Source organism: Vitis vinifera, chromosome 8 (assembly GCF_030704535.1).
Source record: "Vitis vinifera cultivar Pinot Noir 40024 chromosome 8, ASM3070453v1".
Taxonomy (NCBI): Eukaryota; Viridiplantae; Streptophyta; class Magnoliopsida; order Vitales; family Vitaceae; genus Vitis; species Vitis vinifera.
The window spans coordinates 17,166,363-17,236,638 of record NC_081812.1 but is presented as its reverse complement, the minus strand read 5'-3'; the positions used below and the strand labels follow the sequence as shown (position 1 = coordinate 17,236,638).

Below are 70,276 nucleotides of genomic sequence, written 5' to 3'. Positions count from 1 at the left end.
TGTAGACTACATAGATTTGATTAAATTTCATAGACTATTCTTAGCTCACAAAAGTCTTCTTCTTCTTCTTAGAGACAATATTTATTATAGAAGTATAGTAGCCAACTTGATTAGCTAACACAGTTGTAGAACCAAAGAAAACCGACAAATTACGAGTTCATGTAGACTATTGATTTCAGAAAGATTTTCCAAAAGATTGCTCCCTCCTTGAATTGATCAACTAATGGACATTAGTGCAAGTTTTAGTAAGTTATATTTTTGTTTCCATTTTCTTTAGTTAAAGATAAAGAAAGTTTAAGAAGGGTTTTTTTTTTCTTTTTTTATTAATTTTCAATACTTTTTTTCCCTTTTTTTATATTAATTTTCCATACTTTTTTTCCTTATATTGTTCCACACTATTTCTTTTTATGAAACTTTTTGAGAATCAAACGTACTTATATTGTTTGGGCTGATCCTGCCCACCTTGGTGGGATAATTAAGCAATCGTCTAAGTATGTGATGAAGAAAGTGGAGAAGGACCTGATCCAAAGAGAGAAACGTAAGGTTTAGGTATGTGATTAATTTGATCGATCAATCAAAAAAGCGTTTCCGTGGGGATCAGGCCGAGACTGTAATGAAGGTGGTCAAGAGACCAGGAAAAGCGCCACCAAACTCTCTTCCCCTCATCTTCATTTTTCTCCCTTTTCATAATTACAAACTATTATCTTGAGTTCATATTAATTAAATTTAGGCTTAATTAGCATTATTAAAGATGATGCCTCTAAATTTTTATAACAGAATAACGCAACAATTATTAATATTTAATTTATTTCAATTATGACATTATCCTTATCATATTTTTATCAAAGCGAGTGGTGACTTTTTTATAAATAAAAAAAAGTGTGAAAAATATATATATATATATATATATATATATATATATTTTAACATTTCATTTAATTAAATGATACAAATGTGGTAAATGAATGGGATAAAAAGTAGCACTATTTTTTTTTTTTAATTTTTCAATTTTCAAATTAATGTGAAGAGATATTTAAATTATACTTTTATTAGAATTAAGGATTAAAATTATTATATATTAATATATTATTTTGCTCTAATAAATAATAATACAATATGAATAAGCCAGACAAATTTTATTAATGAGAAACTTCATAAAATGAGTTGCTAAAACTGCTACATGAAGTAATACAAGGAAAATGATAGTAACATTAATGATGTTCAAACTTCAAACGTCACCATTTGGAGCTTCTAAGAGGGCGATTCCAGGTGGTTTGGACTGAAGATTGAGGGACGGAGTGACACCTGATGGTTTGACGGACCGAAGAATGAGTGGTGGAGAGAGAACCAATACTAGGGTCAGATACGGTCCCGACCACTTGATCTCCATCTTCCAAAATTGCATGTGGTTTGTTGTTAGCTGTTGCAGCTTCCTCACCCCCCATGTACTCGTGGGAGACGAAGCAGTACAAGCACAGATTCGCGGAGCTTAGTATTGTTAGCATAAGGTAATACCTATCTAGATGACTATTGTTTACGTTGTCTCTGAACCAGTCACGGAAAACAAAGACACAGGCAATGTTGACCAATTTTCCAATACTCAGTGTGCAATTAGTGAAAGGTCCCGCATAACTCTTCATCGAGTCAGCTACCAGATCACAGAAGAAATCCACGAGTCCGGCTTCCGCGAGTCCTTCCATGAATCCCAACAGGCAGAATTGTGGAACTAACCACAAGATACTCATGTGGATTTTCACATCTGGGTCGTCTTTAACTCCCTCTCTATCAACCATATTCAATCTGCGCACCTCAACCTGCCAAGCAGCACAACAACATATGATGGACGAAACCATTCCAACACCAATTCTCACTAGCAGACCACCTTGTTTTTGTCTTCCATCACTCCACCTCCGTTGGATTAGTAACTCGTACAAATATGGAACTATGAAGCTTGTTAAGGATTTCATGGCATTGAAAGCAATCACGATATCGACAAAGCTGTCGGTAATAGGTGATCTCAGGTTGGAGGTCTGTTCAACAAAAAAAGTGCTCCCCGTTGCTTCAACCAGACCATACACCAGGAAGGTCGCCCACATAGGAACCATTTTTAGGAGATATTTTATTTCCTTCACCTGTGCAACAGAGCAAAGCTTTCCCTGTTTTTCTTGTTCTTCTGGACTGAGGGAGGATGGGTCCACAATAGCCGCTTTATCTAACCATCTATGTTCCACCGACAAGGTTTAAATGTCACAAATGAGAGGGAGGAGTGTTTTTCACTTGTGTATTAGAAAGAAAGAGAGAGAGAGAGAGAGTTGCAACTCTGTACCTGAAGAATGGAATATTGGGCAACAAAATTAGTTCACCACTGTCGTTTTTGAAGAACTTGCTTGCATCAGGGTAGTGGAGATGTCGCTTCATTATTGCAGCCTTAAGAACGCGATATGCAAGGGAAAGCGGGCTGGCGCTTGCTTCTTGTTTCCCGGTTTGGTTTTCTTCGCTGGTTGGGCTTTGGCAATAGGGAAGGCCTTCGCCAAAACGAAACAGCCAATAAGCAACGAACATCACCACTATCACGACTTTGAAGGTGTTTGGCCAGTCAACAGCTGAGAAGGCGAAGGTTGCTGTGATGGATCCCAAGCACCACCAAAAGCGCCACCAAACCTCCGTACGTGCCTGCACCCGAATTTCATTATTGCCATCCAGGCTCTGTTCATGGCGCCTTAACTGATCAACCAGGAATTCTTTCAACGGTGGTTCTTTCCCTGCTGTGCCCACCGAGATTAGCACCAAAGCCACAACGAGCAGCCAAATCTTAGTACCTGTAATCCATAATAGTACCAACCCCTGCAACAACAAGAATTGACACTAAACATGAATCCACGAATTATCGAATCTAGTGTATTAATAAGAGTACCAAGACATCCGAGTGGAGAGGAAGCCCCTAGGAGCAGTACTAACGCCAGGCTTGGTACATGCTAATAAAAAATGGATTGAATATTTTGTTTTTGTTGACATTTATGTTTGTATGGAAATGAATTTAGATTCATTTACACTGTAAAATTAAAACGATTATTTATTTTCAATTCAATGTTACAATGAAAAAATGAAATAAAATGATCCATATATATAATTTAAAGTAATATTTTATTTTCATTTTAAAAAAATCTTTTACACTATATGCATTTTAAAATATATTTTATTTTCATTAAAAAAAAACATCTTTAAGAGTCTTTTTTTTATTACTATTGTTTGATTGTTGTTGAGAAACAATTTTAAAAAACAAAGTAATAAATTTCATAATTTTTAAAAATAGCATTAGTAATTATTAATTTTTATTTTTAAAAAAATAAACCAATTATGTTTTAATAAGATATTAAGATATTTATAAGAGAAAATGTTATTTATGATTTTATTATAATTCTACTATTCATATTTTATTATAAAAAATTATTTATATTTTTTAATAAGACTTAAATTAAATTTATTTATATGATATAAATTGAATTTACAATTTATACTTTATAAAATCAAAATAAAGAATTATTATCCAAAATAATTTTTTATTTTTAAATTTTTGAAAAGTGTTTTTAAAAATGACTTATACAAGGTATCAAAATAGCATGTTTAAGGGTTAAATTAAAATCTCACTTAACTTATCTTATCCATGATGTGAACTGTGAAGGAGAATAAATAAATAATTGGAAGAAGAAACAACCTAGCGTTACACTTACAAGAATATAGGTTTTAGTGGTGATTAGGATCATTTTGAAATGACCAAAGTAGGCATCTGACGCGTGAGCGAGAAGAACCACTGCTATTGTAGATGTCACTTCGTACGTATTCACAGCTACTGCTGCAACGTTCAGATGTACGTTCTTCCACGTATCTGTGATGTATGACATCAACACATCCACCACTGCATGTTCTACTAGGCTGTGGCTGAACACCAGAGCTGAGAGGGCAAAAAAAAACACGAAAATGAGAACAATTCTAGGGCTCTAAGTCCTTAGAAGCGAAATTATATATTTTCTTTCTTCAAGTTAAAACTCAAAAAGTAACGAAAGAAAGCAAGATCACCGGAGATTAACAGGGCAGCCTTGGAAAAGACGAAGTAATATTGAAACCATCTAGTCAATTTGCTTCGGATCTTGGAGTATTTCATTTTCGGTCGTATTAGTCAAATTGGTTTCACTGTGTATAACCTGCACCAGGCTAGGCAATATTCTCCCTCTCTACCCATGAAAACATTAATATTGATGAGCTGAAAAATTGTATAGCATGCGAGTCTTATCATATTAGAAATTTAGAATATAGTTGTTGAAAATTATCCTTCAACCAGAGCTGGCCTCTAAACGGGCAAACATGAATAAAAATGCAGAAAAACAAAATTAAACTATGAAGTTTTTCTCCATTTAGAATGGATCCATAGAAGAATTCAAGGCCAGATAAAAATGGTACAAACTAGATGATAAGGGCAGTGAAGTGAATACTCGAACTCCTCGTAACATCCTTAATGGGTTTAATCCTAATGAATTTCATGGAATAGTCATATGCAAGCATGCTAGAGAAGCCTAAGATATTTTTTCTATTACTCATGATGGCACCACACTTAAGTGGTGAACTTCACAAAAATTCGGATACTCATTGACAAGTTTAAGAGCATAAGAATGTAAGATGAGATCTTCTTCACATTCTATCTTGAAGTAAGTGACACTGTCAACTCTAACTTTAACCTTGGGAAGAAAAGAGTCTAACGTAGTAAGAAAGGTATTGAGATATCTCTTAGAGAGTATAGGCTAGATTCAAGGTTATTGGTACATAGGAAAGTAATGACATTTACTCTATGAAAGTTTATAAATGTGGGATCACGTCTCTTCATAATTCTCAAAGGTCATGAGAAACTACCTTCAAGACTTGTAAGAATGAATGAAAAGATTATGAAAGTCTAAATATAGTGGATAGAGAAAAACTTACTTAACTATTAAAAAAAAAATTACATAGAAGAAAATGTTAGTCTAAGAGTTCTCCTAATTATGTTTTGAAAATAACAAATCATAGTTAAGTTATTAATTGATTTGAATTATAAAGAATTTTAGGTGTTAATTTGGAAATTCATCAAAAGACGTAATGTATGCAAGATCAAAATTTTTAAATAACCTTTTAATCATAAGAAACATATGTAAGATGAATGCATGAGTATACTTAGGATTTTCATATCATTTCATACATTTTTAAAAACTCAATTTATGCATTAAAGTTACATTTCCATCCAAATCTGAGTTCTATTAAATGAACCTTAGGCAAAATGTTTCAAAATTGACATATTATTCTACTTAAAGACATTGCCTAAGTGCTAGAAGCAAAAATTCCAGAAAAAAAAAAAAAAAAAAAAGTTTTCAAGCCAAAATTGGTGAACCGGTTGAGGCACTGGCCAACCGGCTCAACCAACTAAGGTACCGATCAATCGGTTACTTCTTTCCGATCGAGGTCCGGTAGAGAGATGCAAAAAACCTTATCTCTCTTCCAATAGTCTTTCTTTCTCAATCGAATGATTTGTCTTCCCAGTCGAGGTCCGGTCGAGGGTAACAGTCACCTGCCAAGCATTTAATGTTCAAACGACTAATAAACCAGTTGACCCTCACCTCAACCGATCGAGACTGTATTTTTTATTTTTTTGGCTCTTGATGTTAGAAACCTATAAATTGAGAGTTTTACTTTATTTATGAGTAAGAGAACATCTGCATTTATTTGTTTACCTACTCATTTTTGCCATAAAAGCTCTCATTTTTTTCTTAGTGCATTAAATCTCCATTTGCATATTCTTTAATGCACATTTGTGATTCATCATAGCCTTGCATTATATTTAAGTCATTGTTGAGCTAAGTTGAGATATTCAAACTTGTTAATTGAGTGTTAAAACTTTCAAGTAAGTAAAGACTTGAAGAGATTGTATAAAAGCCCATTTGAACCAGAATCTAAGTGTAAAAAATGATTAAAAGTTTGGTTGAAGCTTTAAATATAAGCGAAACTCTCATTCAATTAAGAGTTTGAAGAAAGTGAATGTATGTAAGAAAGCGTCATACCACTTTAAATCTAAGTTTGCTTTTTTTAACTTTATCTTTTTATATTTGTGTTTCTTGTGCTTAATTTTATTATATTTAAAAAAGAATTTTTCAACTCCAATTCACACCCCCTCTCTCCCACCTCTCTTGGATATTTTTATCCATTTAGATTAGCCCTTTATTTTCTTAGAAAACATTAGAAAAAAAAAAAAAAAAAACCTTTCAAAAACAAGACTCAATGAAAGAAAAGAGATTTGACAATTCTTTTAATGAAAATAATAAGATTATTTCTAAAGAAAAGAAATTGTGGAGGGCTATGACATCTATCATTGGACTATCCTAACCTCAAAGATATTAAAAAATTCATGTAGATAACCAAGAGTGACACATGCATAAACGGGTGAAAGTGAACCTTTAAGCCCTAAAGATATCAACTATGAACAAAAAGATTTTTTATTTATATTTTTATATTTTATATTTTATTTTTATTTTTACTTTCATTGTTGGTTCTAATAATGCAGAGTTTGGGGATAGTATTGTTGATGAAAATGCTTCTATTACTGAGTATTGGTATGAAGAATATCAACTGTAATAGGATAGATGCATTAAGATAACTACTAATAAATCTCCCAAAAAAATGAGAATGAGAATGTTGTGTTAAATGAAGAGAAAGTAAATTATTTTGAAAAAAAAACGCTTTTTATAAAATAAACATAGCTTTGTACTTGACATAAACAATACTCTATCTTTAGAAATCAAACAAAGAAAAAAAGTTCCCTTTAAAAATGAAATCTTTCATAATTTGTAATAGTAAAATCGTACACTTTTCATTTAATAGTGGAATTGTGTTTTGTGGTTCTGATTCCATGGTTTTTACCTTTAGTTTTTGGAGATTATGTGGGTAGTTTTCCATGTTGATGCTCTTGGTGTGAAGATTTCTTCTTTTCACTTTTTTAATATTGAAAAAGGAAATTAAAATAAATTAATTTTAGGTTAAAGTAGACACTTATTCACCATAATTGAGATCACTAAATTTTCAATAAAATACATAAAATAGTTTTTGTTTTTTTAAAAAGGTGATTTTTATGTAAAATATCAAGCAAAAACGTAAGAATTTTTATAAAAGTAAAATTGATATTAAAATTAAGATGAAAATATTTTATTGACATAATGGCACACAAGAGTTATAATTTTAGATTTATAAAATAAAAAGTTTTTTATTATTTAATAAAATATGAAAAATGTAATTTTTAAAAACAAATCTTTTAGATAAAAAATATTTCTATCTTTTTGTATTCAAAAATTAAAAAGTAATTTATGTTTTGTCAAATATTTTTTTTTATACATCTTTTACCAATTTTTTCATCATTTCATTATTTTTTAAATATAAATATAAGTTAAGATACCAAAAAAAAAAAAAAAAAATCATTTTCCTATATATACGGGAAACCAAACATATAGCCTTAAAGAAATGCATATGCTAGCAAATAACAATAGAAAAAATAAATAAATAAATTAAAGAGAGACAGGAAGGGATACGGATTTGTTGGCAGAAATGGACCTGGTGTTGGGGTAGCAAACCCCGGTGAGTGACTTCGATGAGGGCCGGTGGATAAATGGATCTGGTGTTGAGGTAGCAAACTCCGGTGGTGGATCAGGGCGAAAATCCAAACAGGTTTGAAGTGGCTTCAAATGCGGGGACCTGGAGAAATTTTTAGTTCAACAAGAGTATGCAGGTTTGAAAAACATGCTCTTACCCTCCAACATTTCAGAACGAATCAAGAAATTCCCACCTAAAGCCCACCACCAAAAATTTCTAAAAACCTCCTCACTCCTCTCTTCTCCCCAGACGCCTTCTACTCAACCCACCTATTTTTCCCTATGGTTATATGGATAGATGACTCCAAAATAAAGGTCAACCCACCAATTTTTCCCCATAGGTGACTCAAAATAAAGGTATAACTTACCATGGAATCTGAACCACAAAACACAATTCCACTATTAAGTGAAAAGTATACAACTTTACTCTTAACAAATAATGAAAGATTCCATTTTTAAAGGGAACTTTTTTTCTTTGTTTGATTTCTAAAGATAGTTTTTTTTATTTTTTATTTTTTTATGTCAAGTACAAAGCCATCCGATAGAAAGCGATTTTTTTCAAAGATAATTTACTTTCTCTTCATTTAACACATCATTCTTATTCTCACCTACACTATGAATACGACTCTCTATACCCCATTTCCTGTAACACCCATCACCCTTGCCTTCATCATTTGATCGTACGGTTGTACCCAAAAGAAAAGTCAGTCTCAAGACTCTCCACCTCGATTACTTAAGCATGTCGTATTCTTATTTTTTTATTATTAAATAGAATAAAAACTCAATTATTGTAATGATTAAATACAAAATAAAAATTAATTACATTATTATTAAAATAATAAGATACAAAAATATTGATTTCTCGCACACAAAATATAATAAAATATCAATTTTCGTTCAAATTCCATCACTTTATTAATATAATTTTTATTTTTTATGCTGGCGATTTAATTCTTTAACTCAAGCCATCCATAAAACCCATTATAACGATCTCATAAAATAAACTTTTAAAATATATAAAAGTATTAATGTTAATAAAAAAATAAAAGGAATGAGTAAACTTCAAAGATTATTTAGAGAAAAAAAATTAAGATAATAAAGTGATGAAAGATAAATTCAAATTGTAATTTTTAGAAAATAAATGTTTATAAAAAATCAAGTTATTTATCGAAAAGATTTTTTTTAATGTGATTCAGATATTTTGATCAATATTATCTTATAAATTATGAAATTTGAGGTATTAATCAAGATTGTTAAATCTCTTCTAAAAGGTGGATTGTTCCAACTTCCAAGAACTTGTTTGTTACTTGGAGTTTTGGGGGCCCATTTGGCACATTCATAACTTCTACTGAAGTCCTGTCTGAATAGTCTAATCATAGAAAACATTTTGTAAAGAGATTTGCTGGTGTGTGGTCACTAAATTTTGAGAACTTATGTCTGGTGATAATAGCTGTTAAAAGTACTTAATATTTGATTTGACAATAACACTATGAATTTTTATTTCTTAATTTTTTTTTCTGTTTACATGGCGATACTCCCATTTGCTTATAAAATGTTGTAAAATACAACAAAACAAGTACATGAATAATAGATACAAGGAATTCGAATTGACCAGCATCATAAGGTGTCCAAACTTACCAACATGACATGGATAAGAAAGGTTCAAAATCACACATTCTAAACATAAGGCACTCAGATTTGCTCAAATTACAAACTTTAGAGAGATACCAAATTAGCACACATCAATATCTACCCTGATTTGACTAGCACTGCAATCATGCAAAGCTCTCTTATTAGGTTCCATTTTCTTTAATTATTTCGTACACTTGTAAATATCAAGATCACGATCCTCTGTTTTTGTGTTTTATTTGGTTTGGATCAAAGTATTTTATGATTGGTGAGTATATCTCGTTTTCTTGTTGTTGATTTGAGTTTGATTATCTCAGATTTTTTTTTGAATAGATTTTTTTGTGGCCTCTGCATCTTATACAGTGTCTATCATTTTTGTTACAGTTTGTATATAATAGCATTAAAAATTTTAGATCCAAGACTTTTTCTCTGTTTGCTTCTGTAGATGTTTAATATGTTTTGATTTTAATCATGAAAAATTTTGTTTAATAAATTCTAAATAAGTTGTTACGTGATTGGGGACTCGTTACTTTAGGTGTGATTATAAAAAATTGAAATGATTGCTTTTGAAACTTTAGATCTAGGCCTTTCCTCTGTTTTCTTTGGATTAGTTTTGCTAACTGTAGATCATTGTTTAATAAATTCTGAATATATAATCACAAGGTGAGAGATCATTTTAGGTATTAATGTTTTTCATTTAAGGACTCTAATCTTAATATTAGTTTTCATCACCTTATGTATTTAATTGGTGATTCATTTGGAATTTTTATGACTCTGATTTAATTCAACAGATAAAAATTTTTAATTCTATAAATTCAAGCAAGCTTAATTGATATTAATCCTTATTTTATGTGAGGTTACTTTGATTATCATATGTATTTGATTAATGACTCAATTGAAATTTTCATATTGATTCAAAACATTTGAATTAAAAAGAAATAAATCATTCTGAAATCTTCTTTTTATGTCCTTTTTTATAATCTCCATTAAATCATCATGTCTCAAATGAATTTTCTAAAATCTCTTAACTGTTATGTTCTTCAACCCTCTATTTAATATTATTTGCACCAGAATATTGTGTAATTAGTAACTTTATGTATTATATGTGATTTTAAATGAGTTTTAATTATCTTTTTAAATGCCAATTTGTAATCATTCTTCATTTTCCAACAATTTATAATAATTTGATTTCATTTGAAAATATGGTTTGATTAATCTGTATTTTTTAGTTTGGTAATTTAATTAACAGTTGAGTAGTAGGCAGTGTTATTAATGCACAATGATTTGTCTATATTTGCATATTTTGGGAGTTTATATAGGAGGAAATCTAATCTTGATAAATTGATTTAATCAAACACTTGAAATATTTCTCTCTCTCTCTCTCTTATTTTCTTAAACCATTGAATTTTAAAATGACATTTTATACATATCAAATAATCTAGTTTTCTATTTAAGATAATCTAGTTTCCTTAACTACCATTCTCTAAAAATGAATGCCACCTAATTTCACTCGCATGTTTAAAAACAAGTTTTAAAATGATATATGTGAATTAAATTTCATAGCTCATAAATTCCTGGAAATTGAAATGGGATCCAACAAGTCTTGATATATTAAATTATTTTTAAAAATAAATTTTAGTTTCTTTTATATCAATTTTGATCCACTTACAATGAATTCTTAAATTAAAACTTAAATGGTTTAGGAAATATTTCACCTCTTCACAATATTAGGAATCATTTAGTTCAAGGGCAATGTAGGATAAATCAAATTAAATGATAAAACATGTCGCCCTAAACATCATGTATCAATACCACATCTACTACATCGTTATTCCTTGTATTAGATGTATCAATGTGAATATATATAGTTGGTGAATGGCGGTCCATAGCTTTTCATTAACTCAACTACCTTATCATATAAGAAATCCTTGAGCCCATCTTTCAGTGATTCCTTCCATGAGCCCTAACATGTAGAATTGTGGAACCAACCAATAGATGCTCATGGGAGTTGTTTGGCAGTTCCTCTTTCTTGACCAAATTCAATCTGTAAAGTTCAAGTTTCAACCTTCCAAGCAGTAGTGCAACATAACACCATAAAACCATTCCAATTCCAACTCTCGCCAGCATGGCACCCATTCATTTTGCTTCCGCCCATAACAAATATGATATTAATTATTAAGCTTGAGAAGGACTTGATGGCAAAGAGAAGAAATTCAGATTCAGGAATGTGATTGCTCGCCAAGTCGATAAAATAAGTTTTACCAGTAAATACGACTAGACCATACACAAGGAAGGTCGTCCAAAGAGGAGTCATTTCCAAAAGAAGCTTTGTAATTTCCTTCACTTCTGCAACGGTACAAAGCATTCCCTTCACTTCCTGCTCTTCTGGACTAAGAGAATATCCTGATATAAACATGCATCAGCTACCTTTGTTTTCCTCCGGTGCACCTCCCTTGTTGAAAGCCAGTGCCAAGCCACTGTGGTTGGCTCCACCATATCATACGTAGATGGCATGTGATCATTGTATATGACTGTTCTGGTCGTTGCTGCAGCAGCTCCCAAATTCTACCAATAACTATTTTCTTGCCAACTAGTCCAAACATCAAAACCTCTGCCATGCCTTGATTAATCACTGGATCATTGTATTCTATGAGGATGCAAAGAAGTTCCAAGCATACAATTATATTGTGTAATACCGTTAGACAAGAAACCTTGGCCAACCTCAACAGCTAGCAAAACTACACCACCCACAAAAAAATTAAAAAGATAGCTTGACCAAGGAAAAAAAGACCAAAATACTTGCACTGATATAGGCGGCAGAAGAGAAGCAAACCATTTTAAAATGACCTGTGTAGGCATCTGAAATGTGAACAATCCAACCTTCCTAATCAACTTTTATTAAGGTTTCACCGGGCGAACCTTCCAGCAAGTAGAATAAAAGTTGGCCACAAAGCCTCGACCACATCGCACCCTCACTTCCTTTCTGATATTCGAGTGGTCACTGTTCCCCTTGATAGTGGGGCAAAACCTTGATACTTAATCATGATTCGTGGAATCCTTCTTTTTCTAGCCAGTCCAGGATATTAACAATACACAGGGCTTCTCTATTATGCATTACACGGCCATCGCCCTCCTTCAACCTTCCTGTTTTCCGGCATTGTATGATGTTATCATGTTCAATCTACGTTTAATTTATTTCTATTTGGTTTTTATAATACCATATTAATTACTAGGTGACTCTCCAAGCACCCAATTGTTAATTTGTAGACAGCAACATTTTTAGACAAGATCTTATATAAAATTAAATTAATAGCTGCAACATCTTGCTTGAGTTTTTTGGGTTGCTAACTCTCTCTTGTAGCAGCTAGTAAACTTTCAATTTCTCCATTAGCACTACCATGCATTCCAAAAGAAAGCTATCCAACTTTTTTTGTGAAGCCCAGGGCAACACAGAAACTCGAACAAAGAAGTTAATGCTGCGAAATGCAACCCAATGGAACAAGCCATCTAATTTCGTGGACTTACCAATCAATCAGGCCTTATGTGATAAGTGTTTTTTAAAATAATTTAAAAAAATTCTAAAAAATAATTTTTAAAATTAGTTTTTGAAAACTATTTTATAACATTTTATTGAATAAAAGTATGTTTGAAAACTAAAATATTTTTAACTTGTTTTATTTGTTTTTATATGTCTTAAAAACAACTTTAATATATAATATCTTATTTTTATTCAATTTTTTTTATATTTGTATAATTATTTTGTAAAACAAATTTTAAAAAATAGGTGAAAATAATTAAGACCATGTTTAATAATTAATTTTTAAAATAGCTTTTAAAAACAATTTTTGACAACTGTTATTTGATATTTTATAAAAATTTTGTAGAAAAATATTTATTTGGGAATCTAAAATGTTTTTAACTTATTTTTAATATTTTAAAAATAACTTTTATATATAATGTTTTATTTTTAATCACTTTCTATTTTTATATAATTTTTTTAAAATAACTCTAATAAAATAAGTAAAACAACTAAAAATAACTAAAAGATACCTCTAAAAACATCATTTTTTTTTTGTTTTGAGAAATAAAAATTATTTTATATTTTTTTGTTGTCAAACACATTTTTCTATTTTTTTATTTTGGAGAATAGAAAATTATTATTTAAAAAAAATAAAATACTAAATAGGTCCTAAAAGATCTCTTTAAAAACACATTGATTTCTATTCCTAGTTATCAATTTTATTTTTTATTTTTATATCTATAACAAAAAATTATTTTCAAAAATAGTTATTAAAAAAGAGTTTTTAGTACTACAAATGCCTAAGGCATGCAAAGAACCTACCTTCTAATCTTGTCCTTATTAATCAATTAAGTACTCCAAATGTTTAAACATTACTTAATGATCCGTGAGGGTAATTATTTTTTTCCTCGAGTTCTGCCATGGACTAAATCTAAATCAATATTGGATCCTAAGTTTAGTTGCAAATATTAGGATCATATTGAACCAAAAATAGAAAAATAACAGCTAAAACCAAATGGAGATTCAGTTTAAATCAAATGCATAACGTCTAGATTGGATACATATCATGATTCGGACTAATCAATCCTCCAGACAAAGCTAAAACGCAGCCAGTCAGTAGCAAAACTTCTGAGAAATATCACTACCCTTTTTAAAGTTAGATTGTAATATTCGGTAGCATTGAAGCAATTGAAGTTGCCGCCGCTTACCTAAACTTTGACTTGGTAGATCACCGGTAATTTAAATGGGGGCGACCTTGTACTCATAGGTCCAACCTAAGGGAGTGGGACAACTAGTCATAGAAAATGCCCCTCAAAGTGGGTTCATTGTCCGAGAAAAAAATAACTTAAGCCCAATTTGGTAATTATTTTTAAAAATAATTTTAAAAAACAGTTTTTAAAAATCGTTTTATATTTTATAAAATAAAACCCGATTCAAAATTTGAAATGTTTTTAATTAATTTTTAATGTTTTTAAATATATATTAAAAATAATATTTATATCCAGCATTTTATTTTTTAATCTTTCGTAAAATAAGTGAAAATAATATAAAATGATTTTGTTTTTAATGATCAAATATGTTTTTTTTATTTTTCTTTTTAAAAAATAAAAAAATATTTTTAACTCCACAGTAAAAAGAACAATGGAAAGAACAGAGAATGATTATCACTTGACAAGACCATTATATCGTTTTAAAGACTACCAAAAAATCAACCCCGAAGTCAATGGGGTTGATAACAGTTGTATCAACATTAATTTATTTATGTGCAACATTTATAGTTGGTCTAAAGTAGAAAAAGTCGTTGGTGTTTTGTTTACATCCTACCATCAACTCGTGAAAACTATGGGTGATTTGATAATACTTTTATGATTAATTTCACTCAGTACATCTGATTTTGGTATTAATATACCTAATTATAAAAATTATTCTATTTATAAAATTTCTTTGGTCCGCGTGGCACCGCGAATTCAATAGGGTTTGCTCTGCGCTTTCACAATTAAAGCAATAGAAATTTTCAAATACCATCACATCAGTCTAATTTTTCTGTTATAAATGAATAGTTCCGTCTGCTATTGGAACCAAAAAATAAGTTGACAAAATTGGCTGATATTGCATTTGATCATATACCACATGCTATTTCTTTGAAGCTAGTATTGAAGATGCCAGAGTCCATGTGATTCTCATACGTATAATGATATATCGTATGAATGCAAGTGCAACGCATTAGATATGTAGTGATTGAAAAGAGGGATGAGAGGAAATTAACGAGAGAAATGAAAGCAGCCTCGTGGAAAGGCCACGCTCTTCTTGTTAAATTTATGTTAGTCACGCTGCACAATGATATGCCGTCAGCAGCTACTTATTTAATACGAGTAATGGAAGGCAGAGAATGCCTAACTTCAACAACCAAAATCCGACATTAGAATGAAATTTCTAGTTTGTCGTTTTTGTGTGTTTTTGATTGCTTTCAAGTTAACTGTTTCTTCACAGGCAAGGTTCAAGAGAGAGGGTGGTTGATTTTGATATCTGCCCGTTTGAAACTTGTAACAAACAGTTCCAATGAGAACACACACAAATTAATACATACAGCAAATATCTTATTTGTGGAGTCTTGAAAAGACTAGAAATAAATGGCCCTTCTGTTAGCTTGCATTAAATTGGCTCAGTTAGCCACCCTCTTGGATGGAATGGTATTTATCGATGGGGTTCTAAGGTCTTCACCATATGAAAGAAAAGAAAATAAATAAATAAAAAAGAAAAGATAGTAACATTGTGGTGGAGATTGTTGATGGCCATATGATATGGTCCGAGTTACGCTTGTGGGGTTGGCTATGGCCAGCTTACATTATTTGGGAAACTGGTGTTTGCGAAATGGTCCCCTCAAGCTACAGCCGCTGATTGTGGGAGAAAGGAAGCTCTCACTTTAATGAATCGTAAATGGTCCAGTTTGTTTACATTTTCGCTTTTGAGAAAGGATTATGAAATTTTGACATTCTGGCTCTTTTTAATTTGAAAATGGTATATTTCTCGTTTTTGGCTTTTCTTATTTTCTGGAGACCAGGCATTGATGTGCAGATAATCAGAAAGTTAGGAGTACAGGTGATATGATGCATACCATGAGTCAGGTAGCTAGGCTGGCATCCACATTGATTTGGCCTTCTTTTTAGAATTTGCTTTTAAAGATAGCAACATCAAGCCCAGCTAGTAAAGGGCCACCATATGTCTGGAATGGATATTTTTCTTCCAAGTTATGTTTTGTTTCGGTATAGTAATATGCTGTACATGTGAAAAGTGGGCAACAGTACCAACAGCCAATTCGACTCTGCGCCATTGACAGATTCTGACCTTTTATTTCTATAATAATAAAAAGTAATTTCCATTTATTTAGTGAAACAGGTGACTAATCCTAATTTCGTGAATGTGGTCATTACTGAGCAATGGACTTATGATTTGGTGAATATCCTAGAAAGCAAAATGACAGTATCCCCAACTGTATATTGGAATAAACTTGGCTAAAATGCAAGGGTATTAGACTAGGCCATAATTGGAGTCGACTTGGCGGCACCCGGAAACTAAAAAGAAGGTTAATTGAATGTAACGGGGGGCGATGATATCGACTTTCAACTGCTCAAGGCCCCTCCTCGCAAGTCACAACTACCCTAATTTAAGGGTCAAAGTAGGTTTTACAAACCTTAAACTTCCTTCCTTAGCAAAAAAAAAAAAAGAACAAACTTTCTCCAACCCTCAGCTACATAATACTTGCATGACTAACAGCGTCCACTCCTTTCTCTCCTCCTTTTTAAATCCCCACCCATTTCACCATTCTCTTCATGACATGCCACGCCTCACACAATAACACACACCACCTCTCTCTCTGATGGGGACTCAACGCCATTTCAACCCAATATCGAAACTAGCAGCTCTGAGGGTCGAGCCAGTCAGACATAGGCTACAGACTTGGATAGCACGCTTCTTGTGTCCAGAAGTGCTTTTCCCTACTTCCATGCTTGTTGCTTTTGAAGCTGGCAGCCTTGTGAGGGCAATCCTCCTTCTAGCATCGGTTCCACTAGTGTAATTTGGAGGTCCATTGCCTAAGCAATTTAGAGAATCTACGTTGAAAACTTAAAAGCCAGGTTACATTGATTGATGATTTTGAGTTTGACTAAGAAAGAAAATGTCCAGTTGGATTTTCATGGGTCCAATTCTCTTAATTGCTTTTAGATGGATTACTGATCCTGGCACCGCATATGCGTCACGTTAAATTGGTAGAGCTTATGGAAATACTTGACTTGATACACTGCCCTATATGCGGGACAAGCCCACGCTCTTGGAGGTCCGGGATAACTCTGAAATTCTGAATCAATGAGTTTGGTAATTGGAGTGGTGCTCCAACTTGTGTTATAGACTGGCTCACTTACTGAAGATTGTGCCTTGTCACACAAGAAGACTGGAGGGGACATTAGACAGAAAATGGAAAGGAGTGGATAAAGAGATGAGAGTTTTGAGAGCCAAAGACCACTTACCTTATTCCTCGTTTTCTGATACCTTAAAATGCAGCTATGAACGGTTGTCTAATAATCGTGTTTGGGATGCTGGCCGGATAATTTCGCAAGGTGACGATGTGATGGACAATTACTACAGGAAGACATCCGTACCTCGATTGATGGCTCTATCACCTGTCGAGAGTAGATGAAGGTCGTTGCTGTTATAGTGTACTTATTGAGATAGACATAATGTGGTTAGGATTTTATTTCCGTCGGACTTGTCATTTTACACAGGTCAACGCACTATCCAGCGTCGGCTGGCCTTAACTGGCCATGCTGCCTGACTGGTGTTCAAGGTTGGATTCTCTGTGTTCATCCTGAAGACCTAGGAGGCCTGCTTCCTCAAGGACAACAAATTTTTGCTCCCCTGAATGTTGGAGAAATTGCAAGTACTATGAATAGTAAAAGAAATTGTTGTTTTACCAAGGAAGTTTCTATTTTCTAATGTGTTGTAGCATGTGACTCATATTTAAGCGAAAAACATATGAAGAAAAATGGGTAAATACCGGAGTGGAACGGAGCATAGTGAAGTGGAAGGAAGCGAAGCAGAGTGGAACAGAACGTAGTGAAGTGGAATAGAGCGGAGCAACGACATTTGTCATTCAAGGAGCAACGACATTTGTCATTCAAGCTTGTATTTCTATTGTTGTGGACGAACGATAGATTGGGGGTGCCTCGTGGTACGGTTCAAGGATATTTTTGGAATTTCATTCATAAGGGTTAGTATAATGATCCTAATTTGATACATAGTGAAAATCATCTTTCCTTATTCCCGTGGACGTAGACAAATTAGCCGAATCACATTAAATTTTTGTGTTCTTCTTTTTTATTTTTTTTTCTATTTTTCACCATTAATCATTGTACAGATTCCAACAAATGTAACTATGTCAACGTGAGTGTTTAATTCATTGAACATGTGACTTTTCAAAGCCATAACATGAGAGAATTTTACAAAGGAAAAAATTTGGGTTATTTGATTGAAAAAATTAGCTTGAATCGAATTAGTCATAAGTTTCTGATTGATTTTTTTTCAAAAAAAGGACAATAAAGTTGCAGCAACCTTAATAGCGTATTTGAAAACTAAAGAGGAAAAAACCGCAATTTAGGCTCAATATATCTCAATGATGTTCAAAATTCAATGAGATATGATCCATCGGAATCTAAAAGTGGACCGACCATTTTGAAAACATGAAAATTCAGTTCCACTGTGTATATGAGGAAACAATTTTGTGCGTGGCCTTTGGCGTCATTGGCAGAGGAAGTCCATGCATTTACGAGTTTCGCCTTTACATGTCTAGTAATGGAACAAAATATGAGCTGTTCGCCAGCTCCATCGATGGAGACGCCATGATACTTTAAATGCCCAACTTACTGACTCCATGCAAATCCATCTCTTAAACTTAAGAACAATCGTACCGTTACCTCAGCAAGGAACTTGAGTGTTGCATTTATGCAGAAACCGTACACTTAATTTGCGCTTTGTATGCTTGTATTTGATGTTACATGTGAGATCTAGTGACTTATTAGCTGTAATATGGATGCATATGCAGGGCTTCAGGACGATATCGACCCATTCTACAATCTTCCCCTAGGGCCCCGATTCATAATTTTGAGTCGTTACACTTCATTTCATAAGTTATTGGACTTAGATCATGATGCCGCAGACACAAGAAAGCGCTTGGCACAATTAATTAATTTGGTTGATTAATACTCACTCTCAAGTGTCATGAAGAAGTGGCATAATCAGGCCTCAGATTAGGTGAGGGCAAAGGGCAAGGTCATGTGCCCTTAAGTAAGTGTATGGCATATGCTCTTTGTTAAAGCGACATGACAGACCATATATATGCATCAACGCTCGGTTCATATTTATTCACATTGAGCGTGTGACCGCTTTTCTCAGGCCACCATAGCTTCTATATTTCTGAACTAGGCTTTTCTTTGGCCCGCATTTACTTCACGTGGTACCACGAACTTAATAGGGTCTACTAAGCTTTCGCATTAAAGCAAGAGCAAATTTCCGATAGATTCATCAGTCTAAATTTTATTTGTTATAAATGAATCCTTCCGTGTATGGACTGGCAACTGTAACTTCTTACTCACGCATCGTTGTGATATATACCCGTTCCGTCTTATTGGACGCAAAAAATAAATTTTAATTTCCCTCTTTCCAATTCCTGTATTTCGCCATGATTGTAGTTCTTTCTTATGGCTAGGTAGGCAGGAAGACAAGTCATTGGAGAGGAAATGAGTGAAAAAAAAATGGCTGATGTTGCATCTCATCATATGTCACATTCTATTTCTTTGAAGGAGATGCCAGAGTCCACGTGATTCTCATACAATGATATATCACATGTATGCAGGTGTGCAACGCATTAGAAATGTAGTGATTGAAAAGAGGGATGAAAGGAAATTAACAAGAGAAATGAAAACAGCCTCCTGGAGAGGCACGCTCTTCTTGATAAACTTATGTTAATTACGCCGCACATGGATATGCCGTCGGCAACTGTTTATTTAATACAAGTAAAATGGGAGGCAGAGAATGCCTAACTTCAACAACCAATCCACAACTTAGTTTCTCATTTGTCTGGGTTTTTGATTGCTTTCAAGTTAACGGTTTCTTCACAGGCAAGATTCAAGAGAGAGGGTGGTTGGTTTTGATATCTACCCGTTTCTTGTAATTAACAAACCGTTCCAATGTGCTCTCACACACAAAAATCAACACGTAACAAATATCTTATCAGCCGAACCTTGAAAAGACTAGAAATAAATGGCCCCTTCTGTTAGCTTGCATTAAATTGGCTCACTTAGCCACCTCTTGGATGCAATGCTAGTATACGTCGCAATTTGTTCTAATGTCTTCACCATACGGGGAAAAAACAAAAAAAAAAAAAAAATGAAAAAACGATAGTGACATATTGTGGTGGAGATTGTCGATGGCCCTATCAACTGAGTTACACATGTGGGGGTGGATATAGCCAGCTTCCGTTATCTGTGGGAAGCCAGTGTTTGCGTATGGTCCCCTCAAGCTACACCCCCTTGTTGTGGGGGAAAGGACCAAACTCTCCCTTTAATGAATAGTAAATGGTCCAGTTCGTTTAAATTTTCGCTTTTGGGAAAGGATTAAGAAAATTTGAGATTCTTAATTTTTCTTTGTGTTGCAGGTTAAAGTGACCGTGAAAAGGTCTTGTACATTTTTTTGCTTTTTGCTGTTCTTATTTTTCTGGAGACCAGACCTTGATGTGCAGAAAATTAGTAATTTTTAGGAATACAGATGATATGACGCATACTATGAGTCAGGGAGCAACTCTGGGCTCCTCCTTGATTTAGGGGAAGAAAAAAGGAGATAAAGGTAGAATTTGCCTTTAAATATTGCAACGTTAAGCCCAGCTACTAAAGGGTTACCATATTTTTGGAATTGCCATTTTTCTTCCAAGCTCTGCTTGTTTTGGTATAAGAAGCTGCACATACGAAAAGTGGGAAATAGTACAAGTACCAACAGCGAATGCGACTCTAAGCCATGGAAAGATCCTTACCTTTTATATCTAATTTTTGTCCGCTAACCAATCAGACTGAGGGTTACATTAGAGCATTTAAACCAAGTCATCACATTAGAGCTTGGCAAAATATGATAATTAAGTTATAAAAATATGATAATTTCCATTTATATAGTGAAACAGGTAAGTAGTCCTAACTTGGTGAGTATGGTCATTACTAGCAATGGACTAATGATTTAGTGAACATCCTAGAAAGCAACAGCATCCTCAACCTTATATTGGAATAAACTTTGCTAAAATACAAGGGTATTATAGGCTAAGCCATAATTGGTGTCGACTGGGAGGCGCCAAGAAACTAAAAAGTAGGCTAATTGAATGTATCGGAGGCGTTGGTATCGACTTTCAACTACTCAAGACCCCTCCTCACAACTGCCCTAGTTTAAACGTCAAAGAAGGTTTTACAAACCTCAACCCTCCTTAAAAAAAAAAGAAAAGAAAGTCCTTTCTCCAACCCTCAACTGCATAATATTTACATGACCAACTGCATCCACTCCTTTCTCTCCACCTTTTTAAACCCCCCACCCCCTCTACCATTCTCTTCATGACATACCACGCCTCACACACACAATAACACACACCACTCCTCTCTCCCTCTCTCTCTCTCTCTCTCTCTCTCTCTCATGGGGGCTCAACGCCATTTCCAACCAATATCGAAATGCAGCTCCGACGGTCGAGCCAATCAGACAGTGGCGGCAGACTTAGATGGCACGCTTCTTGTGTCCCGAAGCGCATTTCCCTACTTCATGCTTGTGGCACTTGAAGCTGGTAGCCTTGTGAGGGCAATCCTCCTCCTAGCATCGGTTCCACTAGTGTATTTCATTTACTTGTTCATTTCGGAGTCGCTAGCCATTAAAATCTTTATCTATATGGCTTTTGCGGGACTCAAAGTTAGAGAGATTGAGCTTGTTTCGAGGTCAGTCCTGCCCAAGTTCTATGCTGAGGATGTGCACCCCGAGAGTTGGAGAGTGTTTAATTCCTTTGGGAAGAGGTATATCATTACTGCCAATCCTAGAATTATGGTGGAACCCTTTGTGAAGACCTATATGGGTGCCGATAAGGTTCTTGGGACCGAGTTGGAAGTATCGAACTCCGGAAGGGCGACTGGGTTTGTGAAGAAACCAGGAGTTTTGGTTGGGGAACATAAGAAAGCGGCAGTGCAGCAAGAATTTGGCATGAATTTGCCAGATGTGGGCCTGGGAGATAGAGATACGGATCATGATTTCATGTCCTTATGCAAGGTTCGATTTCCACACCCAGTCATTTTCTTTCGCCTTTTTTGTTTTTCTCCCTTTCGTTTTCTTCCCTTGTGGTGGTGATGAGATTTTAATTTGGATGAGCTGTTTCTTAACTCCACATTTTGGTACAACAATTGAAACATGCAGAGTTACCTGTCATATTTTTCTATTTTTCTTAGTTTGGTGGGAGCTTTTATGGGAACAATGTTTTGTTCATGAGCATCTCTCTTTTCGGTTTTGAACAAGTTTTAAATTTTAATGGTCCACGGGCACTTATCTACGCTCAACTGTCTAACGGGTCTCTGTTCCCTGGGGCCTCATGCTTTTCTCTTCTCCATTCTTTTTTCTGAAGTACAACAATTAACAACATGGTCCCGTCGCCATTAATAAAATTTGATCCATCATGCATGTTTCATTTCCGAGATCCTCATGAAAGAAATATGAAGAATAAATCACACCACATATAGTTTTCTGCTCATTCAGCTTTCATGCAAGTGGCGATGGACAATGACAATGACAATGGTTTAATCATGAATCCTTTTGGTTCTTATGATTACTTATGCGAGATCTCTTGTATATATTTAATAATTATATTCAGCTTCATCCCATCCCAAATTAATGATTTCAGGTTTTATCGGTTGGGTAAATTAGTTTTGGCATATGTTATTGCAGGAAGGATACATGGTGCCAAGGACAAAATGTGAGCCACTACCAAGGAACAAGCTTCTGAGTCCAGTCATTTTTCACGAGGGACGTTTGGTTCAGAGACCCACCCCTGTGGCTGCCCTGTTGACTTTCTTATGGATGCCAATTGGGATCATTCTCTCCATCCTTAGGGTCTACCTCAACATTCCCTTGCCAGAGCGTATTGTGAGGTACAATTACAAGATCCTGGGAATCAAGCTTATTGTTAAGGGTACACCTCCTCCCCCGCCAAAGGGAGGCCAAAGTGGAGTCCTCTTCGTTTGCAACCATAGGACAGTTTTGGACCCCGTGGTCACGGCTGTGGCTTTAGGCAGAAAAATCAGCTGTGTCACTTACAGTATTAGCAAATTCTCGGAGCTAATTTCTCCAATCAAAGCCGTTGCACTATCCAGGGAGAGAGAAAAGGATGCAGCAAATATCAAGCGCTTACTTGAAGAAGGTGATTTAGTAATTTGTCCGGAGGGAACTACATGTAGAGAGCCATTTCTGTTGAGATTTAGCGCCCTTTTTGCTGAGCTCACTGATAGAATTGTGCCTGTTGCCATTAATACCAAGCAGAGCGTGTTTTATGGCACGTCAACCCGGGGTTATAAGTTGTTGGATCCTTACTTCGTGTTCATGAATCCAATGCCCACCTACGAGATCACCTTCTTGAATCAGCTGCCCGCCGAGCTCACTTGCAAAGGTGGGAAATCCCCAATCGAAGTTGCAAATTACATCCAGAGGGTGCTGGCTGGAACCCTTGGCTTTGAGTGCACTAACTTGACCAGGAAGGACAAATACGCCACACTTGCCGGAACAGACGGCAGTGTTCCGTTCAAGAACGAAAAGGAAAAGGAAAAGGCTTGAGAACTGAAAGTGATTCAAAGTAAATTAATTAGTCTCATGATTTTCTATTGTTTTACATATATTATATGCCGGAATCATTATCATGACAATGAACTCCGATTGTGATGATAATAAATTGTTGTGATTATAAAAATAATAGTTTCTTATATTGTCGTGGAGACAAGTCAACGGTCATTTTTTTTAAGTTTTTGAAAATAAATTTTATCTGGACAAGTTTCACCTTAGAGTCGCTTTGTGGGAGCGGGTGGTCGCTGCACCAACATGGAGAGGATAGCGTACTTGCACGATTGAGGATTGGCTTGATAGAAAGAATGAGTCAGAAGAAATTAAGAAATTAAGAGGGACTCACCTTTCAATTCAGATAGTTGGTTATCTATTCCTACCTGTTAGTACCAGACTACCAGTTGCTTGTACGACCTCTAGTTCAAGGCCACTGGACGGTAGAATGAGAAAAAAATAATAATAATATTATTATTAAGGGGCATCAGAGTAAAAACCAAAAAGGGCCTGGAGGCAAACCCAGGCCCAGGCCCTTCCATATTGGGCCAAATGAAAGGTTAAAACGCCTGGAGTGCTTAAAAAGAGTTTTTTTTTTTAAATTAAAAACTGAGAAGAACTTTGTATTTTCTTAATTTCTATTCCTTTTAATTACAGGGTTGTGCTGAAATTTCTTATTTTAATTTCTCCTCGAGTTGAACTTTCCAAAAATGGATGAAGAAGTAAAATGTTTTTGGCTGATAATATGGTTAGAAGCAAGAACACAAGGGAGTTGGGAGTGGAGTAAATTTACCCAAAAATAGAATGGGGTTTGGCAATTAGGATTCCCAATCCCTTTCCCTGTAATCTTCACTCTCAACTGCAAATCCTAAGGCGAGTCAATTGTGAATACCTACCAAGTACCAAGCAAGAAGGGTCTTTACCAGATCAAAACCTTTGGCCTACACGCACGCCGTCTTCCTAGAAATGGAGGACGGAAACCCCTATTTTGGAGCTGCCCATCGTCCTCACGACCGAATCAAGCTCAACGTCGGTGGCAAACTCTTCGAGACCACTATTTCTACTATTCGCTCCGGCGGCCCTGATTCACTCCTTCAAGCCCTCTCCGCCCGCCCCATCGACGACTCCAACCCCGTTTTCATCGACCGTGACCCTGAGATCTTCTCCGTCCTCCTCTCTGTCCTTCGAACCAATCGTATTCCCTCCACCGCTCGCCGATTCTCCAAGCAAGAACTCACCGATGAAGCCCTCTACTACGGCATCGAGTCTCGTCTCAAATCTGCCATGTTGCCCCCTCCCCTCTCCGGGATCGACGCCTCTGTTGTCGCCACCATCCGCCCTGCCTCTGATGGCCTTCCCTCTGCTTTCACTGCTGGTGCCGGTGACGGTTCCTTGTGGATTGCTCATGGCGGTCAGATCTCCGCCTATGATTGCAATTTGGCCCATGCCGGCACTATTCGGACTCACATCAACGATATCACATCCATCCGCCGCCTCTGGCCGGATGTAGCCGCCGTTGGATCGGATACTGCGGCTGGGCTTCACATATACGACATATCCGGCGGACGTCATGTAGCGTCTGCGCACTGGACTGATCCCTCCGATCCTAGGATATACAAGGCTCTGGTGTCCGCGATCGCAGACTCTCCAAATTCTGTATATGCGTCGTTCTATTGTCGTCACAAAGAGAATTGCATCCTCGTAATTGACAAGTCCACGCTCCAGGTCGTGTCGGAAATTGGTCGCCAGTCCGGCAATTCCATGAAGACCATGGGTGCCGGAAAACTGACTTACATGCCAAGCTCCAGCCTCATCTTTGCCAGTGCCGTCACTTCAGGTGCGTTCGGGTACTCGGGCTGTATCAGGCTGTGGGACCCTAGGTCCGGCGAGGTGGTTTGGGAGACGACCGAGCCAGGGTCGGGGCGAAGCTGTAGGTTTGGGGATTCGTTCGCTGATGTGGACGTGGATGCGGATGAGTCAACCATGTTCAAGGTTTGCTCCAAATCGGGGGATGTAGGAATGGCAGATTTGCGTAAATTAGGAGAAGACCCGTGGGTGTATTTGAGAGACAATAACCCTAGCATGGCACATAAGGGTGGAGGTGACAGCAGCAGTGTGATACATTGTTACAGAAAGCAAGTTTTTGTTGCGCGAGGAGGAGGCCTAGAGGTTTGGTCTCAAGTAGAGGATAAAGAAACAGAGGAGGAGAGGGAGAATATGGTTTCTGAAGGGTCTTATAGGAGGAATTATGTTGATAAGTTGGATGATTTAGAGAGGGGTACCATAACGAAAATGGAAGGTGGTGGGGATAGGCTATTTATTAGTAGAGAAGATGTCGAAGGGATTGAAGTGTGGGAAAGCTCCAATTTCTCAGGTGCAGTTTCGGTTTTATAATCCAAGCTAGGAGCTGCTTTTTGAAATTTTGTTGAATTTGGGTCTTCTTTTCATCGCCCTCAGATATATTGTATCAGAAAAGATGTAATTCCAAGCAATTTTTGAATCACAATGCAGTTAAGCTCCTCTTCTGTTCTCACGAATGCACCCTCTAATCTCAGCACGTTAGCACCAATGGTTTTTTCTCCTAAAACAAACTTGTAAAAAACCGTGATTTATTATTATTATTATTATCATTTGCCTGTATACTCTTGAACATTTTCAGGACAGTTTATCCCATCAAATTATTGCATGAATCTTTAATAACATTAATCAAGTGGCATATGGCAATGGTCAGATGTTCAACAACAATAATAGCATCCTAAGTGATGGCAAGCACACAGATGGCTCTGGTGTCAGGGGGACGGTATCTTGGGGGCTAGAGGAAGTTAGCTGGAGACTCCTATTTTCTTCCTATGGATGCATTCCTCCCCCAAGTCGCCTGGAAATTTCTTCTATGATCCCTCTTTTAGTACAAAATTCACCAAACCCAGTTCCCCTCAAAACCTGTTATCTGATTTCTTCTGCAATCTGTTGTGCTCCCTCATTATCTATATGCAGAATAATTCCAGTTTGCTCAAGCTAAAGATCTGTATTCTTTGAGTGATTCAGAGTGTCACCCATTCTTGGAGGTAGGTCTCTTTTTCAATGTCTGAGTAATTTTTTTTTTTTTAATTTAACATTAATACATCTTCTATTCTTCTTAGCTCATCTGTGCTTGGAACTTATTCTTTTTACTGTTAGTGCTGTGATTGCAACTTGAGTGGCTTCTCCTACCATTTTCTACAAATTCTGTTTTTAACTCTTTTTTTAAAATAAAAATTTTTGTTGTTCAACAGAAAGCAGAGGTGAAATCTGCCCTTGGCAGCTTTTTCATGGGTTATTGAACTGCCTTTCGTTTTTTCATAAGTCAGCAATTGGTTTTAGCCCATCTAATGAAGGGTTCAAAGTAAAACACTTGCGGGCATCTCCTTGTCAACAAAGATGCCCCTGGAAATTAATTGATCCCAATTCCAATTGGCATAAGCTGAGTCATATTAATAGAAAGCTGTTTTGACAACGAGTGTGTGAAAATATAATGCATGTGGTATTTGAGCAATTGCTTTGTGCAAATGGCAGAGCAAAAACAAGAGGTTTGTAAATTATTCATTCATTGTTTTTCCATTTTGTTTCTTGTGTATACATGGTGGTTCTTGTATGAGCTGATATACTAGCGGGCTATGCCATGTGGGTGGTGATGGCATCCTTAACAAATGTTTGGATGCTTGTGTTCACATCTGCAGCTGCTATTGTCGACATTGTTCTTGGGCGCTGCAATCATAATGCCTTTAGGCATGACCTTCCTTGTTGCTTTCATGAGTGACTATTGGATGATCTTGTTCTCGAGTCTTGCCTATAGCCTTGTAAGTTTCTAGAACCTCCCTCTTTTTTTGAGAATTTTGTATGAATGATATTGAATCATTTATGCCATTTGCTTTAATTATAATAAACTACACCAAAATAGTTTATGTAGTTTTTCTATATTTAGTCTCATTCAGTAGGGAAAACAGGAAGAATGATCAGGGAGTGTTTAAGAATCTAATCAAAATACGGTTATTCAATCATGGTGTCATGTAGCATTCAAACTTGTTTATGTTTTGTTTTCCATAGCTTCATTTTTTCAAATGGATGAACATGCTTTTAATTAGCCAAAACCAAGCATCTGTGTCACAGTTTTGACAATGAAGAAAGGGATTTTGAATGTTCTGGCTTTTTAAAGCTGCCTTACATTATCATTGACCAACCAACGAAATTTACAATTGGTAGGCCTCATGATAAAGATTCCCATATGAGTTCATAATATTTGAAATAAACCTTGGATTGTTTTTTTTGGGTAGACCAACTGCTGCCTCGGCGGGACAAATGTAGCATCATAGTTGGGTAGACCAACTGAGTTAGTCAAAACATGTATCTGCATATGGAACATTTTAAAGCTGCATTATGTTTGAAAGGAGTCTCTGGCCCAGCATCTGGAGTTAAATTTATCTCTCTAGTGTTCACTACTTAGAAATGTGGGGGCTCAAGTGTTCTACAACAAATGTCCATAGGTAGGACTATTTGTTGACTCCATCTATGGTTAAAGTGTTATAAATATTTAATGCTTGATTATCTCTGTCACTATAGTCCTATGAAAAACATATCCTTATCATTCTTGGAGTCCTAATTTTGCTGGCACTTCATTTTAGGAAGTCATGGAGGTGGCCCTGTTGTTGGTTTGCCCCATTGTAATGGAAATCAAAATAAAACTTTATAGGTTTGTAATAATACAGGTGGCATGTGCTATGCATGTATACAGAATTAGAGGGTGCATACCTAATTTGATATTATTGGAAGAGCATGTCATTTAGATTACTTTAAGTCACACCATGTGAAGTGATAGCTTTTATTATGATCTTGGATAGACCTGAATGTTGAAGAAAGATTTATCTACCTGACTTAAGTAGTTAGGATATAATGCTTTGTTATTGTGCCTAGGCCCACAGTCAATAACACTGTTGTAGTCTCACTTATTTATCCAACTAATTCAACCCCTATTTATTCCATTATTGAAAGACTTGCTGTTAGTGGAATTTCTTCTATTTAAGCCATTTCTTCTGTCTGCAGGGACTCAGCTTCTTGGCAAGGTCAACACCACCTGTTCTTTCTAATGCAACGGGGTCCTGTAGTTTATACCAGCCAGAATGCATTGGCAACACCCAAGGAGTCCTGTTCTGTACAGCATTAGCCCTTATAGCTGTTGGGATATCTGGTCATATAACCTCCTTAGGATCATTCTTTACTGAACAAGGAAAAATCCAAACACCCAGTGATCAAATTGATATGAAAAGGAAGGTGCCTTGACAAAATGTTGGCTCCTTTCTTATGACCCTTCTCCCAGTGATTGGAGGTTGTGCTCTTGCATATATAAAGCCATGGTCTGTTAGTTTGGGGTTCCAGCATTAGTTATGCTGTCTGCAACACTTCTGTTCTTGAGCTGGTTATGTTTGTATAGATGTGCTAAACCGAAGGGTAGTCCACTGACTCCACTCACAAGTTAAAACAGTGTTCAGAATCTTTGTGCCCTCCATGTCCAAGACATTCCACAGCCCTCCAAGGGAGCTAGTCAGCTCTATGAAAAATAGTACTTTGGTTGTGCAGCTTGGGCAACAGACCATGGGGCTCAGGTTCTCTTCTCTTCTGACACCCACTCCGTCCTCTCTTGTTGACTTATTCAAGAAAACTCATCTATAAGAACCCAAAACATAGATTTTCAGGCATATCTGGCATTAACTCTGCATGGCACCAAGCGAGGTTCCCAATTTCAATTTGGTGACAGTTGTTCAACCCCGCCTGTATCATTGGTTGTCTCTGTGGCCTAGTCTATCAGCCTGTGGGACATATAAATAAAGAGAATAAGAGAGAAACTGCCATGTTAAGTTGTAGCTTAAAAAACTGCATTGTGCTTTACGTGGTACTCAGTTATGATGCTTTGTGCAATAGAATTTAGTGTGGTTTATGGGTTACAAAAAACTCTATCCATGTTTTCTTGTATGGTTGATGCGCGGTGCTTAGATGAGGTTGTCATTGTATTGCCAAGCCAAACTTTAGAACAACAAGAGCAGCATAGATGGAGACTTTGCAGAGTGAGAGGTCAAGGAAACCGAAATAATTGTATGCACGATTTCCATGTGGATTTGAGGGCCTGGAACTGTACAGGAACTGTTCCTGTTGACAGTACTATTGTATGCTCCGACCAAGAAGAGTGAGCCCGGCATGCGTCTACAAATCATGTCTGGATCGACCAGCTAGGTGCTCCTTGTGAGTGGCAACCACATTTTGGGCACGCTGTACTTGCCTCCTCATCTCCTGTTCGCTCTAAGAATGCCATGCCATGCCCCAAACTTCTAGCAGCAGTTCCTGCTCCCTCTGAGGCTGCTGGAAATGCTGTCAACCGCCCTCCTCTGCACAAAACTGCTTTACCAATCAAGAATGGGCACATTTCTCCCGCACAGCAGCCCAAGTCGCTCACCCATCAGCCAACCGGTGCGATAAAGGTGAGAACAGATAGCTGATAGGTGAAGTCTCTTTCTTGTGGTCTTTCCTGTTTCTTTGCGTGAAACCTGACTAGAATGAAGGGGGATTCCTGGGATCCACTTGCGCCTTCTTTTGCTGCAAGAGTGTTCACTGTTGGAGTGCCAGGAGATTTGAAAGCGAGGGATTAAAGTGGGGAGATTGCCTTAACTGGCCACATTGAAGTTGTACCAACATGGGTGACCTTCATAATTGTTGGGGTTGTGATCTCCATTGGAAACACTTGCGTTTTTGAGCAAGCAAATATTTTGGTTGCTTCCTCAGTTTCTCCATCTTGGGGCTGTTGATGGGATTTCAAGCTCTCTAGCATTGCCAGTTTCTTCCGTGGTCCATACTGTTTTGTATGAGATGGCAGCTGCTAAAGTAGAGGCTCGAAGGCTAGATGTGGTTAAGAGCCACGGTTTACTTAACAAATCCGACTGCTTCCTCAGTTCCTACTTCTTGGGAGCCTCCATGGAACTTTTGATAATAGCATTGAGTGATTCTTCACTGATTAGGTTACTCGATGAGGGAACTACTTGTGTTTCTTCACCAATGTCGTATTTAGAGCAGGATTTGTCGGTAGTGTTTTTTCAGTATATATGACAGGCAAGGGTTTGTTGTCTTATCGCCCCGGTCCCAAACAATCACCTTAACTCCTGGAATCAATTAGCAAAAAATTATGTCTCATTAGCAATCCCATCATTCTGTCATGGTGGAACAGTCTCACAAGCTCTGAGAACTTGAGATTAGGTATTTGGACATTGGCTATTCGGTTTGATGTCACAACCTGTTCAAAGGTTACTCCTTGAGTTGTTTCAATGCTGCATGTGAGTTTAGAAAAAGCTGTGACTTTTAAATTTAGTTAGCATGGACACCCTCAATAAATTTTGATGAGAAATATGTGAGCTTAGGAAGTACACATTAGTTTTTGCGTGGGCACCCTCAATAAATTTTAATGGATTTCTCTTGTGGCCTCATTTGAGCAAGAGGTTTTAACCATCTCCCAAAGCCTAGTTGGGCTCTCGGAAAGGCTTAGAAGAGAGAGTGATAGAAGGATAGAATGGAATTGTAGAAATACAATAAAGGAAAAATTATTTAATTACATTTGGAATAACTTCTCATATTTTAGTTTTAACCAAAAGTTGGAATAAGAAGGTTTTGATATACAAAAATTTTATGACATGAAATAATTTCTAGACACAATAAAAGACACAGGCTTTTAAAGGGTAACATTATTCTAGTTTTCTTATTGAACTATTTTTTTAAGTTAAAATATTTTAATTAAAATATCAAAATAAAAATAAAGATTTTGGCTTTCAAAGTGTCAATCTAAATGGTGATAAATGATCATGGTTGAAAAGTTTTATTTCAATTATTTAAATTTCAATGTGTTACAATAAAAAAAATAAAAAAAAAGGGGAAATATTCATAATTAAAGAGCACTGGAAAGATATGAAAAAAAATAGAAATAAAAAAAGATAAATTGTTAAACCACAGGAAATTTGGATGCTTTTAAGATTTGAGCAAAAGTGGGCCATGGGTGATGGGTTGGTTAGGCCCAGAATGCACTGGCCCATACCTGAGCGCAGCCGGGTGGCCCAGTGCGGAGCTTTGAAAAAGGTTTCTTGTGCGGTGGGTTTTGCCTGTATTCTGAATTTTCATGAAGCGAGAATCGCAAGAAGCACAAGGGCATTCTGGAGAGTCGAAGAAGAGAGAGACCGAGGGGTAGGGCTTGGGTACGGACTGATCTCCGCCGTTGAATCGAAATACCGATGGACGTGATTAAAACGCAGCAGATATCATCCAGACCGATCGAGAAGGTCATAGTCCATCCTCTGGTGCTTCTCAGCATCGTCGACAACTACAACCGAGTCGCCAAAGACACTCGAAAACGAGTCATCGGAGTTCTACTCGGTAGTTCTTTCAAAGGAACTGTTGATGTCACTAACAGTTACGCAGGTTCAATTCTAAACCTCCAGCTACCTTGCTTCATTCTGTTTAGATCTGAAATTTTATGGTCCGTTTGGTTGCTCAGAAAATGTGGAAAAATAAAAGAAAACGAACATTTTAAGACGCAGCTAATGATTGAAATTCGGCACTCAACTTTACATGATTAATTGCTTGTCTTGGTTTCATAATTTTCTTATTTTGTTTTTAATTTTTGGGACCACAGCCACAAAGAGTATATTGATAATTTTCTTTTCCATTCCTTGGTTTTCTTGGGCACCAAGCGGAGGGTTAGGGTTTATAGTATTGGCATTGTTAAGAGGGTACAAGAATTGCCAATTATTGGCTGTTGCTAAATAGTAGGGTGTTGTGTTTGCAGTGCCCTTTGAAGAAGATGACAAGGACCCAAGCATATGGTTTCTTGACCACAACTATCATGAATCAATGTTTTCCATGTTCAAGAGAATAAATGGTATTATTTTTCGTAAATGATGAGGTCTCGCTTACAATTTTTATGGGCGATTTCTTATGGGAATTTATGATTTGTTTCAGCCAAGGAGCACGTGGTTGGATGGTACAGCACAGGACCAAAACTGCGGGAGAATGACCTAGATATTCACGGACTGTTCCATGAGTAAGCTCATGGATCTTGATTCTTATAAACGATTAATTACTGAAATTTAATCTTATTCTGGAAAGCTTATTTTGCAACTGATATATTAGTGAAGCTTGATCTGATTCTTAAGAAGCATCCTTGTAATTTTTGTGTCAGTGGAACTACATCTTACTCCTGAGAAACATTATTATGATTTGTAATAATGTTCCATAATTGTTCTATATGCTTGAGCTTGTGTAACTAGTAAATCATCTTTTTCATTGTCAAAGAGCTTTGTAAGGTTTGGTCCTTTTTTTCCCCTGCTTGGTTATGTATTGTTCTTCGGTAGTTTCTTTGGGAACTTCTTGGAATGATGTAGCACTAGAGATTTGGCCATGTTGGTATAGGGAGCTTTATCTGAAAATTTTTGCATTTCTGTGGACTAATTGGTGGGAAATAGATGCAACAATCTGTGAAGGAATTGTTTCATTTTTTTCATGGTGTTCTTCACAAGCTCATGCTGATTTTCCTTAATTTCTATATGAAAATTAAACATAAATAAATAGGCCAAGAAACTGATCTGAAGTTGAATATTGAGTCACCTTTTAAAGCCTGAACCTTGAGATGAGAAACAGACATTATTGGTTTTCAATATGTTAATCTCTATCTTTTCCTCGGCTTCATGTTTCTCGCAACTAAATAAACAATGATTTTGTGTAGCGTGATGCCCATCTAAGTTTCATTCAGTACAATAATTGGCCAAAAGATAAGAACTTGAATGAATTGTTATTGGTAAAAAGATAGAACTGAATAAATGAGCTCGTGATCTTGGATCATCAAATATATTGACATTTCTAACAATGGAAATTGATTTTCCTTCATCTGGTCGGTGTGATTAATCAGTTTCTCTTTGGTTTTGCAGCTATGTTCCCAATCCTGTCTTAGTCATAATTGATGTCCAACCAAAGGAGCTAGGAATTCCCACCAAGGCTTATTATGCTGTTGAGGAAGTGAAAGAGGTAAGAACTAAGAACATCTTTAATGTTTTCTTATTTAGCTGGTGCATGATTGATCAGTTACATTTTATTCAGCTTGAATCTTGCTGACTTACTGTCTAAGACATTTCATTAAAATGACTTGTTGGTTTACTCTAATGCTTGCTTATGGTTACAGAATGCTACCCAGAAAAGCCAGAAGGTTTTTGTCCATGTCCCATCTGAAATTGCTGCTCATGAAGTTGAGGAAATTGGTATGTCATGAGCCGAAAAGCTTCTTATTTTCCTCTTAGCAATGCTTTTTCCCTTTCCGTATTCTGAACTTGAAGATGCAAATTGACTTTATCATGAATTATTTACCTTTTTGAACCTTCAGTAATTAACTTCATGTGTCACCTTTCCCTAGGAGTTGAGCACTTGCTTAGGGATGTGAAGGATACAACCATTAGCACTCTTGCAACAGAGGTTCTGTCCTCCTGAATTTTCTTACTTTAAGTTGTTGACTCTTTTGCATCAAGTTTAGAAATATCTGAAAGTTGAAGCTTCTCTCACAAGTGTCACAACTATGTGAAAAAAAGAAGAAAGGAATGACCACCACTTCTCTTTTGTCTCATACAGGTCACTGGAAAACTAGCAGCCTTGAAGGGTTTGGATGCACGACTGAGAGAAATACGTGGTTATCTTGATCTTGTGGTTGATGGAAAGCTTCCTCTAAATCATGAGATTCTTTACCATCTCCAGGTAGAGTTTGCTTCATTTATTTGTACATTTGCGTCCTACTGATGTCATTAGAATCCTATTTTGGAGCTACCTTGATCACATATCTTGCTTTCTCTGTATTGTATCTACCTGTCACTTACATGTGTGTGTGTGTGTGAAAGCTTCCTTCCCGCCTTCATGTGTAAGTGTGCGTGCATCTGTATTTTTCAGGAAGACATGATGTAGGATCTCATATTTCTTTTCATTATTTTTAGGTCTTTATCTATTTTTTAAAGTAAGAGCTAGTGTTTTATGTGTATGGAGAAGCGGTTTGGAAGGTCTTCTTGAAACTGTAGGTAAATGAGGATATCATATCAAAGAAAAGGAACCAAATCTCAATGTAGACTAGCTACACAAGTTTTCCTTTTTCGTTATTTATTTATTTATGAGTTTGGTTTTATGATGATGTGTGAGTTATTGAGGAAGATTTATTCACTTGCTATGTGTTTCATAAGATGTGGGACAATGATAAATCTATTTATCATTTGTTCTTTTTTTTCATGTCAGATACACCTACATGTTTCCATTTGTGACATTCTTTTTCCCTTTTTGGTTGTGCTAGACATGGCAACTGACATGTCTATCAGGTGCAGTTTGAGAGCAAACTTTTAGGGCAGTTCACTTTGTTTTGAGGTTGCCATCTTAGGCAACTGAGTGCGAATATAATTGGGTAACCTTACAGTGGAGGGATCTCTTTCAATGACACTCATTTCTTGTGTGGCTCATGGTTGAAGAGGGTCATGCAGACACAAAACCTGGATGAGGATTGTGGATCTGGATGAGTTTTCAGCTGTTTGTTTTCTTGTAAATCCAGATTGGCAAATTGATAAGCTGTCTTCACCATTGCATTGGGTTGGGAATCCAGGATGTGGTTTTGTGGGAAGACCCACTTTGTTTATGTTATCTCTCTTTCCCCCTCCCTCTCTCTCTACAAATACTAGTATAATTTCTCTAGCCTACTTCTTGTACTGTGCTCTCTTTCTCTCTCCTTCCCTTCTCTTTTAAATCTTTTTATTACTTAATTCAAGTGACAGAAGTATAGCTTATCAAAAAAAAATGTACACTTTTTCTTTTTCTTTTGTTCTTTTTTTTATCAAGAAAAAAGGTGTACACTTTGAATGCATGTTCAATGTTGAGATTCAGTAATTTCTTGGAGAAAAGCTTTGTTTATATATTGCTTTCTTTGATTGACTCCATGATTACGAAAAAGGAATGTGCTCTCTCTCTCTCTGTGCAAGTTATAAAAGTTGTAGCTTCTTGTCACACACTAATAAATAAATAAATAAATAAAATCACTCTTTGAATGTGTTCAATGCCTAGATTATATAATCTCTTAGAAAAATTGGTTTGGTTGTATATTGTTTTGTTTGATCACATACTATAAATGGCATAATAAAAAAAAATGGTTGTGATTAAGGTTGGACAATGATACTTGTATATTATTTTTTCCATGTGTGGATTTTTTTCTCTATCTTATCTATCCACGACCTTCCTGTATCCAATGTTTTTATTTTCATCAAAATTGCAGGATGTTTTCAACTTGCTTCCAAATCTCAATGTTGCTGAGTTAATCAAGGCATTTGCAGGTGAGGCCAAGATATTATTTTCTGCCTTTGGTATCTTCATCATGTCATCTAACTTTTCCCACTCTTTGATCCATGTGTGCCCTTTTCTATGCAGTGAAAACAAATGATATGATGTTGGTTATTTATCTTTCATCTCTCATCCGAAGTGTTATAGCTCTCCACAACTTGATCAATAACAAGGTAATATGCCCTCTTCTCATATGAATGAGTTTTTTCATGCTAACTAGACATTGGCCTTGGTTACCTGATTTTAAGCTGGATATTGAGTTGAATGTTACGAGAATTTGTCATTTCAAAGATAGAAGTTGTGTTGTATTGTTCCCATGCATGTTACTTTGTGGACATACATAAATGTGAGGTTAATGCATCTTGCCAGCATGAACAAGAATGATGTGCTCACACCTTAAGTTTTTAGATATCTTCAATGCATGCAATAGCTGGCACTGAAGCCATATTGCATGTACTTGCCATTGAAATTTATGGAACACTTAACTTACTGGGGATGTTGTTAAATAAGTGTTTCTTGATGTCTTCCATATTAGATTACTTGTTATTTATAACATGCTCCTGTAGTTGGATTTTTTTTTTTTTCCCTTTTTGATGCTTTCTCTCTTATAGAAAAAGTATCTAGTTGATCTTTACACACTCAAATTTGGTTTTCAGATGCTTAACAAAGAGCATGAGAAAGCTGAGGATGCAAAGCCAGCAGCCGTCCCGGCCGTTGCTGGAAGCTGAACATGGACTTTTTTATTGGTCTCTGGAGTTTTAGCCATGATAGAGCTCAGGCTTTTGGGGGAGGGAACCAGTTAAATTCAACTGTTGAAGGTTCTCATTCTTGAGAATATTGTGTTCTCCACGACAGAGATAACAGAGCTCTGAACTTGAGATTCATCGTCCTAGTTGATTTATTATATGATGTTGATACTGTATTTTACTTATCATTTGATATCATCTCAGGTAGCCATTAGGTATAGAATACGTTACTTTTCAATCCGGCATCAAAACCCAGCCAGCTTGCTGATTTGGTCCATTTATGAAAAATTTTCAGTTGTCATTTGAACTTGATGAGTATGGATGAGGAAACTTCTTAACATTATCCTATACTCGTGATTTGAGAAGGATTAAACCTAACCCTTTGGGGCGGTGGATTATTTTCTTCTGCTTGTCATTTAATGGGGTTTCAAATCCTTCCGGACATGATTGTGTTTTCCATTTGCTTGCAAATTGTTTTGCTCTTGGCTTGCTTTCTGTGTTCGGCACCAAAATTCAGGTAGAGTTAACTAGTTGATTCCTTAGCTGAGAAGAGAAAGTAAAACTTGGCTATCTGTTTTTAAATTCTAACCGTACAAAGTTACGATTAGACCCTGGGATCCAGAGGAAAGCCTTAGCCGACATCCCTGGTAATTAGGTTACCTAATTAATATATGTATTGGCAGCTGCCTTTGTAGGAAAACAATAGTCGAGTCTATAAAGCAATACGGCCAATTCAGTAGGAAACCTGGGAGTCTTATGGGCATTGGTTTTACATATAAAAAATTAATTGATATTTTAAACCAATTTTTATCCATAATTTTTTTACATTAATTGAATCACTATTTGGTTTTAAGTTAATTTTAGAAATTATTAGATTTATTAATTAAATAAATAAATTAAGTCTTAATTGATTTACAATTTATTTACCTAATAAAAAATTAATAAAAATATGATCATATGTAAAGAAAAAATTAATCAAGACATCCAAAAAAAATCTTGGTTTATGACTTTTCAATATTACTGATTTCTATTAATTTCTAATATTAATTAAATTGGTTTATTAAATGTTAAATTATTTTTAAAAATTAATAAATTTTATGTCCAAAATATAGTTTGATTTAAAATTTATATAATTAATGAATTTTTTTATTAAATTAAATTAAATTCATAAAAATAGGTGTAATTTAAATGTATATCATATTAAAAAAATTTCGGTATCAATAATGGATGGTGAAAAGAGAAGAAGTTATCATGTTTAATTTTATTTATTTATTTTATAATTTTTTTAATTCCTTTGTATTTTCTTTTTGTTTCTAAAATTTAGTTAAAATAGTTTTACTTATTCTTAAAAATAAAAACAAGAACTCTTTTTCAATCTCATGACCCGACAACTCCTTATCTATTTATTTATTTTTATTTTTCAGTTGTTGGTTTGAAATCGTAAAAATATAAAATAATTTTGAAACTAATTTGCAAATTTATAATTAAAATTTTTTGAAAAATAAAATTGCAACCAAATTAGGAATGCTTGAATGAGTTCTCGGTACTTGGTGGGTTTAGGTACCCGCGGTGTCCCGACCACTCCACCCCCAACCTCTGCTTGCGTTGTTTCGAGTATCTGGTGAGTATCTTCTTCACTCTCTCCAAATAATAGCATCCTTTTCGTTCCCGAGAGAACTCCTGAAAACAAATAAAACATGGTTTTCATTTTCGTCTTAATTTCTGGATATGTAAAATTTTACATCAACCCAGTCAAAATACTTGCATTAGGTACGGTTACGGTTAAGCTGAAGCTTTGTTTTCTAGATTCATATTAATGAAAATTCTAAGATTTAGCATCCTTTTTTTCTTTTCTTTTTTTGTCAGCAACCAATTCGTTATTATTTTTCTTTTTCCCTTTTCGTGGATTTCATTTTTTTATTTTGTGGGTTTTAGATGGTCCTAAGTTAGGGTTTATTGGAAGACCTTATAGATTTTAACGGAAGTCATTTGCATAAAGTTCGTGAGTGGTAATTGTTTAATGAATTTCAGGGGTCTTCCGTTCTTATTGGTTACGTTTATTTGGTAGTTCTTTTATTCAATTAATGATGTAGCTGCGGATATTTCCTTTTTCCTTTCGATTACAAGGCTTTCTACTCTTCATGTCCTTTTTTTTTTTTTTTTTTTCTTTTTTTCTTTTTTTTTTTCAAAATTTATGCCTTTCAGTTGTGGCTTGTTCTTATTTCATCAGATTGATTGAGCATTTGAGAGTTGTGTTTATGTTGCAATGTAATGAATTCAGCTACTCAGGAACTCCCATTTATTTAGGTTCTCGTATCATTGTGCTCATACCAGAAACTCCCATGTTTTTTTTAAGTGTGCTCCTATCCATCATCAGAAATGGCCATTTCTTGAATTCAGTTTGTGATATGTGTTCATTCTGATATAATAGTTGTAAATGAAACCTGAAACCAAAATGTCTACAAGGGCAGAAAATACTTCGCAACATGTCTACTTGCTAGTTGGTAAACTCTCTGACAAGGTTTTAACGTCGTGGGACCTTGTTTGTACTTGTGGGTGGGAATGATGGGACCCTGATCCAAAAATGGGCACAGTGCCTGTTTGAGAAGTTGCCTCTAAGAGCCAGTTGTTGCCTATATGCATGACTTGGTTGAGGTAATGGGTACTAGTTGGTAAGCCCTCTGACAAGGTTTTAATATTGTGAGAGCTTGCTTGTACTTATGGGTGGAAATGGCGGCACCTTGAAGTGTAGGATTGCTATACAAAAAATGGGCATATTACCTGTTTGAGAAGTTGCCTCTAAGAGCCAGTTGTTGCATATATGCACAGCTTGGTTGAGGGAATGAGTCTGAAATTGAGGATTGCACAAATAGGAATAGAATTGCATCAATTTTGGTCATAGTACCTGCTGTCCCAAGTGTGATAAGATTCTCTTGAAGCTTCAAAATTCTATTTTGCTATGTAGTATAGCTGCATTTTGTGGCAGAGTTTTTGTCCCATTGTTGACTGCATTTTGGCTTGCAATTTTGCAGCATTATTTTTATCAAATATGCAATGTATGAAGGCACCCAGCTTGAAACCTTTTGCTGTTGCAAATTGGGTGCTCTGACTTGGACAATTTGCTGAACTTATTTGACGCATTTTTGCATACATTAAAAAGCACTAGTGGATTTCACAATTGACCCATGCTGGGAATCACTGAACATGCCCACTGAAAGTGTACTTCAGCACTTTGGTACATTGACAGTTTGGTATGTTGGTGTTTTTAGCATTTTTTTCAGGTGGTTGTGCACTGTATTTTGGTTCCAACTTTGGTTCAGATATTCTTAGTTCTTAGAAATGTTCATAAGTGCCATTTATATTCCTTACTCATCAGTGCTTTCCATATTTGCTGATTTTCAAACTTAATGGTTTTGCTTCTTTTTTTTGACAGAGGATCTGATTATTTATTCATTCTTGCTTTTTGAGGGGTCCAGAAAATGTCTAGTAATCACTCATTATCATGCATTATTTTATTTGTTGGTTTTGTCAATATGTCTTCTAATAGCAATGATAGTGAAAATTGCAATTCTGAAGATGAGACTGACTATGAGCATGATTTCTATAGTTTGGTGGTATTGGATGGAAATACATGTATTAATGAGCCTATTGGAAATAATGCTGGCGAGTGTAAATTTTTTATTAGACAATTTAAGCTAATATGTAAATAGATAGTATTTTTCAAAATTTCGTGTCATAATAAATAATTATTGTCTTTACTGTTTTTAATAATATGGATGCAAGTCTGTGCATATGTGTGTGCTCATAACACATTGCTAAAAACACTATCAAAAGCATTTTTTTTTGGGTCTATATTCAAACACTAACTGTGTTTTTACAAAAGCTTTTTTGATAGAAGCACTAGTAACAAACGTGCTGCGAGCTATTACTCCCATCACACGAGGGGAGGTACACAGGAGCCCATTCCCAGGAAATTCAGCACTCATCCTCCTCTCCCTGCACTTCTGATTTGTATTGTACCAAAGGTTGGTAAAGTTTCCCACTTGATGAAAATAAATCCTGATTCCTTCCTTTTTTTCATTTGTTTTATGCTACAGTAACCTCTCTATTCACTGCCTATGCTCTGGTGAATCTCATGGCATGATATTACATCTCTCTACTTCGTCTATAATTTCTAAGATGAATAATCGTTTTTTTTTTTGTTACCATTCTTCTGTATTTAAAATGCATATAAGATGTTCAAAAGAGTGACCGATAAGAGTAAGAGATTTTTCTGTTATGCCATCATAGGACTTGTTCATTGGAACGGAGACATGCACTAATGCTAATTCCAATGCCAATGAAATTTTACTGTAACTGTGGACTTAAAAAGAGAAAAAAGAGAAAAAGAAAAAATCTTTTGGTAGTGCAGAACAGTGAGGAATAATCATATCAATAAGATTTATAAGAGAATTTGGAGATGTGCAGAAAATTGGCCATAGAAAGTTAGGTTCTTTTAATGCTATATCAATTTCTTGATTTATTCTCCAATGCAGTGGATATATTAGTTTTCAAATTAAGGGAGTCAATCTGCCATGCTGAATGCCTGAGCCCTTTCCATGCCTATACATTAAAATGGAGAGAGATTACTTTTAAACCTTCATTTTTATACGGTTGTTTTTGTCATTAACTTAGAACTGTTTTCTTTGGACTTTGGCCATACCTCATCAAGCAAAAAACATGCTGCTCCAAGCTCATTGTCAGTGATAGTATTCCTTGTTAATATTGTGGTAATAGCATTTTATTTCTATTTCTTTTGTTTTCCAAAGCATATGTTATGACTAAACTATAACTTTCTATGAATACAAGGATTAGCAAGAGTAAATACTTCCTGTTTCACTACCTACAGAACTGCGAGGTATTTAAAGCATGGGCAAAGCTTCAAGGGATAAGAGGGTGGGTTTAATTTCTCATTCTAATTTCTTCTGTTCAATTTCCGGTGTGTTTTCATTTTTCAGTTTTTAGTAAAGGTTGATTAGTTTGCAGGATATCTACTATCGTAAAGCAAAGGAAGAAGGTTGGCGTGCTCGAAGTGCCTTCAAACTCCTTCAGATTGATGAGGAATTCAACATATTTGAAGGTACAACCTATTTTGGTCCTTTGTTGTGTGTGTTTATTTTACCTTTTTAATTTGGTTCCTAAAGTCGATTTTTTTTTTTTTTGCCAATGTTTTAGAAGCTGGACTGCTTATTAACCCATGAAAGGGACTAGATTAAAGGTCACTATTTTCTACTGCTGATTTTTCATCACATCATCATCATCAATATGGTAATCATTATTTATAATAATTAGAGAAAATGAAATATTAGGTCAATTAACTGAAAAAATAAAAATAAAAATAAAAAATTCAAGTGTGTAACTCAATAGCTAGTTAATGTTATGTGTTAAGATGCAATTTTCAATGAGGAGAACAAGAAGAAAAGAGACAAAGATGAGAGTGGAGTCATGTGGGAGATGATAAAGAAGAGTGGGAACTGAAAATCCTGAAAGAACTCATGGTATATAGTTTATGAATAACCAGCTTGCTGGTTCCAGTTAAATTGGGTCTGTGGTTTTACTGATGGTCCAAGACTTCTTTTTCAAAATGCTTTAGTCATGGATTGTTAACTTTTTCTATATTTATTTTTTTATGTTTTTATTTATATTGCATGAGGATGTCAATCTCTAAGTGGCTGATGAACAAAATTTGGAAATGCAAAAGGTTTAAGAATACAATCAAATGATAGATGCTGTCCTTTTCTTATATCACAAATGTTTTGTTTTTTGTTAATTAGGGAAAAATCACAATATCCGCAGGGAGTGGTGATTGCATAAATGAAATAGTGCTAGGCGTGTGGATTATTTGTTTTGTTATTTCAATACTCTAGAAGCTACTAATTCTACGGCCCAATAGACTGTTTTGCTATGGTTTTGCATAGGATGAACTCTGGTCAAACATTTTTGAGTCTTTTTTGGATGCGTTTTTCTATTTATCTATGATTTGAGATTATTTTTTCACCTTTAGCTGTTTGATACCAATTTGATTTTCAGGGGTCAAGCGTGTGGTAGATCTATGTGCAGCCCCTGGTAGCTGGAGTCAGGTATCTGCAATTGTGAAATGCCTTGTAAACTGTTATTTCCAACAGAATCAATAGGGAAGCAGTTATAAAGATTGTGTGTTATGTTGATGAAACTCGTTCCTTTGTATGATATTCTTTCATTGTTACACCCAACTCTCTAGGCCTGAGTTCTCTTAAAACACATGCATTTGAGCAGTTAAATTTCAGCATTCACACTGATTATGGATCTGAATAATTAAACCTCCACAGGGTATTGTTTGGAAAATGCTTTTCTTAAAAACATTTTGCACTTAAAACTGATACAGATTAAGGTGGGAATGGAACTTTTGAAGCAAATATGGTAATAGTGTTCATTTTGCTTTGAAATGGAAGGAGAAAATGATATCCTTTACCAAATGTAGGTTATTTGTTTTTTAGGTACCTTTTTTACCATCTTCCCTTCACTTCCTGTGGTCTTGGACTAAAAATGTGGGAGGTGTGCTGTGAGCCAACTCCAATCTCATTAGAATAGAGATTCTGGATATTCTTTCTGTTAACAATCTTCATCATGTCATTTGAATTTGAAAAGATTTCCCCTGATATTGTATCATGTTGAAGGAAGGGCATTTGATAAATCATGCACCAATGCTTGAAGTGAAAAATATAATTTCCTTGTGCCAATGTTGTTTGGGTTGTGATTTACAGATTATCCTTAACTGTCTCTGATCCTTCACATTGTTTCTGTAGGTTTTGAGTCGTAAGTTGTTTCTCCCAGCAAAGCTTTCACCTGCCTCAAGGTAAATTCTGTTTATTTGGGTTTTGAATTTGTATAAATGGTTCAATTGAAAAAAGTTAATGAAATAGGAGCTATTATAATTGTTATATTTCTTTCACATTTTGATGTGAGAGGAAAGTACCATCCCTTCTATTTGCTGTCTCCAATGTTAAATATTCTATATCTCCTTACTCCCATATTTATGCATATATACACGTGCTTATATATGCATGCTATAAAGGCTTTGATCTTCCATCACTTTGTATTTGGGTACTTGACATTTGTGCCCCACAACTTGTGTACTCCAAATGGAAATATGAGAGATGCTATTCCAATTATGTTGTTTATAAGATTCGACTTTGTAATTCCCTTTATTTTCTTCAACTTTACTGATTCACCCTACAGTTTTTAGGCCTGTGTGCACGGTTTACATATTTCTTATTATTAAAAAAAGCTAAATTTCTAATTGTTACTATTATTTTTTGATAGGTAAATTTTTTGTCTCTATTGGGACTTGAACCTGGAACCTCCCACAAACCCTCCTCATCCCTTTACCACTTGAGCCGGGCCTCAAGGGCTTCTAATTGTTACTATTATGTCACCCTCTTTTTGTGTAGGACCTTATTGTCAAGCTAATAACTTTTTACTTAATCAAAATTTTCAGGGATGGTGATCTTCCTCTTATTGTGGCGATTGATTTGCAGCCCATGGCTCCAATTGAAGGGGTGATTCAAGTCCAGGGTGATATAACAAATGCTCGTACAGCTGAACTGGTTAGTCAATTTCTCCCCCCAAGTCATTGTTATCCATTATTTGTTTGACAGTGTAAAGATATAAATGGCGCTTCTTTAAAATTATGTAACTGATTTAATATCATTATCTCAGTGTCTTCATAGAATAGAATTAGAAAACAGTTTCTCTTTCTCTTAAGTGTGCATAGACATTGCTCTTTTGAGGATGCCAGTTGAGGGATATGAAAAGGAGATTTTTACCCTCTTGAGGAAGATGGAGACTAGGAAGGGGCATTGTGTCTGTGTCTGAAGGGGGGAAAGGAAGCCAAACTTGACTTCCTGTTTCGAGAGGGAGATCCGAAAATTGGAGTGTTCGGTTGATTACTAAAACTCCCTTCTGTTAGTTAGGGGTAGGGGGAGGAGTAGCGAGGTCACAGACCTTGTTGCGTGAGGTTTTTGCTGGGTTTTAGATGTTGGCGCTGTTGGCTTTTCACATCTAGAAAGGGTTGTTTTGGGGTGTTGAGGGCAGGCAGCGGGGGCTGGTGAGGCAGCTGCACATAGTTTTGGTTTTCTGGGTTGTTAGGGTGGGCTTGTTCCTCACTTTTCTCTTTCTCTTCTTGTAAGCCTTTGGGCCCTTTGATGCGCCTTTTGTGCTTTTAATATATTCTCTTATTTACCTATAAAAAAAAAAGCATTGCTCTTTCTGTTTCCCTTGAAGATTTTCCCAAGAGAAATTTATGTTGGGGGGGAGAGGGGAGGGGGGGTTGGTGGGGTGTAGAGTAGGTAGATATCAATGATGAAATGCAAGGTTATTGGTTTCCAGATGAGTGAATTTAATTTTGAATGGATTAGTTTTATGGCCATTTGAGTCATGACAGTCCTTTTCCTGCAAGGTAGACATACAACACCACCTTTTAGAACGAGTGATATGGTTCACCAGTACAACTATGGAAATTCCACAAGGTACATGGGCTATGCTTTTGAAAGAGACATGGGTGCTGGTTAGCAGAATATACAGTCATAGATAGAGTAGAATGACAACAAAAAAAATAAAAAAAGGGAACAATATTTTCATGTTGCTAACCTCAATTAGCTGGGCAAGGGTTCTGAGCATCAGTGCCTTCCCACAGCTTTTATGTTCTTTTGGTTTTTCTTGGGTGCCAGTTTGGGACTTGAGCCTATACCACTGGTACCATTAGTCCGGTTAATTGATCACAACCACATGCCAAAATATTCAACTTCAATACCACTTTTACGGGTTGATGTTGGCCAAATATCTTGAATCAGTGGTTGTCAATGTTGACTTTCATGTTATGCTTGTGTCTTTATTTTCATGAGAAAGTTGAGGCCTCAATATGTACACGCACTTCCATACATTCTTACATATTAACATGCATCCTTGTGCACAAGCACACATAATTATAGAGTCATAGACATGCCACTTCCCAGGCTGACACATTGTATTTGTGTGCTATTTTAAATCATTTTTGCTCTCAGTTTTTGGCTGTGTAAAAATGATATATCTGACATTATCCTTATTTATCATCTTCTGTTCTTCAGGTCATTAGGCATTTTGATGGATGCAAGGCTGACCTGGTTGTGTGTGATGGTGCTCCTGATGGTTAGGCAACATATATTGTTTTCAACTTCATGGTTTATGCTTCTGTTTCTACCAGCAGTGGTTTGTTTTTCTTAAGTTGATCAGTTTCTGTGATGATTTGCAGTTACCGGGCTTCATGATATGGATGAATTTGTCCAGTCCCAACTTATTCTTGCGGTGAGCTGTTTAGGTTCCTTGTAAACTAATCAATGTTTCTTATAAGGGCAAGTCACTATAATGAGTTTGGATGGCAATTACCTTGGATGGATACAGATGCAGTGCCATGCTTCACTATTCAGTCATGCTCACCTAAGAATCCTAAATTAATATTAAAAGAGAAAACGTGAAAATCACAATATCTAAGATCTAGTTTATGAGGTCTAGGCAGTGTGTCATGTTGTGGTTTGTTTTATTCTTAAAGGCATATATATTTTGCTGGACACTTTGGGGTTGTTTGTTTTTTAAGTCTTAAGCAAGTTGCTCTAAGATTTATGGTAAAAGTAAAAAAAAATTACTTTTCCATTAAGACAAAATTGTGTTAAAAAAAAGTAATAAGTTAAAAAACAAACCATTTTAAAAATGATTAAGTCTTCAAGCAACTTGTTTTAAGACCTTAAAAAAAATTAAAAAAACAAACAAACAACTTAATACTTAACACTATTAAGTACTAGTTACACTTTAATTAAAGATTTATTTAGATTCAAGACAAAAAACAAAGGCATCCTTTGGTAGCCATACATGGACTGTCTATTCTATAGCACCTACAGTATGTATCCTTCCATTTCATAAAATAGTGATTACTTGGTCGCATATTTGTGTTGTTTTCCAGGCAATATGAATTATTTATGTACGAACATAGATAGCAGTTAAGAAAAGAGATCTTTGTAGCTTTAGTTTATGTCTTAGGGCAAAAGCAATAGTGTAACCTTTCCCTTGGCTCCCATAAATTGGTCATGTGGAAACAAGGAAAGACCAGAAATAAATCTCTCAACAACAACCCCTCTTCCCAAAATCTCAAAATGGAATATATTCCTCTATTGACCTGACTGATCTTTGAATTGTGAGATGCCTTAGTAACTGGTCTGGTCAGAAGATTTTGCAACAGTAATTCAAAGCACTTTCATTTTTGCCCTTAATTCCTTGTAGGTAATTCTTTCATCTAAACTATCATTTCTTACTTTTTTTGTTTCTATAAAAATCTGAATCGTAAATCAAGTGTGTTCTTTGTTTTTTAAGATGATTATTGCATACAGTTTATGGAGTCCATTGATCACCTTCTTACTTTTGTTTTGAGAGCAATGTATAAATGTTGCCTGGTAACCGATTTGTTTGTGAATGTTGTTTATGTTTGTATTACACTGATATTATTGGACCAACTTATTTTGTAGGGTTTAACAATTGTTACTCATGTGCTTAAAAAAGGTGGAAAATTTATTGCAAAGATATTTCGGGGAAAAGATACTAGTCTCCTTTATTGCCAGGTAATGAAATACTTGCTCAATTCCCAATTTTTGGAATTAATTAATCTCATTTGATTTGTCAAGTGGTTTTAATATGAAAACCTCGCTTGACATTCATGTGCAACATTTTATTTGGAATACATTCACATTCTTATTTGTCCCTTGTTTCAGTTTAGCCTTCTGTTTGGGCATTGATTCTAGGTCTAACAAAATTCCTTAATGGATAAATTATTTATGAATTTCTGAGTTGATAAAAAAGAACTTTAAACTTGTCTAGCAGTTCCGGCAGCCATCAAGGGCACATCTTTGGTAACCAGTCAGCTTGATTATCAGGATGATATTTATCTTTTGCATTATTACATGAGAGTTGGGAACTATATTTATATTTCCCCTGAGTTTTTTTATTTCTTCCCACTTCCATAATCATAGTGTCTGTAGTGGTGCCTAATTAATGTTTTTCCAAATATAGCAGCTGATCATCCTTTCACAAATCCTGTTTGTCTCATGTTATTGTTACATTTTTGACACACTAAATTCAGAAACCCTATGGTTTTGATAATAATTGCTTCATGGGGCGTGAGCAACTAAAGTTACTTATGTTTTAGCTTTAAGGTTTATCTATTCATGAATACTAGTTCTTAATGAGAACTGCAATCCGGAAAATACTTATGCAATTTCCCTGACTTTTGCTCACCAATTGCAGCTGAAATTATTCTTCCCTATAGTAACTTTTGCAAAACCGAAAAGCAGCCGTAATTCCAGCATAGGTAAGAGTGAGCTCCTTTCTTTTAGTAGCTGAATTGCTTATTAGTTCTTCTCATGTTATTTATAATTGTATTTTCGAAGTCTCCCATGTCCCCTGATTAGCCATCTCTACTTATGAGTTCAACTTCCAAGTCAACAAAGAATTAAAGCACATAGCCTATAAAAAAACAAAGAATTAAAGAATATATTGGGAGACTTCTGGAGATTCCACGAGAGCCAATGGCTCCTTCAAAATTGAGTTACTGCAAACAGAATAAATAAATGAATAAAATCAATTAAAATTAAAATGAAAGTAAAAAACAAAATTCTTAAGGAAATCTGGATCTCTCACAAAAGTGGTATTCTTGTTATCATAAAGGCATTCATTGCATAAGAAGGATCTGTTATGTAATACAGGATCCATTGCAAGGAGTCTTGTCGTATGTGCACACAGAAGAATGGTGCTTTATAATTTCCTGCTATACAACTCTGGTGAAAGTGCCTATTTGGGATCTCTCAGAGAAGACATAGTCTGATTTTATTGACAATTGACTGACAATTTGCCTGCCCTGTGACCCTGGTCAAAGCTAATTCTTGTATTTTTTTTATGATGTAGAGGCATTTGCAGTTTGTGAAAATTATTCTCCTCCTGAAGGATTTAATGAGAAAGATTTGCATCGCCTTCTAGAAAAGGTGGGAAGTCCATCAGGAGCAGATGATCTAGGTAAGTTTAGTATTTTCCTCATATTATGAATTTAGGTTCTTGCATATAATTTTTTATTAGAAAGTTGTGAATTGCATTGATGTTCAAAGCAAATCTTTTTTTTTGACATAGACTCTGATAGGCTGGTTTGTCATCCTTGTTTGTGTGTCTTAACTAATGATCAAATCTCTAATCTTGTACAACTTACAACCAAACAAAATGTGAAAAGAGATCTAAAAACCTTCTGTCTCTGGTTCTCCCTTTTCAGGACAATCTCATCTCAAATCTCCCATAGTTTCCATCACATCAAAGTTCTTGGTCTCAATATTTTTATATTGTTTATGGATGAACATATCAGACATTAGTTAGGAAGTGGTTCATGTCAATGTTTGTTCAAGCAAAACAAGTACTTCTTAGTCCAGGCCAAGTTTTACATCTTTGATTGGGCCTGTTCTTAGGAGATTCTTGCTTAATAGATGATAGTGATGTTTTTCCCTCCTAATATTTGTTGCATGACAGATTGCAGAAGCGGGTGGTTGGAAGGGCCAAATAAGGTGTACATTCCATTTTTGGCTTGTGGAGACCTCAGTGGGTATGACTCAGACCAGTCATATCCTCTTCCCAAAGTTGCTGAAGGAACTTACCAGAGCTTGGATCCTGTACAGCCCCCAATTGCTCCTCCTTATAAGAGAGCTCTAGAACTAAAGAAAGCTTCCAGTCATGGAATTCGAGAGCTAGAAAGGCTCTCCCTGGATTCTTGATTTTATATTTATTACTTCCACATAGTCATCCATTCATAAAAGTATTGGAATGTGGTGAAGTTGGTAACTGAGTTGAAATGATAGATAATGATTGCAATTGACACAGAACAATTCATTCAAGACTTTTATTTAATGAATTGTTGGCAGCTATTGGGTCACGGATTCTCAACTGTCTCAGATGATCTTTGGCTTGATGGGTGTTTTTGTTTCTCGAGTAATGTGATATACTAAATTCCAATGGGGAGTGACATGGTTCCCACTCTCTTTCATAAACTAGCAATATAACTTTACATGTGGCCTTATTGCTACGTTTTCCCCGTACCCCACTTGTGCTGTTTTTTCCTCTTGCAGTGATTCCATTATAGTAGATGGGTTTACACTTTACAGCATTCGATACCAAAAGAAAAGGAAAAAGGTTATTCTTTCAGTCAACTGAAGCGCCAGGGGAAGCAATTATGGTATTTACAAGAATGAGCATTCATGGCTGCGTTAAGATGGTGGTGTCCTCTTGATTTTCACACACTGGTGGGATTGAGTCAAGCATATAAATAAAGCTGATACCTATCGGATCCTGCATGCTACAATGGCGTGGCAGTGACACATTGACATAGGCTTCACACTCTGAGGCTGGCCCACACTTTAGAAGGGTCTATCTCAATTACGTGTATGATGGATCGCAGGGATATCATATATATGTAGGACTAGCTGTAGTGTTGTAGACTGTAGTTAATGAACCATCATACAGTTAGTTCTTGTGATTCATCATTATTGACTTTTGCGCTTTTAATTAATGCATTTGGAAAACAAAGAACAGAAAACAGGAGGAGGGAACTTGCCGTTGACCTGGATGGACAGGACTTCCGATGGATGCATGATCCATAAAACTAGGTTGCTACTGTTGGTAATCTACCACACCAAACAATGCATGCGAATTGCGCTGTGAATGATCTTTAAGAAATTATTAAACTCCTTATGATGAATGAATCATAAATTCCTTGTTGCTCCCATTTACATCTCTTCCATGACTGGCCCAAATTGCTAGCAAGAACTCCCAGAAACTGAATTGGACCGCTGAAAACAGGCGGAAGAATTTAAAAACTCGATGCAGTCCTCTATGGCTTCAGCTCGGTGAGAGTCAATTGGATCTACCAGTGATCTTGACCTTGTCAAACTCGACGAAGAAACTCTACGTGAAGACCTCCTTCTCATGGACATGAAACGCAAAGCTCTAACCACCCTGTCCCCAAGCCGCCTCAGAAACCTCGCCGGCGAGAAACTTGAACTTCTGGGAAGCCTGAAACTCCAAATTACAGCAACCCTCCTCCTGTGCCCGGAAGCTCTGCTACAACCACCGTGTTTTAGAAGCATTGTTGGCTTATCGTTGACATCAGGACTGAAACTCACTCGCTTACTTGCTCTTTTCGACATCGCGGACTTACAATTTAAGAGAGGTCCAATGAGGAGAAAGAGGGTTGGAAGAAGGGGGGGTGTGTTTAGTGAACGTAGAAGAGGGGGCAGTGGATGAGGCTGGAAGTATTTATTGAGGAGTTCCTGATGATGATGAGTAAAAGAGAAAAAGGGAAAGGAGAATCATACTGTTACTGTTACTGTTAGAAAGATAAAGATGGGTTTGTGTTATTTCTTCCCCTGGCTACTTATGCATGCCACCATAATTCACATACGTGTATGAGCCATGCTCATGCCCTATGTGCATGTATGCTACTTGTCATGGAGCCCATATGTCCTTCCATTTTAGACTTCATCAAACAAATTTAGGTTATTCACTGCTGACCAACATGCCAACTTCTTTTTTCGTTCATGCATGCATTCTTCAGTCCTGAGTCTCTTGACTACTCATTTATGATATCAGCAAGGTTTATTCATGTATGCATGCATTCGGGGGTGTTCTTGTTCTCAATTGTGCGACATGATATGAACATGGATGTTGCCTTGGCTTAGCTGTGTAGCGACCAGGAGGGTTCCAGCATTTGGGGGTGGTTAATTTGTGTGCACCGGGCTTTCAAAATCTGTGTTATAATTGTTTATTTTTAATATAAATAAATAAAAATATTTATGTTTAATTGGAAAAATTACAGAAAAAATAGCACAAGCCATATGTTATGTTATTGTAATTCTCTGTTTCTTCTTTTCTTTTATGAACTTTTGGAATATTGAATATTGTAGGTGTTGTTTTTCCAACATGGTCAGAAAAATGATTGAATTTCCAGCCTCCACCTTTAACGTACATGCTGAAACCAGTCTAGGACTAGGATGTCCCATGAGTGGACAATGGATGTGGGACGACAAGTAATGTGATGGAGTGGGAAATGCATGAAGAGTAGGAGGGGTTAGGTGTAGGAGAAGACTAAAGAAATGAAGAAAAATGGAAATGGTCAAAAAGAAAAGCGTGGTGGAGCCGTTAGGAAGAGGGAATGACTGACAAGATAGAGGTAAAAGAAAGGAGGAAGAGGGGGAGGGAACAATGAGGTAATCGGTTGATACTCTTCTAATCAGCGTTGCTTTTAAGGTGCTCTCATGCCCTACCCTTCCCCTTTTGTTGGTCATCTTGATTCTATTTCTCTACTCTATTCAATCACAATTCCAGACATGGCCCCCATTTTTTATAGAATCTGTTTGAATATAGGAGTGGGGTCTTGGCGTGAATATTAGGGAACCCTTCTTTTCCTTTACTTTACCCTTTCACAAAAGTAATTCAAGTTGAAAACCAATCAAAGATTAAAAAAAAAAATTTATAAAAAAAAAACTAAAATCCGTGTGGTGGGAAGTTTTTTTGACTTCTCTCAGAGTAAGAGAGAGATCGGTTGGGATTTGATTTTGATCTTGTTTTGAAACCATCTTTGGATTCTTCTTCTTCTATGCAAGTCAATGTTGGAAACTTTATAACCGACCCAACAACACAGAGAGAGCTGATTATGAGGAGCTTTGACCCAAAATAGTACATTTAAAAAAAAATTCAAAAATTAAACTTATTTATAAAATAATATCCAATCTAATGTGTCTGAGTCACATAAGCTATCATATCACAAAACCATAATTGGTGATTACAGTTTTATTTTTCTAAAATAATTAAAAATTATAATTACCTATTACGGTTTTAACTTTAAATTTAAAGTCGTAGTCGATGTCGATGACTAAGTTTTTAACTATTTTAGACAAATAAAACTGTAGTCACTAACTATGATTTTATGACATAATAATTTATATGGCACAAATCCACTAGATTATGTAGGAAACAAGTTTAACTTTTGAATTTTTTTTTTTAAATGTACTATTTTGGGCCAAAACTCGGTTACGAGGACCCATCTCTCTTCAACACTTGATATAGACATATCATTAAAAATGATTACAACCCGCACTTTACCTAATCCAACCAAGTAAAAAAGGGCCGTGGCTCAAGACCCTAGCTTCGAACATAAAAGTAGTAGAATTTCTGCATTCATTAGTGCCGGAAAGTTCACCACTAACACTCGAAAGATGAACTACATATCGAGTAGTGATAAAAATAGTTTATTAGATCATGTGTTGGTCATCATGATGCAATCCCATCGCAATCCATGTTTTTAGATACTGCTGCAGGATCAACCGCTACACTTCTGGCTCTTGAAGCAAACATTGTTTCAGATTTGGGATCCTACCTTTTCTTATCCGACTCCATGTTCTCTTTTTGTGATTGGGCTTGAATTTTTAACTGAAAAAGACTTCATAAATAAACTGAACGAAGACCATTCCTAGCATGTCAGTTGCAGTGTCGAATTGCATCATCGAGAAGTGCACCCATGGCTTCTTGTACCAATTTCTCCCGACATAGGTGCAATCCTTTATTTATGGCCTTAACTACCACTTGTTGCTTCCATGTGCGTCAGCCCATAAAGTCCTAGTTTGGACCCAAATCGATGTCCCGTTGCACTTATAGGCCCAATATTCCTGTCCAAATGGGACCTTAAAAATGGGCTAGGAAACAGGTCCAGAGAGCAAACCATGAGTTTTTATGGCCCAGGCCCAAGTGAAGCTTGCTCAGAACTCTTTAATTCCGATGGGTCCATTTTGCTCAGGAGGCTTAACCTGCATGGCATGAGTCATGATCAACCATATGTGATGGTATCTTAAAGCACAAAGGCACCGATAAAGCATGGTTACTTGAGATTATGTATATTTCAATATGGCAATCATACGTAAATGACAGACAAAAATGAACAAGAATATTCAATGGAATATCTTATGGTTCTCCTTACTTCTAAATATCTCAAATATCTGTGTCATATGACTCATATTCATCAAAATTTCCAAAAATATTTTAGACATGTGAAAAGTGTTGTATGCTATCATCATTAGTCTCTTTTCTCTTCATTAGTAAAGGGAATATGATACTAAATAATATATATTTTGTTTTTATTAAAATTGAAAGTATTTTAAAAATCTTAAAAATATAATAATAATAATTTTTATTGTTTAAATAATATTTTTAAGTAAAATATCACTAGTTCCATTTTTCAAAATAAAAAATAAAAAAATATGTTTGATAATTAGAAAATATAAAATATTTTTTTTCTTATAAAAAAATTATCGACCTTGTTTAATAACTATTTTAAAAACAATTTTCTATTTTTTTGAATAAAAAATAAGAAAGCACATTTTACCATTTATTTTAACTTGTTTTCTAAAAATAAATTTATAAATATGAAAAAATGATTAAAATGAAACACTATATATATAATTTATTTATAAAATATAGAAAATAAATCAAAAATATTTTAGAATCTTAAATAAACATTTATTTTACAAAATATTAAAAAATAGTTTTCAAATGTTGTGTTTTTAAAAATATTTTCCAAACAAAGCCAAAATGTTTTTAAATATATTTAAATCAAATTAACAATACTTGGGAACAAACTTTTATTTTAAAAAATATTAGAAACTTGAAAAAACACTTAGAATAGGTAGTGTTTGTTTTTTTGGCTTTTTGCTGAAAACCATTTAATTTTAGAATTTAGGTTGTTTGTTTTTTTACTTTTTCATGACTTATTATAAACTTTTTACTAAATAGAAAAAGCCAAAATATATGGCTTTTTTTAAATAGAAAAAATAACACAATGGTTTTTTTTACTTTTTAATACTTAATAGAAATAAAATACTACAAAAACAAACAACCTAATATTTAATACTATTAAGTATTAAGGTTCTATTTAGAATTAAGTAAAAAAGCAAACACCACCTTATATGTCTTTAAAAAAGATATTTCAAATTAAAAGAAAATTATTTATTTTGACTTAATTTTAAAAGCTAATTTGTATCAATCTCATTTTAATCAAACACGTTTCTGTGAAACAACGAAGGCATAGAAAGGGCGTGTGTCGATGGATGGGAACGATGGCAAGGGGAAACTGAAGGCAAAAATAAGATAAAGCAGAAGGCAGCGTGCAAGAAAAGAAGAGGCTCCAAAGGGGTAGAGGACGGGACCAGAGGGCATATACCCATAAATGCTTCCATGGATTCCACCACAGCCTGTTCACTCAATGGGGTATATCCACTCCAATAGGTCCCTTCAATCCCATTTTTGATTCCTTCTATCCCTTGCACTCCATCGCATATCACTCCTATTAATCTAATCCATTCTCTCCAATCTCTCAACTCTATTTAACAGTCATGTCCACTTCTCTCTCTATAAATCCTCCCTCCTTTTCTATCATCACCACGACTCCCTCTTCTCCCTCCTCCTTCTCCTCCTCCTCTTTTTCTACTTCTTCTTCTTCATATACCTCTGTTTCTCCGAGACTACTCAGTCTTTATCCTTCTACAGCAAAGCCCATTACCCTCGTTTGCCGACAAGCTCGCTTTTCTCCATCTGAGGGAGCATCAAGGCTTAGGAGGAGGACTTTGGCTGCAAAAGGAGACATGACCATTACAGAAATGGGGGAAGAAGACGAAGAGGAGGAGAGTCCTCCTCCTTCGCTCGAGTCGGAGGCAACTTCCAGGCCTCGCCGTATCGCTCTCTTCGTCGAGCCTTCTCCATTTGCGTGAGTCCTTTCTTTATTACTATTATTTGACTTCTTCATTTGTTTTTACTTTCGTAAGCTCTGGTATATTTCCAATTACAACAACCCCCTTTTCTTGGATGCTGTCTTTGTTTTTCTTCTTGTTGTGTAATGTATTTGTTAATTTGATGCAATTTTTTCTTCATTTTCAAGTGACTCTCCGGTTTTGGGATTGGTTGCCTTTAATCTCTGGGCTAGTTATGTCTTCACTATATTTGATAAATTGACTTTGAGAGGATGAGGTTTAACTATGAAGCGTTAGTGGTGAATTGTAGGGGTTGTAACCGTTTGTATTTGACAGTGTTGTTAATTCTAGCATAATTTAGGTTGGGTTGTTAGCTAAAACTCTGGTGCCGTGAGTCGTGAGTCTTTATGTGACTTTGGTGGTTTTGTGTAGCCTAGCTCTATTTTTGTCGGGTTTTGTCATTTAACTAATAGATTAATTTGCCATGCCAGCATCATATATTTGGAGATTTAACGTTTTTGAGTTCTTCAATATTGGCATTACCTTGGTGGATTCAGCTTATTTGAGCGTATTGTTTTATGTGTTGTTTGATTGGGCTTATTGTTTTGTATGTAATCGGCTTAGTGATTTCGCTGTGTTGAGAGTTTGTTGGTTATAGCATGGTTGGTTATAAATGGGATTTATATACTTATTTTCATATTTGGCTATAATTAAGGTTATTTGGGTGAATAATAATGAGTGCTAATGTTTGGTTTGTATCTTTAGTCTCATGGACATTCTAGCTCTGTTATGGTAAGTATGTAGATTTATAATTTATCTGCTTTTGATATTGATCTCCTTTCATTTTTATGAATGCTTGTTTTTTCCATGTGTGGTGTCCTATAACTCACATCCTAACTTAACGATTTTAATTGCAATTTTAGTGGGTAATTTTAATTGGCTGGTGTCTACGTGGACTCCTACAGATGGATACTTTAAGTGGCTTCTATGCTTTAAACATAAATAGTCGATTGCATATACGCACATCACACATTTAAAACTGTGCTGGCATAGAAGCTATAACTTAATTTGCCTCCTGAGAATCAGAAGAGTTCGGATTCGGATAAGGAGTTTGGAGACAAATATCCTGTTAAAATTGTGAGCAGGCTATTGCTAATAATTTTAGATGTCTTTTTGGTGTGTTTGTGTGATTTGTTTACACTACGGTTTTGACAAAGAAACATACCAGCAGGATAACATAGATCTCATCCTTGTACAGTTCATCACTTGTATTAGTAATTAAAACTTAAACATGCAGTAACACATGGTAGGTTCCTTTTGAAGATGAAATCCTGATTCTATCTTTTATTTTGTTACTTAGCCTGCTATTTAGAAGAAACAAGTGGGTATTTACTGAGCACCATATTCTGTTGATTTTGCAGATATGTGTCTGGATATAAGAATCGGTTCCAGAATTTCATAAGATATCTACGTGAAATGGGGGATGAGGTAAATTTTCCTTTATCTGTGGTTCAATACGTTATTGACCATGATTGTCTAAGAGCTGAACCTTTTAATTTTAATCTGCATCATATTAAACTGAACCTCGTTGCGAGCTAGTGTAACTTAACTATCTTGAGCTGATACACGATGTACTTAACTATCTTCATCACTTCGTTTTATCAGCTTTTTTTTTAAGTCAAATTAATAACTTGGTGCTTGTGACAATGAACCAAGCTACAAAATTGGCCTGATCAAAGCTTGGTTGAACTTGAACTCACTCCATGGTGTAGATAATCTGCTATTAATTTAGCTTTAACAGTGGCTAAAATAAAAAAGTTTCAGGAGGAAGCCATGATCTTGTTAATAAATGTTTTAATTGTCACCCCAAATATCAAGCACTAATTTGAAAGTTAATGAATTGACAACAACTTGGCTATAATATCTTCAAATGTTTTTGCATGATGAATTGACAAACTAATTTAATTACTTTGTTGTAGGTAATGGTTGTAACAACGCATGAAGGGGTGCCACAGGAGTTTTATGGAGCAAAACTGATTGGGTCACGGAGGTTGCTACAGTTATCTAAATTTCAAATTCAGTTATCTAAATTTAAAGTGATTTGTTCAACTTCTTGTTACCCTAATTTCTGATGATTTGTTCAATAACATTTTTCATCATTTATGGTTTATTGTGTTATCCTATGGTGTTTACATTAATAGTCTTTTGAACTTTTCCAAGTTGAACGATTTCTTTTTGCAACATGGTTTTTTTAGTACTTTCTACCATCCCATTTTTTTTTTCCCCTAGCATTTTCAAACCTGAATTGTTTGTTGAACCACTTGAAATGTCAATCTGTTTGGTTTCTAGGTTTTGAACCCACCACCCCCACCCCTTTGGCTCCTGGATCTGGAGCAAGAAGGTTGTAAAATAAGTTATTTACAAATATATATTATGTGAACATACTTTGTTCATGGTATCTCTTATTTTGTTACATCATATTAATTATTAAAATTTCTACTTTGCACTCTTTCAAAATTTCAACTTCTTGTTCACATGTTCTGTTGAACAAGATGGTTAAAACATGTTATGCAAGATCTTGTACCCTTTTTGGTCAATTTTCTTGGTTTTGAAACATGGTTTCTTCTCATGGCTTGTGATTTTATTTTTTTTTGGTTTTTTTGCAGCTTTCCTTGCCCATGGTATCGAAAGGTTCCTCTTTCTTTGGCACTTAGCCCTAGAATAATCTCAGAGGTTGCCCGATTTAAGCCTGATATAATACATGCATCATCACCTGGAATTATGGTAATTTTCTAACTCATGCTTATTTTTGTTCTTTTTGGAGTGCATGATATGCATTACGGGCCTAAATCTTACAAACCTAAGCTTTTAGGCAAAATTGGTTGTTTAACATGGTATTAGAGGTCTCTTTTTGTACGCTTATTTTCCCACTTTATTAAGCCCACATGTAAGCCTAAAGGAGACTATTTATGGTTTGTTTATTTGTAGGCCTGTGAGTGCCTATGTGTCTCTCTACATGCGAGCATGGGTTTGCATATGAGGGAGGGTGTTCCTATGTGTGGGTATGGGGTTGCATGTGAAGGAGGGTATTGGAGTACATGATTTACATTGTGGGCCCAAATCCTATAAGCTAAGGTTTTAAGAAAATTGGTTGTCTAACATGGTATTAGAGCCCTGTTTTGCAGAAAGTCATTGTTCGAACCCCGCTGCATGTTTATTAAGCCCACACGTAATCCCAAAGGAGGTTATTTATGGATTGTTTATCTGTGGGCCTGCGTATGCCTATGTGTCTCTCTATTGTGGGTATGGGGTCAAAGGCGTGGGAGGGTGTTGGAGTAAATGAATTACATTGTGGGTCCAAATCCTACAAGCTTAAACTTTTAGGAAAATTGATTGTCTAACAATTCTCATTTAACATAATTTTGTTTTTGTTTTGGGAAATCAAAGGAAGAACTAATCATTGGCATGTGATGTATGGATTGACAATTGCTGACTTTATTGTAGGTCTTTGGTGCTCTCTTTATTGCAAAACTATTGTGTGTTCCTATAGTGATGTCTTATCACACCCATGTTCCAGTGTGAGTTTACTTCTGCTTTCATCTTCCTGAGATAATTCTTAGCATTTATATGCTTTAATCTGCACCCATATTAATTGAGTGGAGAATCCACATGTTTATTTGTTGCTGATTTTCAACTTGTAAATGTTTACCATTTTTCAATTTGATGCTAGAATTACAAGGTATACCAACTAGTGCTTGAACAGAATCTTATTCTTGCTTTGTTCTGCAGATATATCCCAAGATACACCTTTAGTTGGTTGGTGAAACCCATGTGGTTGATCATAAGTATGCAAATTTTCTTTCTGGCCTCTTAATTTAAACATGGAAGCTTAAAATTTTCAGATAGGTGAGCTAATAATTGTTAGTTTGGTTTTCCTTGTTAGAATTTCTTCACAGAGCAGCTGATCTCACTCTGGTGCCATCAGCAGCCATTGCAAGGGATCTCCAAGCTGCTAGGGTAACAGCAGGTCATCTTTTAATCTTGTACCCAGTTAAATATCACTCTCCATAACCAACCTCTTTCACTGATATCAAACTTTAAAATCTAACCATGTGCAATAAACTCACTTCCTGCAGTTTTTTGGATTTATTTTTCTTTGTGCATGGATGTCCATTGTGCAACTGTTGCAAAAACAAATTGTAATGATGTCAATGGATCAATATTGAAAACTAAATTGCTTTATCTCTTTGCTTTGCAGCTAACAGAATTCGTCTTTGGAATAAGGGGGTTGACTCTGAAAGTTTCCATCCTCGTTACTATTCTCACGAAATGCGTTTAAGACTAAGGTGGGTCCCTTTTCTCATCCCCTCTAACTTTCATTGCCTTGGGATTCTACTTTACATGCTATGTACCTTTTTTTTTTTTCTTTTTTTTTTTTCTAAACAGCAATGGTGAACCTGAGAAACCATTGGTAATCCATGTTGGAAGACTTGGGGTAGAGAAGAGCTTGGATTTCCTGAAAAGGTAATATTCATCTACTTTATTGTATAGATTATTTTCTTACACATGTTGGAAATGAATGTATTGTTTTCCCCCCATATTATTTTATTATTCTCTTTAGGCAAATTAACTAATGTGGTAGCTGATAAAATCAAAACAGTCCATTACTAGAAAGGTGTTTCTCCCAGTGGTCCTCACATACTTTCACCAAGTGGAAAACCCTCCAAAAGTTCACATGGATACCCATCTTGCTTTTGTTAAATTATCTCAGAATTTTGCCAGATGTACATACATAAATTTAAATAAAACATTTCTACTACCTCAGTCAGCTTTTGCCAAGTGGAAAAACCTCCAAAAGTTCACAAGCATACCCATCTTGCTTTTTGTTAAATTAGCTCAGAATTTTGTGTGAGAGAAACAAAAGAAGTAGAGAAACTCAAAACAAATATCTTCTAATCTGATGACAAAACCATGGTTTCATCTCTCTGTAGGCCCATTTTAAAATAACTTGTTACAGAAAGGTAAGTTGTGGCTACATGGTTTTCATCTTTTTTTTCCCATAATGATGAGTTACAAAAATGTGAGTTTTGGTTACAAAAATGCTGAGTAATCACATTCTATTTTCTGTTACTTTACATCTTTTGTAACCTTGCAGTTTTTTATATTACAAAACAAATTTCTCTCTTTTTACATGATAAGCTAAGATGAGAAAATATGGCATGGGACCTTTGTGGGATCTCTGCATCTCTAATAAGTTCATTCCACTTAAACTTGTCAATTGTAATTATGTTTAAAAGCAAATTACAATCTCACCTAAAGAATAAGAGATAAAAGTGAGTTTTCTATTTATATATTAGTCCTTTGATTAACTAATAATCCTTGCAAGTTTTTTGGATTGTATCAGGATAATTGTCATTACCCAAACTTATATGTGTCACCGCTTATATTTGAACCTTTTTCAATACATACATACATATACAAATACATATACATACTTTGCAAAACATTCTATATATTTACATACACACGCGCACACACACACACACACAGATATGATTTCTAAATTAACCAGAGGGAATTTCATTCAAAAAATACACGTAACACAATTTTGAATATTCTCTCCTACTATAGGAGTAATGGATTTTTTATTGAATATCTACTAGTTATAAAACCCAATAAGTTCATAGATGGTCTGCTATTAGCATTAACAGGTTGCAATATCAAAGCTATAATAAATCAACACAACCTAGTGATATCCTCAAGTCAAGGCTTTTATTAATCAAAACAATTCTTACATGACGATAAGTTCTATAGTTGTTAGTTACTTAGTTCACTAATTATCTTCTAAAAATCACCCATGAAGTCTACTAAGAATCCCTGCTTTATTATCGCTACACATGGCAACTTTTAGCAAGCATGTTTTCCAAGACACAGTTATAATTTGTGAACATATTTTTAATATTATAAGAAAATTAGACTTTGTTAATAATATCTGTTATTAACATGATTTCAATACATTACAATTTAAGGACACATATTACCAATTATGACATGCATGATTTACACCTATGAAATGTATGAAATATAATTTCATTGGCTTTGTAGTGCATACAGTTCTTTCAATAACTTAATTCTATGTAGCCTTTCAAGGTCTTTGAAAGTTTAGTTGGACTAGATGGACTAAACTGAGTAAGCTCTCGAGGAAGTAATTTTTTTCAGCAATTGATGGAGTTCCAGTCCTTGATTTTATGTGCTATCTTTGTCACCAACAATGGAAGTTGGTCTGAAATTGTAACGATTTCCTGGTCTAAGTGTGTCATTCATTAGCCTTCTTTTTCTTTATTATTTCTAATTATGATAAAATTTTCATCATAATTCAACTATTTTGCATTTTTTGCAATGTGCAAAAATCATGCTTGTGTGAATTGTTTCTGTATATTGCAATTTTTGACATGTGGAAGACATAATTGAACAGGGTGATGGATAGACTTCCAGAAGCACGGATAGCTTTCATTGGAGATGGCCCTTATAGGTATGTTCTTTTGACATTTAATGAGGTACTTATTTTCTAAAATTAGTTAAAGAGGCCAATCTCTGAGACAACCTTGGTATAATTCTCATCGAGTTATTCCTCTTATGAAAATCTACCATGAGCTTCATAGTACGGTCAAGAAACCTGCAGTTTTTATTTACAAAACATGCCTTCTTTCTGGGCAGGGAGGAGCTGGAGAAAATGTTCTCTGGCATGCCTGCTGTGTTCACAGGGATGTTGCAAGGTGAGGAGCTCTCTCAGGCATACGCCAGCGGGGATGTTTTTGTGATGCCCTCAGAATCTGAGACACTGGGTCTGGTTGTTTTAGAAGCCATGTCATCAGGGGTCCCTGTGGTGGGAGCTCGTGCTGGGGGAATCCCAGATATCATTCCTAGGGATGATGAGGGAAAGACTGGTTTTCTCTATAATCCTGGAGATATTGAGGACTGCTTAAGCAAACTAGAGCCTCTGTTGCACAGCCATGAATTGAGAGAAACCATTGGGAAAGCTGCACGTGAAGAAATGGAGAAGTATGATTGGAGGGCTGCGACTAGGAAGATACGCAATGAACAATACAATGCAGCAATCTGGTTCTGGCGGAAAAAGAGAGCCCAGCTGCTACGACCTCTACAATGGCTGACAAGACTTTTCTTCCGAACACCAGAAATTAACTACAGGTAATGTTAATGTATATACTTGCAAAGCCTGTTTGGGGCTTCAAAGAAGGCCTCCTGTTACGCAAGTGTGATCATTGTTTTGTATTGATATGTTCATTTTTTGTATGTGTATTGACTATGATTCATAAATAATTGTGATTGGTGTTGCCAATTGTGTGATGAAATTTGTAGATTTGGATAAAGAGTATAGAGTATACTAGATGATACTATTATGGTGGCCACCAACAGTGCTGCCTAGTCGCTAACAGCCTAACCCTACCTTGCCTACAATGTCGTTGAAGAATTTGAATTATACAGAGCATGTGGGACTTGAGAGTACCTAGAGAGAAGGTGATATGAGCAGCAGCCTGCCTGGTGGCGTTTCGTTTTCATACCAAAATCAAATGTAGAAAAGACTTGGCACAGGGTTTTTCTTTTGGCAAATCTGGAAGAGCCTATATTTAGAGTGCTTAGGTGTTGGCCATGGCTATCGCACTGACCTACGGCCTGGCCTACATGCATACCGAGGAGGGAGGACTGACCACCACGGAATAGGGGGTGGCACCTAATCAATTATTGATGTGTTTTACTTTTCTAATTGTAAGGTTGAAATTGCATCTTAATTATGCAATGTTGGCAAATTAGTAAATTAAATGGCTTTTGAAGTATGGTCCTGGATTGGCTGACTATACACTTACATACAAAGGCAATGGAGATTGGTCTGATGGCAAATTGCTTCAATTTTTTAAATCCAAATTAAAGGTAGGTAGGTATGAAAGTGAAAACCGATAACTCGGATGGATTAAACGAGTTGCGATCACAGGGTTTTTACGCCAAAAGGCAGACATTGACATTGATGGGATATAGAACTCCTACCCTCCAGGGCCCCCGCCAAAAACAAAAAAAAAAAAATTAAAAAGAAGAAAGGAGAGGGAAATTAGAGAGGAAAAGTGTGTTTGACCGTTTGAGCACGTGGGAAATAGAAACAAACTGCACTGCCAATGGTACAACACCCAGTACTTAGTACACGGCAAATTAGACAAAACTATAAGCTGCAACATTACTTATCCTTTGTATAGAAAGTGAAATCACACCCGTCCAAAGCCATCGGACCGCAGCCAATCACGAGAGGTTTGACCATTGCCTGACAACTTTTGGCCTCCCCCACTCCCTACTTTCATGTTTCAAGTGCCAAGTTCATAGTTCCAAGTTCCAAGTTCCATCCATTCATCCAAATCCATCACACCATTCCCGATACGTATTGCATGAACTCAGGGTCCGACTCAAGACCCGCCATTGTTTCCGGTGCCAAACACACCTCCAGATCAACCGTTCCCGCCCCATCTCTCCCTGGAAAGGCCGATATCTTCCCGTCAAATTTGTTGGCCTTGCCGCTCCTAACAGCCAGGGGTCTTCCCCACCCGAAATCGTTGTCGTACATGGGGAATCTGGGAGAGCTCCCCATTGTGATCATTGCTCCGTCGAAGTTCCCCAGTGGAAAGCAACGAGGGTTGCTCTCCCAGTCCCTTACTCCCCGCTGCACCGTAGCATCATCGTGTGCCACTACGTTCTTATGCAGCAGATCCGCACACCACCGCAGATCTCGAGACAGAAGTTCCCCCACCGATGCTACCGTTGGGATGCTCTGGATCGCGTTCCCGAAGTAGTGTGCCTCCAATTTCGGCTCCAGCCGGTGACGACAATTAACTGCCATTCGGAACGTCGTGGTCCTGGACGAGGGCAGTTTTCTAGCACGTGTCACTGAACGCCACAGTTGAGCAGAGAGTGACTGGAACGATGAAATCTCTGCAGTTGAATTGGGAATTCCGGTTTCGGAATCGAGAGGTTTCGACACATTGTTCTTCAACAGCTTCCCCAGCACAGACGTTTTCTTGCCGTTGTCCATACCATTTTCTCCGTTAATGGTCTTCCAACTATCGTTAGACCTCTTTCCCAATATTTCGCCCATATCCAAAACTTGTCCATTTGTGGATTTTTGTATCTGGTTGTTGGCTCTGTATTTAAGCTTTAAAATCGCTTCTCTATGGAACCGAAAGATTCTCTCACGCAACGGCTCGTCTCCAGAAAACGTTAGCCTTGGGCCGCCCTCTGGGACTCTGAGCACCACCGGCGAATTGAACACGTTGTCCCGGTTAAAATCTGGTGACCTGCTGATCTTCTTTGCTCCTTTAGTCATCTCAGCGAAGGTATTGAAGAAGTGCCAGAAGGAGGTGCCGTCGGTGACGGAGTGGTTGACGGTGCAACCGATGAAAAGTCCGTCTGCGAGTTCCGTGATCTGAACAGCGGCCAAAGGCTTGAAGTGGCCGGCATAACTGAGAAGGCCATCGAAGGCGAAGAACTGTTTGAAGCAATTGTGGACGTCGACGGGGGAGAGGAGGTCACGAATAAGGAAGTGCTTAGCTTTGGCATGAATGAATTCGACGCCAGCGTCGTTACAGATGATGTGGACGTGGCCGTCGGCATCTGTTTCGAAACGACCAGCGAGGGGTGGGAAATGAGTGAGAGCGGTGGAGAGAGATTGTTTGAGGAGAGAGATGAGGGAGTCAATGGGAAGAGGAGGGCGAGTATGCAACACACCCTTCTGGATGTATTGGCATGATAGCATGGGAAGATCAGAAACTGAGAGCTTCAGGCTCTTGATTGTGGACTTGTGTTCCGGATAAACCGTGCATTTAGACACCAGAGTAACAGAAGAAGAAGGCATTTTTCTTTCTTTCTTTCTTTCTTTCTCTTTCCTCTGGAGGGAGGGAGGAAGGAAGGAAGGAAGGAAGGAAGTGAATTATAATACAGGAATGAGTTGTACTCCGTGGGAGTGAGAGACCAGAGAGGGAGGGAGGGGGTTTATATAGGGGAGGGTGTGGTGTTGGATTCATGCACTTAAGTCGTAGTTTCGTGGTTCTGTTTCCATTACTTTATTGTCTGTCCATCAACCATAGACACAAGTACAACAGTGAGAGAGAGGGGTTAATCACTTAATCTATGGGAAATTTTTAATTTTAATTTTTTTAATTTTTAAAAAAGAGAGGCTGTAGAGGCTGACGACACAACGACACGTGGAGTTCACACAAATACGATTATTACATCAAGTTCTCTTTATAGTTTATAAATTTAACTGGTCAACTCTGGAGTACTGTGCAGGACAAGTCCCCCGGTGACCAGTGTTTCTGTTGGGTACAAAAAGCCTAGAGAAAACCATGAAATTCATAATCTTCGGAGTTCGGACCACTCAAGTCCCAACTCGATTCCCTTCCTTTGATTTCGCAACCCATGTGCCTAGATCTGATATTAGGGATTCTCATTCCGTTCTGTGAGTCTTTTTAAAAACAGTTCTAAAAAATACAAATTTTAAAAAACTATTCAGGCATATTTTATAAAACTGAAATTAGTAAAAAAAAAATTAAAATATTTTTAAAAATAAGTTTTATATTTACTAGCAATTTTAATCATTTTTCATATTTTTATATAACTATCTTTTAAAACAATTATAAGTAAAAAAAAAATTATTTTCAGTATTAAAAAAACTATAAATATTTTTAAAAAATCATTATCAAAAATACTTTTAATTACATAGCTTAAAAAAAAGATTTCAAGTTGTTGCATATGGAGAAAAATTAGATTAAAAAGGAAATGAACGTTAATACAAGGAGTTTTCATTCTTGACCACCCGTCAATACATACCATTTTCTCCATGGCTTGATATCCCCATTAATATGCAGTAGAGATGTTTAGAATAAATTAATACCAAAAAGGCAAAAACTTCCAAAGTTTTTCAGTTCATAACTCATCCGAAAGCACAAGGAATAGTTGTGCCACAATAATATTTAATAATATTAAAAATCTTAGTGGATCACACACCCTTGAAGTATCCGTAAACACACCCATATAGAAATGATTCAAAAATCATTTTAAAAATGAGATAAGTAGAGAGGGAGTAAAGTTGTAGGTGATATGGGACAGGGTTTAGGGCACTAAGGCAATGTGTAAAGATAAGAAAAGCATGTCCCAATTATAAGAATATAGGAAAACTCGTGCAAATGCTGACAATGGAGCAGTGATTTTGTCCCGAGACTTTAGCCATATAATCATTTCTCAGCATCATTCATAATGTGGCATAATTGATCCAACAATAAAATAATTGTGCCACCTACTACCCTTTCTAATTTCTATAACATATCCATTTTCGTGAAGCTTTTAAAAGAGCCCACTCAAAAAAAATTGCTCCTCTAAAGCTCTACATTTTCTCGAGAAAATCCATGTCTTCGGTTTTAACCTTTTCAATGCTGACATTTTAGCATTTTCGACGGCTGCGCCTTCCGCCCCATTCCTTTGACCCACTGAATCATTTTCAACGTGTAAAAAATGTGGCAATTTATTCACACTCTACAGTTGAATCCGCGTGGATACAACGTGATTATCATTGGCATTGCACCCATGGATTTCAATTGCGACACCTCTCTCTCTTCTTCTTCTTCTTTTTTTTGGGTGTTGGAAAAGCAAAAATTGAAAGAGGAATCTTCCTTATCCTATAATTCCACATTTATATACCCTCTAAAATTCACCCATCATCTAATCATTTTTCTTTCAATAATCGTAGGAGCAAGATTTTTCAATGATGATTCTTTCATGACCTTGTCCCTCGACCATGCATATACAATGATAATTTACCCACCCACAGATTGATTTTGTTTTCTTCTTTAGACCACACCTGACCAAAGGGACGTTCAAAATATGAGAGTTCCAATTGATGATTAAGATTTAGTCAGTATTACATGGATGGTACGTGGGTTCGTTTGGTACATGTCACCGCTTATAAGGTGATCTATCCCCCCAACAATCAACACAGGACAAAATCGAGTATCTCTAGTCTTCCTACTCATGATATATTATTAGTAGTATGCGGATGGCTTGATCCCTCTGATCAAGAACGGATTCCTTCACTAATAATTTAGGAAAGGGAAAAGCAGTGACCGCGTGACTTACTGTACTTGTTTGATCCGCGAGGACTCCTAGGAAGCATGTGGCGCACGAGGCACAAGTTGGAAGCAGTACATGAAAATGTGAATTTTCAACAGTTCTACTTCTCCCTGCTTTGCTCGTGACAAAAAAGTGTTCCAATGATGGGCTCAACAAAACCGATCTTTCACGTGTATACAAGCCAATGTCTTGACTGAGATTTTGGGAACAGCTGATATCTTCTTCTTTCACCAATTCCAATGCATACACTTTTATTATTTATTCCGAGGTCTTAGGCTACCAGTTAATTAACATTGTTAAGCCTTCTGATACTATCGCTGGCGTTACTGAAGTCTCGTGCGTGTGACTTTACAGTGTTCCTGGTCTTTTAAATCAATATCTATACAGAAAACATGCTTTTGCACAGTATATAAAACAATTTGCCCTTCAAAACACCCCTTGCTATAAAATACTCTAATTGTGACGAAATATTTTTTAAAATGCTTTGAGACAGTGAAAAGCAAATGCACACTAAACCGAAAATACATCCACTTTCCTATATTAACTAAAAAAAAGTCCCCATCAGTCGCTGTAGTGCGTAGGTCAAGAATGTATCAAAATAGCAATCATTCAACCACTCAAGGGGAAATCATCCCGATGGAAAAATATTATTCAATACATACTTTTGTAGAAGAAACAAAATTGCTTTGAAACATCATAATACCAAAGAACACGCTATAGTTAAGAGGCCAGTTCTGGCATAACACGAGTTAGATCTTTTTCCTTTTTTTTTTCTTTTCTTTTCTCTCTATTTACTTAGCTGTTGGGATTCAATTGGGTGAGAATTAAGCAAGTCATTTTCTGAAATCTGATATATGCTTGAATTCCAATTGTTAAAAGCAGTCCAACCAAGACGCTCGTATGGGGTTAGAGGCCGTATGGAAAAATCAGAACCAGACTAAAAACAAAGACTGAAGAGGCCTGCTTTTTGGACTCGTGTCAAAACTGTGTCCAAGTTCATGCATCTCAGGAATGCTTACCCGTTGACCACCGTTTTTGACACATCACCTCGCCCTCACCATTCATTTCACTCACCCCCGATTATTATTTAATGTATTTTTTGTCCACCACCCTATCTACTCACTATACATCCCATTCTTCCCTTCTTCTGAGCTCACCTAATGTATTTTGGAGCTTCCAAGCCTAACTTCCATTACCCTTTTCTATATTTCGAGTTTTTAATTCTTTTGTTGTTTTTTTTTTCCTCTTAATTCGATTTAGATTTTTTATAGTACCTTAGTCTTAGACTAATACATGGATGAGCAATCGAGCGTGTTTATATAATGATTACATAAGCTTAGAACAAGTATAGCTTCTGCTCTGGCTTAGCTAGTTTCATAAAGCCATCTGGGTTCCTATTTGATTTGAAAAACTTTCAATATCCTAGCTAGAAAATTATGGTATAAAATGTTGTTGCTTGAGGAAAGCCTTTCAGTCTCGGGCATTTTCTTAAGTGGGTGAAAGTGTCTTGAATTAAATAGCAGCATGCATGTTAGTTTTTGGAAGGGCTGTATACTATGAGTAAATTAATCATAACTTTGTTCTTATTAGGCACTAATCCAAGTTGATGTATGAAGAGTATGACTGATTAGCACTATTTTTTAAAAAAATTCTGTTGATTTTTCATTAAGGAGAAAAGGGTAAAAGGATAAGAGACAAGTCCTTGTAGCTGAATTTTCAAAGGTGGATAATGGATATAAGTTTTTAACTGCAACTCCTACATTTGGGACCCATTTGAGTGTGGGCCAACAATTCGGTAATCAGGTCCCTTAATTGAAAAAACAAGTAATAAAATTGACTAAAGAGAAAAAGGAGATTGTCCAAACACAATGGTTTCATGGCCTCTCATCAAATTGGATAGACAATATATGGGAGTGAAAGCGAGGGAGATATGGAGATCTTCCATTATCCATCCTCTTCACGTTGGCCTGGGGAAGGGGAGACAGACGACAATGTCAGCAAAAGAAATTCAATTGCCATTCACAATAAAATGTTTTTATGTTTTGGCGTGGCTCGTGACGTGGCGCTAACTTCCCGCCTCTAATCCTTGTGTGGGGCTTTGAGGCTGGGCTAATCACAACCTTAATGATTGTATTAATATTAATGATCAATGTTCGTGATGCATGTATGCAACTATATTCCCAAGGCTTGAAAATGATTAACGTTTGATGGCAGAACGGGGGGTGGGGGGGGACCTTTTCTTGTTAAAAGTTTATGTTTGTTGGGTGCATTAATTGATTTGTCGCCTCGTAGGTTCGTTATTATTTTTGGGGGAATAATTCGTATGTCCGTTGGTTTAATACCTAACTGCCAGCCCAACGAGAGGGATAC

At 36.0% G+C, this 70,276-nt stretch overlaps 8 protein-coding genes across 13 annotated transcripts; 5 read left to right on the top strand and 3 right to left on the bottom strand.

Annotated features, from left to right (window-relative positions):
• Positions 1–1,117: 1,117 nt before the first annotated feature.
• LOC104880164 (protein NRT1/ PTR FAMILY 5.7) lies at positions 1,118–7,946 on the bottom strand. Of its 2 annotated transcripts, none has more exons than XM_010655879.3 (5): positions 7,624–7,946; positions 4,078–4,261; positions 3,732–3,952; positions 2,327–2,844; positions 1,118–2,220 (listed from the first exon to the last, which is right to left on the bottom strand). In XM_010655879.3, the coding sequence occupies exons 2-5, from the start codon at positions 4,160–4,162 to the stop codon at positions 1,236–1,238; spliced, it is 1,809 nt and encodes a 602-aa protein (XP_010654181.1). In that variant the 5' UTR covers positions 4,163–4,261; positions 7,624–7,946; the 3' UTR covers positions 1,118–1,235. The 2 variants fall into 2 exon arrangements, with proteins under 2 accessions (XP_010654181.1, XP_010654180.1); XM_010655878.3 differs by having other exon boundaries at positions 4,078–4,232.
• Positions 7,947–21,363: 13,417 nt separating this feature from the next.
• Positions 21,364–23,843, top strand: LOC100264832 (glycerol-3-phosphate 2-O-acyltransferase 6). The gene is made up of 2 exons (XM_002279055.5): positions 21,364–22,146; positions 22,816–23,843. The coding sequence occupies exons 1-2, from the start codon at positions 21,529–21,531 to the stop codon at positions 23,695–23,697; spliced, it is 1,500 nt and encodes a 499-aa protein (XP_002279091.1). The 5' UTR covers positions 21,364–21,528; the 3' UTR covers positions 23,698–23,843.
• Positions 23,844–24,287: 444 nt separating this feature from the next.
• LOC100242542 (protein ENDOPLASMIC RETICULUM-ARRESTED PEN3) lies at positions 24,288–26,214 on the top strand. Its single transcript, XM_002279021.4, has one exon. The coding sequence runs from the start codon at positions 24,661–24,663 to the stop codon at positions 26,086–26,088; it is 1,428 nt and encodes a 475-aa protein (XP_002279057.1). The 5' UTR covers positions 24,288–24,660; the 3' UTR covers positions 26,089–26,214.
• Positions 26,215–31,845: 5,631 nt separating this feature from the next.
• LOC100247677 (26S proteasome non-ATPase regulatory subunit 7 homolog A) lies at positions 31,846–37,296 on the top strand. The gene is made up of 10 exons (XM_002278939.4): positions 31,846–32,178; positions 32,546–32,638; positions 32,719–32,800; positions 33,684–33,780; positions 33,935–34,010; positions 34,163–34,221; positions 34,375–34,497; positions 36,044–36,101; positions 36,196–36,281; positions 36,765–37,296. The coding sequence occupies exons 1-10, from the start codon at positions 31,992–31,994 to the stop codon at positions 36,834–36,836; spliced, it is 933 nt and encodes a 310-aa protein (XP_002278975.1). The 5' UTR covers positions 31,846–31,991; the 3' UTR covers positions 36,837–37,296.
• Positions 37,297–37,518: 222 nt separating this feature from the next.
• LOC100252784 (putative tRNA (cytidine(32)/guanosine(34)-2'-O)-methyltransferase) lies at positions 37,519–49,863 on the top strand. 5 transcript variants are annotated; one of them, XM_002278885.4, is made up of 13 exons: positions 37,519–38,475; positions 40,738–40,879; positions 41,743–41,789; positions 41,880–41,973; positions 42,924–42,973; positions 43,679–43,728; positions 44,371–44,479; positions 45,998–46,058; positions 46,162–46,214; positions 47,426–47,518; positions 48,201–48,264; positions 48,858–48,965; positions 49,464–49,863. In XM_002278885.4, exons 3-13 carry the CDS (start codon positions 41,763–41,765, stop codon positions 49,703–49,705), a joined length of 951 nt encoding a protein of 316 aa, XP_002278921.1. In that variant the 5' UTR covers positions 37,519–38,475; positions 40,738–40,879; positions 41,743–41,762; the 3' UTR covers positions 49,706–49,863. The 5 variants fall into 5 exon arrangements, with proteins under 5 accessions (XP_002278921.1, XP_010654184.1, XP_010654182.1 ...); XM_010655882.3 differs by having other exon boundaries at positions 41,709–41,789; XM_010655880.3 differs by having other exon boundaries at positions 41,703–41,789.
• Positions 49,864–50,637: 774 nt separating this feature from the next.
• On the bottom strand, positions 50,638–51,328 carry LOC100254499 (uncharacterized). The gene has a single exon (XM_010655883.3). It carries the CDS (start codon positions 51,131–51,133, stop codon positions 50,744–50,746), a length of 390 nt encoding a protein of 129 aa, XP_010654185.1. The 5' UTR covers positions 51,134–51,328; the 3' UTR covers positions 50,638–50,743.
• A 3,701-nt stretch (positions 51,329–55,029) lies between these two features.
• Positions 55,030–63,114, top strand: LOC100259616 (sulfoquinovosyl transferase SQD2). Its single transcript, XM_002278832.5, has 11 exons — positions 55,030–55,740; positions 57,145–57,211; positions 57,703–57,773; positions 58,390–58,507; positions 59,228–59,301; positions 59,513–59,568; positions 59,667–59,750; positions 59,982–60,069; positions 60,170–60,247; positions 62,199–62,255; positions 62,441–63,114. The coding sequence occupies exons 1-11, from the start codon at positions 55,370–55,372 to the stop codon at positions 62,934–62,936; spliced, it is 1,560 nt and encodes a 519-aa protein (XP_002278868.2). The 5' UTR covers positions 55,030–55,369; the 3' UTR covers positions 62,937–63,114.
• Positions 63,115–63,684: 570 nt separating this feature from the next.
• On the bottom strand, positions 63,685–65,744 carry LOC100257936 (BAHD acyltransferase DCR). The gene has a single exon (XM_002278765.5). It carries the CDS (start codon positions 65,634–65,636, stop codon positions 64,152–64,154), a length of 1,485 nt encoding a protein of 494 aa, XP_002278801.2. The 5' UTR covers positions 65,637–65,744; the 3' UTR covers positions 63,685–64,151.
• Positions 65,745–70,276: the final 4,532 nt, after the last annotated feature.

Coding starts and splice junctions, on each gene's coding strand:
- LOC104880164 (XM_010655879.3), bottom strand. CDS start 4,162: ATGAAATACTCCAAGATCCGAAGCAAATTGACTAGATGGTTTCAATAT. Junction 2,845..3,731: donor CCACTAAAACCTATATTCTT/GTAAGTGTAACG, acceptor TTGTTGTTGCAG/GGGTTGGTACTATTATGGAT. Junction 2,221..2,326: donor CCCAATATTCCATTCTTCAG/GTACAGAGTTGC, acceptor GGTGGAACATAG/ATGGTTAGATAAAGCGGCTA.
- LOC100264832 (XM_002279055.5), top strand. CDS start 21,529: ATGGGGGCTCAACGCCATTTCCAACCAATATCGAAATGCAGCTCCGAC. Junction 22,147..22,815: donor ATTTCATGTCCTTATGCAAG/GTTCGATTTCCA, acceptor ATGTTATTGCAG/GAAGGATACATGGTGCCAAG.
- LOC100242542 (XM_002279021.4), top strand. CDS start 24,661: ATGGAGGACGGAAACCCCTATTTTGGAGCTGCCCATCGTCCTCACGAC.
- LOC100247677 (XM_002278939.4), top strand. CDS start 31,992: ATGGACGTGATTAAAACGCAGCAGATATCATCCAGACCGATCGAGAAG. Junction 34,222..34,374: donor TTAGCACTCTTGCAACAGAG/GTTCTGTCCTCC, acceptor TGTCTCATACAG/GTCACTGGAAAACTAGCAGC. Junction 36,282..36,764: donor ACAACTTGATCAATAACAAG/GTAATATGCCCT, acceptor TTTGGTTTTCAG/ATGCTTAACAAAGAGCATGA.
- LOC100252784 (XM_002278885.4), top strand. CDS start 41,763: ATGGGCAAAGCTTCAAGGGATAAGAGG. Junction 41,790..41,879: donor AAGCTTCAAGGGATAAGAGG/GTGGGTTTAATT, acceptor ATTAGTTTGCAG/GATATCTACTATCGTAAAGC. Junction 43,729..44,370: donor AAGCTTTCACCTGCCTCAAG/GTAAATTCTGTT, acceptor CAAAATTTTCAG/GGATGGTGATCTTCCTCTTA.
- LOC100254499 (XM_010655883.3), bottom strand. CDS start 51,133: ATGTCGAAAAGAGCAAGTAAGCGAGTGAGTTTCAGTCCTGATGTCAAC.
- LOC100259616 (XM_002278832.5), top strand. CDS start 55,370: ATGTCCACTTCTCTCTCTATAAATCCTCCCTCCTTTTCTATCATCACC. Junction 57,212..57,702: donor TACGTGAAATGGGGGATGAG/GTAAATTTTCCT, acceptor ACTTTGTTGTAG/GTAATGGTTGTAACAACGCA. Junction 57,774..58,389: donor AAACTGATTGGGTCACGGAG/GTTGCTACAGTT, acceptor GTTTTTTTGCAG/CTTTCCTTGCCCATGGTATC.
- LOC100257936 (XM_002278765.5), bottom strand. CDS start 65,636: ATGCCTTCTTCTTCTGTTACTCTGGTGTCTAAATGCACGGTTTATCCG.